At 40.3% G+C, this 58,014-nt stretch overlaps 1 protein-coding gene and 1 pseudogene across 1 annotated transcript; one reads left to right on the top strand and one right to left on the bottom strand.

Annotated features, from left to right (window-relative positions):
• Positions 1 to 28,727: 28,727 nt before the first annotated feature.
• On the top strand, positions 28,728 to 57,357 carry SMIM13 (small integral membrane protein 13). The gene is made up of 2 exons (XM_077886337.1): positions 28,728 to 28,885; positions 53,027 to 57,357. The coding sequence occupies exons 1-2, from the start codon at positions 28,810 to 28,812 to the stop codon at positions 53,212 to 53,214; spliced, it is 264 nt and encodes an 87-aa protein (XP_077742463.1). The 5' UTR covers positions 28,728 to 28,809; the 3' UTR covers positions 53,215 to 57,357.
• On the bottom strand, positions 42,571 to 42,758 carry LOC144306692 (U6 snRNA-associated Sm-like protein LSm5 pseudogene; annotated as a pseudogene).
• Positions 57,358 to 58,014: the final 657 nt, after the last annotated feature.

Raw genomic sequence — 58,014 nt, 5'->3', positions numbered from 1 at the left:
AGTGTTAAAAATCAGTTACATGTTTGCTTATAAGGAGCGGATAGCAAAAAACAAACAAACAAACAAACAAAGAAAAACGGAGTGGATAGCTTTAGACCATGAACAGGTAGGTAGGTATATTAAGCAAATCTCTTAAAATCTCACCATCCGTGAGTGGGCTCAAGAGTCAGTCAGCCCTGCCACATACTGGCTATGTGATACTGGCTCAGTTATCTAATTCTCTGCACTTCAGTTTCTTGATCTATAAATGGTGATAAGCATGACACATTATCTATGGCTGTTAGGATTAAATTAATATGAATAAAGCACTAGAGAAATGCCTGGTGCAAAAGTACAAATTATTGATCTTGTTATTGATCTAATGCCCTTGGAAACCAGAAAGTGATATTGTATTAAATGCTGACATATTTTTATAAAACGTGTCCATAAGGTCGAAACCAAGTATACAATTTGATGTCGGTTCCATTCATTCATTCACATTGTTCATTCAACAAAATCCCATTTACAATTGTACCAAAAGGAATAAAATACATAGGAATGAACTTAAGGTGAAACACCTGTATCCTGAAATAGTTGTTTTACTTCACCGCTGTATTGATGAACAAGCTTCCTAGAGGGAATAGAGACGAAGGAGCTAAATGAGGTTCGGATGCTAGAAGCCTCTTACTTGACCCAGATTTCAACCACGTGCATCGTTGCAACCTGAGCAACTTCTTTGACATCTGGGAAACAGATGGAAGGGATCCTAAGGTTAATTCAGAAGTTATAGAAGACAGCCTCAGCTTATAAGCTCCTCATTCTTTTAGCTCAAATGTGGTATTTGCAGGTAACTCCTGGGTATCTAACATAAACCATGCTGAATGACTTAGAATGGTAGCTCATTCCCGACTAGCTGCATTGCACAGATGAGGTACCTGAGGCCCAAAGAAGGCAAATATTGTACCCAGGGTCACATGGTCAGGCGGTTGGAAAGTGGGGAGGCCAGGATGCAATCTGAAGCCTGTTGGATTCTTTCTAGGACACCATGCTGTTTTGAATAATCCAATCTTTAAAGAATCCTTATAAACTCGGCAGAGAAACTCACTTTCTGTGGTTTGAAAGAGCAGATGAGGGCAGCCCTGGTGGTTCAGTGGTTTAGCGCCACCTTCAGCCCAAGGCCTGATCCTGGAGACCTGGGATGGAGTCGCATGTCGGCCTCCCTACATGGAGCCTTGTCCCTCTGCCTGTGTCTCTCATGAATAAATAAATAAAACTAAAAAAAAAAAAAACAAAAAAACAGATGAAGTATGAACTTCATGCAATTTGAATTTTTTGTAATTATGGAAAATTCTAGACAGATTCTACCAAAGTAGACAGATGAATGAACTCTAAAGCATCCATCACCCGTCTTTAAAAATTATCTACTCATGACCAATCTTGTTTCATCTATACCACTACCTACTTCTCTCTTCTCTGTTCTATTATACTGTAGTGTTTTTTTCCATTATTTTGAGGCAAATCACAGTTATAATAGTTTGTAAATTTGTCAGCATATATCACTAGAGAAGAAATCTTTTTAAAAACACACATAAGGGGCATCTGGGTGGCTCAGTCGGTTTAGTGTCTGACTCTTGATCTCAGCTCAGGTCTTGATCTCAGGATCAAGAGTTGGGCATGGAGCCTACCTAAACAAACAAACAAAAAAACCCAAATCACAAAACCATTGTAATATCTTAAACATTAACAAGAAGTTATTAACAGCATTAATTATGGACATTGAGTATACAAATTTCCAAAGGTTGTCTTTTTTTAACATTGCAATTGGTTGCTATATCTTTTATGTCTCTTTAATCTCTACCCTCCATCTCTTTTCATTTTCCTTTTTTTTTTTTTTTTACAGCATGTATCCCTTTTTAAAAGATTTTATTCATGAAAGACACACAAAGCAAGGCAGAGACATAGGAGAGGGAGAAGTAGGCTCCCTGCGAGGAGCCTGATGTGGGGCTCGATCCAAGGACTCCAGGAACATGACCTGAGCTGAAGGCAGACGCTCAACCCCCCAGGTGGCCACCCAGGTGTCCCATCTCTTTTCATTTTCTTGTAATTTGTATTGTAGCATTTCCCACAGTCTGGATTTTGTTGACCACACCTCCAGGGTATAGGTTAGCATGTGCTTCTAAGCTCTGAGTTTTTGTAAACTGATAACTATAACTAGTTCCAGAGGCTTGATTGGATTGAAGTTGTTGACAAGAAAATTCAGAGGTGGCTGTGTGTGTTTCCATCAGGATGCACATGACATCCAATTGTCACTCTCCCTGTGATGCTTAAGTGTTGGGTGATGCTCAATGCCCACATCCAGTGATTCATTAAGAGTTGCAAAATTGTGACATCCTAGCTATGTCATTCCTTCTTCATTTATTAGCTAGAATGCTTCCAAAAATTTGCCCCTACACGTGTTCTTTGGTTACCTATGGTGCTATTTATATGGGAAAAACACAAATTTTTTAAATGAAGAGCTGGTTCACTACCAATGTAAAAATTCAAAATTTAAACATGAATAAATAGCATTTGGAAATACTTAGGCTAGCTGCCAGTGTCAACAAGGCCACCACAACTGTTGTTACCCAATTTCCTTTTTTAAATATACCATGTTCTATCTTAACTAGAATGACTTTCAAAGATTTCTTTATTTATCTAGGCTCTGAAAAGGAAAAAAATTAACAGAAGACTCTACTGTGATTGGTCCTTTCCAAGGGAAGAGGTCAGAACTCAGGAGAATGAGTCATGAAGAATTTTTTGCATATTATTTGGTTTTATCACTAAATTAGTTGAATAGAAAAGTACATATGACAAAAGCTGTATTTTAGGAGGAGAGGGACAGAGGGAGAGTGAAAATCCTAAGCAGACTCCACGCCCAGCGTGGAATTCTATGTGGGGCTCAATCTCAGAACCCTGAGATCATGACGTGAGCCGAAATGAAGGGTCTGATGCTTAAACAACTGAGCCACCCAGACACCCCTTGACAGTAATCTTGATTATAATTCGTCAGCATTGTAACTAGTTTCGTTAAAGGTAATTTGTGATTAGTTCTACAAATACTTCAGCTTATATCAGAATTTGCCTTAAAATGATCATTTCAACTGTCTTTTTAGCTTCTGTCACATGGTAAGCATTCAATTACTATTTAATACAGACCTACCTCCCCTTTTTTATTACTGCTTGCCAGGGGGGTTTCTGTGACATCCTAATGGGAATTTCATTAGCTCCAAAGACCTTTGAGAAATATTATTATTATTAGCTAATGGAAATGCAGTTCTCGAGCAAATGATATCATTTATATAAGCAATATCATGAAAAAAAAAATGTAGTCTTCACTTTGTCAAGGCCTGCCCCATACCAGCAACTGAAATGTTTACCAAAACAATGGGAGATATAGTTCCAGTTATCATGTATTAAGCATGACAGCTGCATTAGGAGTTGGGGTTTCATAGGTTCTGGCGTTATCTCCCCATTTCTGATGGGGGTCCTAAACATTGTACAAGCAGCGAAGAAACCCACCTAAACTAATGCCCATGGGGTCTGTTGAGCTCTAATAATAGCTGCGATTCAATGAACTAGGAATTTACATCCAGGAGACTTACATATGTTAAAGCATGAGATAAAGTTAGCAAGTGCGTGGCCCAGAAATTTTACCAATGAAATAGGTAAAATTGACCTCTTTTGCATTTCTATTTTTTATCCTCAAAAAGATACATACTTCATTTGTTCCTGTGCTGATCATCCTCCCCACAGTGAAATTGAATGAAGCATGGCGATCCATCCAGTTGAATTTGTGCCCGGTTCTTTTTTTACATTAAGATCCACAGCTTTAAAAGACAATGCACCAATAGCTAGAACTCCTGGTGCATTAATTTATATCATCTCTAGTGAACCAAATTCACTATATTCATAACTTTGATACAAAGTAGTCATTAAGGACCCTATACGTGGAAGATGGCCTCTTTTACCACATGAAGGACACATTCTGCTCCCCTAACCCTTGCCCTCACCTCCAAACTCTCTAGCAAGTACTGCATAGCTTTGGACCTTGTTAAAAGAACTTCTATCATTGACTATACATAATTTTATCATCCAGACTAAAGTGTATTCAGTAGCCAGACTATCTCCTGGGACATTAGAATGCTCTCATACTACTACTCAGAGCATAGGAATAAACAGAAAGATCTGACCACCTTTTGAATTCCTTAAACAAATATTTAAAATTCCTTAAACAAATAGTTTAAAACAAACTGATATCCCTTGGAACTGGCTGAGTTAACAGGTCAGTAGGCTTTAGTTCAGGAAAAAGAAAAAAACAAATAGGAAAAAAAAAAAAAAAAACCTCTCATACTTTAATGAGACAAAGATCCTTTTTTCTACCAGAAGCAAGTCCAAATGTAAAACATGAAATACTAGAGACCAAAGGAGAATCTCTGAGATTATTGAGAATTATTCTCAATAATTCTCAGAGACCTCCAAAGGACTTCTAATAAAGTTTTCATGGAATGAAGGTAATAGCAACTCTTAACTCTTGACTACTTTCTGCAAGTGAGTAGAGCTGAAGAAATAAACTGTTAGCTTTAAAACAAAGCAGCAACTCCTACTACAGTCAAGCTGTGGTGGTGGGGTGGTCTTCTGGGACACAACTACACTCTGTTTGTCTAATAATGTTATCTTGACTCACTGATACCTAGTATCTATCAAAAGCCTAATTAAGAGAAGAATTTTCTAATGGAAACTTGTCATTTTTGTAGTCTTATTTGAAAAGCCTCTGTGCACTCCTGCATTAAGCCACATCTTTAGAAAGCTGAAGGCATGAACCAAATTAATGTAGCTAACTTTTTTTAAAAATATTTTATTTATTTATTCATGAGACACATTGAGAGAGACAGAGAGGCAGAGACACAGGCAGAGGGAGAAGCAGTCTCCACGCAGGGAGCCTGACATGGGACTGGATCCTGGATCTCCAGGATCACACCCTGGGCCGAAGGTGGCGCTAAACCACTGAGCCACCCAGGCTACCCTAATGCAGCTCTTTTTTTTTTTTTTTTTTTTTTATTGGTGTTCAATTTGCCAACATATAGCATAACACCCAGTGCTCATCCCATCAAGTGCCCCCCTCAGTGCCCGTCACCCAGTCACCCCCACCCCCCGCCCACCTCCCCTTCCACCACCCCTAGTTCATTTCCCAGAGTTAGGAGTCTCTCATGCTTTAAAAACTATTTTTCCTATTAGAAGGGTCCAGAAATAAAGATGCTTACAACTTACTTTTATTTGGTTTTAGTATGCACGTTCATATTAGAATGATCTTCACTTGTTCTAGTTACTAGAATAATCATCAAAATGAATTCTAAAGAGTTAATCAAGGGTTGCCTGGATGGCCCAGTCGGTTGGGCATACGACTCTTGGTTTTGGCTCACATTGTGATCTCAGGATCATGGGATCAAGCCTCCTGTCCTGGTTCCTCAGTCAGCACAGAGTTGGCTTGGGATTCTTACCCTGTTAGACCCCTCCCTCCTCCTCTGCCCCTCCACCAACTTGCATCCACTCTAAAATAAATAAATGAAATAAAATACTTTTAAAAAATAGTTAATCAAGCAGCAAATGAATTCAGGAAAGCCAGGCTAATTCATTCATTCCTTCATCCATCCATCCATCCAATGGGTTTTTCTGAGCACTTTTCTTGTGTACGTTTGCCACCCATCCTGCCTTCTTTGATAGAGTCTCTTCAAACCTTTTGCCTATTTTTTATTGCATTGCTTGTTTTGTTATTGAGTTTTGAGAGTTGTTCATATATTCTGGATATAAATCCTTTATCATATAAATATAGTACGTTTTATTCTAGCCTATGGCTTCTTTTTTCTTTTTTCTTTTTTTCTTCTTTTTTCTTTTCTTTTGGCCTTTCAAAGAGAAGAAATTCTTAATTTTGATGAAGTCCAAGTTTCTATTCTTTTATGAATTGTACTTTTGGTGTTGAATATAAGAAATATTTGCCTTCCCAGGGTCACAAAGATTTTCCCCTTTATTTTCTTCTAGGAATTTTGTAGTGTCGTGTTTTACATTTAGGTTTATGTGGTTCATTTTTAGTAAGTTTTTATAGTTGGTGCAAGAGATAAGTCAAAGTTTTTCTCCCTTCCTTCCTTCCTTCCTTCCTTCCTTCCTTCCTTCCTTCCTTCCTTCCTTGTATATGAATGGCCAATTACTCCAACGCCATTTGTTGAAAAGATCTTTTTTTTTTTCTTTTGAGTTGCCTCTGCTCCTTTGTCAAAAATCAATTGACCATATATGTGTGGGTAAATTTCTGGACTTTCTATTCTATTTTATTCACCTATGTATCTACCTTTTCACCAATATCAAACTGTCTTAATTACCATTTCTTTAGGTTAAGTGGTGAAATCAAGTTTTGAAAACTTTCCACTCTTTCAATTTTGTTCTGGCTATTTCAGCTCCTTCGCTTTCCCATATACATTTTTAGAATCAGCTTGCTTATTTTACACCAAAATTCTTGCAGAAAGTTTGGGATTGTGTTGAATTTGTACATCAGTTTGGGGAGAATTGACACCTTAATAATATTGAGTTTTTCAATCATGAGCTACTATTTCTTTTCATTTTAGATCTTCTCTGACTTCACTGTTTTGTAGTTTTAAGTATATCTTGCATGTATTTCACTAGATTTATACCTAAGTAACTAATGTTTACTGGTGCTATTGTAAATGATTTCTTAAAATGTCAGTTTATGATTATTTGTTGCTAGTATAGGGGATTACCACTGATTTTTGTATGTTGAAATTGTGTTTTGGGGGCAGCCCAGGTGGCTCAGCGGTTTAACGCCACCTTCAGCCCAGGGCGTGATCCTGCAGACCTGAGATCGAGTCCCACGTGGGGCTGCCTACTTGGACGCTGCTTTTCCTTCTGCCTATGTCTCTGTCTCTCTCAATGTGTCTCTCATGAATAAATAAATAAAATCTTTTTAAAAAAATTACATCTTGTAACTTTTCTAAACTTACTAGTTCTAGAAGTTTTTTTGTAGATTCTTTGAGATTTTCTACATATGTGATCATGTCATCTGTGAATAGAGACAATGGTGTTTCTTCCTTTCCAGATTCCTTTTAATTCCTTTTCTTGATTGATCATACAGACTAGAACCTCCAATACAATGTCAAATAGAAGTGGACCACAGACATTTGTTCCTTGTTCCTAATGTGAGGGGTAAAGTTTTCAGTCTTTCACTATTAAGTATAATGATGGTTGTTGGGGTTTCTGTAGATGTTCTTTATCAGGTTGAGGAAATTCCCTCTTTTCCTAGTTTGCTGAGAATTGTTTTATATTATTATTACAAATGGAGCTGAATTTGGTTTAAAAAATTGCCATGTTTATTGAGATAATCATACATGTTTTTCTTCTTTAAATCTGTTGATATGGTAAATTTTGTTGCGTAATTTTTTGAATGTTGAATTAACCTTTCATTTCCTGGGTAAAGCTCAGTTGGCCTTATGTATATTGCTGGATTCCATTTTCTAATATTTTATTGAGGATTTTTTTGCATCTGTATTCTTGAGAGTTATTATTCTGTTTTCTTCTGATGTCTTTGTCTGGTTTTAGTATCAGAATGAAGATGGCTTGATTAAGTAAGTTGGGAGGTCCTCCCTCCTTTTCTATTTCCTGGAGGAGTTTGTGTAGAATTGGTACTATTTCTTCTTTAAAATATTTCATAGTATATAGCATTAAACCCATCTAAGCCCCAAATTTTCTTTCTTAGAAGAATTTCAAATATGAATTCAATTTCTTTAAGACCTAGGATCATTCACGTCATTCATTCCTTCTTGAGTGAGCTTTGGTAATTTGTATCTCTCAAAGACTTTGTCCATTTTATCTAAATTGGCAAGTCAATAAGTATAATGTGGTACATAGTCATGTTCCCTTACTGCGCCTTAGATGTTCACAGGATTGACAGTGATGTTCCCTCTTTCATTTCTAATATTGGTAATTTGAGTCCTGTCTTATATCAATGGTCAGTCTGGCTAGATGTTTATCAGTTTTATTGATCTTTTCAAAGAATTAGCTTTTATTTTCACTATTTTCTCTATTGTTTTTCTGTTTCCCATTTCATTGATTTCTGCTCTCCCTTTATCATTTCCCTCCTTCTCTTGCTTTGAGTTACTTTTCGTTCCCAATTTCTTAAGGTAGAAACCTAAATTATTGGCTTACAATCTTCTTTTTTTCTGATATCGGCATATATGGCATAACTTTTCCTCTAAGCATTGCTTTAGTGACATCCCCCATACATTTTGATATGTTATGATTTAATTTTTATTCAATTCAAAATATTTTCTGCCTTCTCTGTGATTTCCTCTTTTACCCATGTATTATTTAGTAATCTTTCTTTTCCAAAGATTTGGGGGGTTTCCAGTTATCTCTTTGTTATGGATTTATAGTTTAGTTCGGCTGCGGCTAAAAAATATACTCCGTATGGTTTTAAATTTTTTTTTTTTTTTTTAATTTGGGACACCTGGCTGGCTCAGTGGTTGAGCATCTGTCTGCGGCTCAGGGGGTGATCCCAGAGTCTGGGATCAAGTCCTGTATCGGGCTCCCCGCAGGGAGCCCGCTTCTCCCTCTGCCTCTGTCTCTGCCTCTCCCTCTGTGTCTCGAATGAATGAATGAATGAATAAATAAAATCTTAACAAAGAAATGATATTTTTTTAATTTGTGGAAGCATTTCAGAATATGAATCTATTCAGTTAGCTCAGGATAGAGCCTACCTTGGTGAAAATGTTCCACATGTACTTGAAAAGAACGTGCATTCTGCTGTTTTGGGTGAAACGTTAGCTTTACCCAGTGTTAGCTAAGCAAGTTGGTTCACAGTATTATGTCTTCTAATAACTTAAGTTGCCTTAATCTTTCATTAATCACCGACTGCTTTCAAATAATACTCTACTGCTCCTCACATACCATAAGAATGTTATGACAGTATACTTTCCAGTTTCCCATTGGAAATTCCCAAATTGTAAATTCCCCATTTCTATCTTTTGTGCTGCCAATGGCATAAATTTTCCTTCTATAAATATCACATTTCTCCAAATCATTGTTAATGAATAATAAAGATAATCAGTTATCTTTTAGAGCAATTAAAAACAAAATGTCTTTTATATCTTACTTTCAGTTTAACTATTTTGGGAAATCTTCATTTCTTTTTGTAAATCTGACTTTCTATCAAGCATCATATTCTGTTGCCTATAAAATTTACTTAACCTTTTATTGTGAGACAGGCCTTCTGGTAATGAAGTCTCTGTTTTGTCCTATATTTAGGTGAGATTTTAAATATTTTGCTTAAAGTAAAAGTGTCTAAAGTTGAATTTCATCAATTCCATCCCTCCCCCCCTTTAAACACATTAAGAGGTAAAATCTATTTCCCCTCCACTTAAGCCTGGGCTGATCTTGTGACTTGCTATAACCACTGAATACAGCAGAAGGAATCATGTGCCAGTTCTGAGTCTTGCCTATAAAAGAGCTGACAACTTCTGTATTTGCTTGAGGAAACCAGCCACTTGGATATGAGTAAGTTCAAGCATACTACTGAATTAGCAGATAGCTTGTGAAGAGAATAAAAGCCATATGGAGGAACACCAGGCACCAGATGTATAAGTGAAACTGTATCAGATCTTCCATCCCAACCCAGCTACCTGCTAAATTCATTTGAGTGATCTCAGCTGATTCTACACATGGCTGGAGAACCATTCATCTTATCCCTGTCCAAGTTCTTGACCCTTTCACATAGGGAAAATAAAAGTCAGACAGATGTTTAGTTCACTTAAAAAAAAACATTTTTTAAAGATTTTATTTATTCATTCATGAGAGAGAGAGAGGCAGAGACACAGGCAAAGGGAGAAGCAGGCTCCATGCAGGGATCCCAACATGCGACTCGATCCCAGAATCCTGGAATTACGACCTGAGCTGAAGACAGATGCTCAACCACTGAACCACCCAGGCATCCCTTAAAAAATGTTTTTACAATCTTGTCAGACAATATTTCCACTTGTTGCTTGCACCCAGAACCACTCCCCACTGCACTGACAGACCACTGAATAAAAGTGGAAAACTTAAAATTACATAGCACTGGTTCTCCTTCTTTCTAGTAATTCGCGATTATCAGGTGTGGACTAGCAGATTGCATAGCCTAGCAAGAATAATCTTCCTATGTATATTCAACTAACAGTTTCATTAAATATAGTTTACACCCCCTCTTTAGTTATACTCACCAAGATATTCAGGATCTACCTAGCATTTTTATTTAATTAAAAAAAAAACTTGCATTTTTTTCTCCATTCAAATTTTAAAGTATATTTCAGCAGAAGAGAGAAAGAATTGCTTTATCCTTCCTTGAAACTGGGGCGCCTGGGTGGTTCAGTTGGTGGTTAAGGGTTTGCCTTTGGCTCAGGTCATGATCCTGGGTTCCTGGGCTCCTTGCTTAGCAGGGAGTCTGCGTAGGAACCTGCTTCTCCTTCTGCCTGCTACTCCCCCTGCTTGTGCTCTCTCTCCTCTCTCTCTTTCCAATAAATAAAATTTTTTAAATCTTTCATTTTAATTCCAGTGTAGTTAACAATGTTCTATTGGTTTCAGGTGTACAATATAGCGATTCTCATCAGTTTTTAAACAGTATACATTTTTTACTTTCAGGATTCCGACGCTTGCAATCACCACAGCTTGTTGCAATACATAAAAATACTAACAATAGCCGCCTTTTGAGGCCTTTTTGTGAACCAGGCACGGTGGCAAGTGCTCTGCATGTATTATCTCGTTTAATCCTTACACGAAGCCAGCAAGTTAGGTACTTCCAGCCCCTAACACTGAACACTGAGAACAGAACACTGAGAGGTCAGGAGATGAAGTAGTTTGCCTGGGAACACAGAGCTCATAAGAAACAGAGCCACAGCATTCTGATTCTGAGTCTAATACTTGCACGGATGTTCAAAATATTTCTTAGGTTAACAACAGAAACTGAATGCCGTGGTAAATGTCCACGTGGTGTATCTAAATCAGCAGGCAGGTGCTGAGTACCTTCCGTGTTCACAGAACCGGGTAGGACTGGATATATTCCCGGATGAACCGTGCTCATCGCTGCCTTGCAACTGCTCCCCATCCAGAGGCTGGAGTGGAGGGAGACAGACACGATGAGGTGCCATGCGGGGGGCCGGGGCTCAGGAGCTGCCGGTGAAGAGTGATCAGAACAGAGAGAGACAGAGAATTCTAATCTGGGACGTTAGGAGAAGCTTTTGGAGAACATGGGAGCCTCAGTGCCCCTGAGTGATGAGTAGGATATTAGCAAACTGTGTTTAGGCGGCTGGAGAGTAAGGATGATGAATAGTTAAAGTCTAATACTGCATTCTCATGAACTTTACCTGGGGCTTTTGCTTCCCCCTGTTGATTTTGTGAAAATGCATAAAACACGCTTTGCAGCTTTCCCCAGTGATTCAGCAGCTTGCACCATAAGCACATGGAGCTAACTCCTCACCAGCTCGCACCCCCTTCCCAGGTAGGTTCTAGATTAAGGTGGTGATAGGAAGGGCATTTTGATCATATCAACTGCTAATCATCTCTTTGCTGGTCCTTTTTTTAAAAAAAAAAATTTTTTTTTGTTTATTTGAGAGAGAGAGAGAGAGACAGAGAGAGAGAGAGAGAATGCATAAGCAAGGGAAGGGGCAGAGGGAGAAGTAGACTCCCCACTGAGTAGACTCCCCACTGAGGGGCAGAGGGAGAAGTAGACTCCCCTATACCCACCTCCCCACCTCCCCACCCCTGACTCCTGGATCTTGACCTGAGCCAGAGGCAGACACTTAACCAACTAAGCCACCCGGGCCTCTGCTGGTCCCTTTTAAGAAGCCCAGGATTGTGTCTGGATTCCTAGTGGCCATGGTCCTTGTGGGCCGAGGCTGTCATTTGCCTCACCAGCCTGCCTCTGACCTAAAGCATCCTTCAGCTTTTGCTGAGGTTGGGCAACTTGCCAGCACCACCTTCGCAGGAGAGCCTTGGTTCCCCGGATAAGGAGTTTTGTGCCTCTCTGATTACAACCTGATTACAACCCTGGATTGTTCCTGGTGAATGGAGAAGGTTGTCCCTGCGGAAGGCGGTCAAACCGTCTGCTTAGTGGCAGATCCATCTGAGATTCCTTTAGGTCTGCCCCACTAAGAGACGAAACTCCTCTTTCTGGTACTTGGAAGGACTACTTCATTGGACATCTTTATTAGAGAAACCCGTTTCTCTGGTTTTTGGAGGTTAAGAGAAAAGGGAATGCAGAGCAGCAAATCTTGGTTTCTATTTTGTCACCCATCAGCTGCAAAGGGTTAGCTTCCAGCTGCTGGACCCTTTATCCCAAGCCAGGTTGTTCCCCTTCCCATCTCCTCCCGCCTACCATGGCTATTGTGTTCCAAAAAAGACAAATAAGTGTTAGTATTAATCAAAGCAAATCTTAAGTAGAGAAGTAAACCTACTATCTACTCCTCCCCTCCAAATCATAGGTGGCAATGAATTTAAAAGCCAAAAGCAAAGTAGTTTAATTATCCATCCTACAGTTCCTATAATTAAGGAGCCTACAATCCATTATTTGGAAGATGAAATAACTTCAAAGTCAATGTGACTACATTATTTCCGGTGAATTTTATTATGGTAACATTTGTAGCACCTGGTAGTGACTAAGGCTAGCTATTGCATAGTTCTGGTTTTCCTCCCCTACGCATATAGCATATTTCTCAAACTCTACATTAGGGAACACAGTCATGAGATTTGCTTTAGTTAAGAAAATGTGGGCAAAGATAATGGATACTGCCTCCAAACAGCCTTTGAGAGCCAGTGCATGATTGCCCAGGCCTTTCCTTCCCTCTGCCATGGTTGGTGGCTGGCGACTTTCAAGGTGATGGTTACTCTGTCAACCTGATTCCCGTTACAATGACAACACTGGGCAGAGCCCCAGGACAACAAATGGTAGACACAAAGCAGGAGCTAGAAATAAACCTTTGCTGTCGAAATCATTGAACCTGATTGTTACAGCAGCATTACCCAGCCTGGCTTGACTGATACATAGTGTTTCTTTTTTTTAATATATATTTATTTATTATTTATGATAGACATAGAGAGGCAGAGACACAGGAAGAGGGAGAAGCAGGCTCCATGCCAGGAGCCCGACGCGGGACTCGATCCCGGGACTCCAGGATCGCGCCCTGGGCCAAAGGCAGGTGCTAAACCACTGAGCCACCCAGGGATCCCCTGATACATAGTGTTTCTTAAAAGCTTTTGAGGATTAAACACATGAGCCTCCAAATAACCTGCAAAATAACCTCCAAAAAGTTTTTGGATTGATAAATGTGATAAAACACCCTCTACAATTTTGAGGGACTACTGATGATTTTGCCAAGCTTTCCAAAAAGGCTCATTCTCAAATCTTCTGGTAACTTGCATAAGGTATAATATATGTATTATATATGTCATATTATGTAACGTATATAATATGGCACCCTGCAAGTTTTTCTTTCCCCCAGAACATTAAAAATTTTATGAAGTGGGGCACCTGGGTGGCTCAGTGGTTGAGCGTCTGCCTTTAGCTCAGGACGTGATCCCAGGGTCCTGGGATTGAGTCCCGTATGCTTCTCCCTCCACCTAAGTCTTTGCCTCTGTGTTTCTCTCATGAATAAATAAATAAAAGCTTTTAAAAAAAATTATGAAGTGACAAGACAACTTGGAGGCAATTACCCTTGTATTTAATATTGAAAAAAAACTTTTAAACGTTGGTTCTTAAGACCTCTTATGCCCATATTCTACAAGACTAGCCCTTTTTAGATATATTTGCTATTTGTGACAGAACAGAATAGCCAAATCTATTACTCAACTAAACAAACTTTTGCTAAGCAAGCTTCACTGTGCCAAAGTTATATTTTAGCACCCCCTGCTGAAGAAATTATGTGCACCTCTGATAAGTACGGGTGATTCCTGCCTATGTGATCTTTTTGACTTGTGCTTTACAAGTAAAGGCTCTGGAGGATATATTATTTACACCCTGTACTAAAAGAAATTTCTCCTTTAAACAAATACTCCTCTGACAAACCATTCATCTACCAACGGCACGTGTCTTCTGCAGATCACGTAGCAAAAGAAACACAGATGCACATGCAGTCATTAATGTGTGTGTAATTTAGATATTCACAATGTAAAAATACACGTCATGAAAACTAGAATTTGTAATATCCTACCTTTCTTCCTGGCAACACCCCTGCCTCCCATGCTCACATAGGGCTTATGAGCTTCCAATAGCTCCATAATGTCTTCTGAGTTATTTGCCCAAGCCCAGCACCCGTTATGGCATTCCCAATTATTCCTTCAACTGACTATGTGGCAGGCACAGTGCTGCCACAGGGCAGGAGTTCAATTTTCAGCTGAATGGGTGTTTCAGGGAGTTTACAATCTTATTGCCGAGTTGACTTTCACCAAATGAAGAGGTCGATAAGTGTTTGATTATGGACTGTAACATGGGATTTGAAAGGACTCAATTCCCTGCGAATAAGTAGCATGGAGCCCAACTAAGTCACAGAGCAGTGAATTGAGCTGAGATGAATAGAACTCGATGGGCAGGTGCCAATCAGCTAAGGAGCAGGGTGGGCAGAAGGTGGAAGAGCATTCCAGGAACAGAATGTAACAGGTGAAGCACTCTGCTGAGAGGGAGCCTTGATGGCTGCAGGAGTGAAAGACAAACAAGATTCCAGTAAAGAGACCAGTAAAGGGGGAGGGGGAACCCACAGACCAAGGGCTTCTGGGACATGGGATGGAGTTTTGCTCTTGGACTTCAGAATGCTGGGATCTGGTGAATGGGGCTTGAAGGCGGGTAGGGTAGATGCTACAGGCAGGACGCCATCAGTTCTGTGTCTCAAAACAAAATTACTCCTCTTGGGTTTGGAGAAGGAATACAGTTGGCTATAAGAAGAGTGGTTTCCCTTAGACTCTAGAGTTGAACCTAGCACCTGAGCATGAGATTAGAGTTTTCCATAACTAGGCACTCTGTATTTTTTCAATCTCAGCCTTTTATAGGTTCTATGATTGCTTGTTGTTTCCTAAGAACACCCACTAGGTGGGGATCCCCGGGTGGCTCAGTGGTTTAGCACCTGCCCTGCCCAGGGCGTGATCCTGGAGTCTTGGGATCAAGTCCCACATCGGGCTCCCTGCATGGAGCCCTCTGCCTGTGTCTCTCCCTCTCTCCCCTCCCCGCCCCGTCTCTCATGAATAAATAAATAAAATATTTTTTAAAAAAAGAACACCCACTAGACTCACTTGAAATGCTTGTTCTTCTTCTCCCCTCTCCTTTCTCCACCTATAAAAATGTCAATAATTTTTATAGTTTATTTAAGTACTCTCTACACCCAATTTGGGGCTCAAACTCACAATCCCAAGAGCCACGAGCTCTACTTACTGAGACAGCCAGGTACCCCAAAATGCCAATCATCCTTAAAAGACCCGTGCAAAACCACCTCTTTGGGGGAACCTTTCTCTGACTCTCTCAAAATGAATTCTGCTTCTACTTCCATAACATAGGATCTGCATTTCTACCGAACACATTTCACACTTCTCTCTCCAGAAGACTGTAAAAAAATATGACAGGAATGCTATCCTCTTCATCTTTGTATGTTTTCACCATACTTCTTGGATCATTGGGCTAAACTTGATAAATGCATTCTAAAGGGAAACTTCATTATTTCATGAGACCCTCTAACAAATTTTATTAAATCTACTATAGACACAAACTGATAAGGCTATACGTACACACATAAATACATTTAGATGTGCAATCCTAAGAACAGAATGGGCAAAAGGTTAATGTTTTGCTTGGGTTGAGAGAGGTAGAAAGTAGAGAAAAGGAGAGGAGGGGGGAATGAATAGGGACGTTAATTAGAGCAGGTGGGCAAGCAGGTGAGATGGTAAGTGAGGTGCCCAGAGAATGAGGACATAAATTTTATATATATATACATACATATATATATATATGTATATATATATCGAGTCCCACATGGGGCTCCCTGCATGGAGCCTGTTTCTCCCTCTGCCTGTGTCCCTGCTTCTCTCTCTCTCTCTCTCCGTGTGTGTGTGTGTCTCTCTCATGAATAAATAAATAAAATCTTAAAAAATAAAAGGAATATTGGAAGGTGGAATTCCAGCGTAGGTTGGATGGCAGACAAGACCTGCTATATCTTTCAGGAGCAATTTATATTGTGGGTGCCACTTTGATTTTCCTCCCAATCTACAACATAACTGTATGTTTGATTCTTAGAATTTTACGGAGGCAAGCCAGAGTGGTTTTTCCCTGTAACCACATACCCCTCACTTACATAGGCAGAAGAGTAGAGTTGCTAAAAGCACAGACTTGGAGCTGTCTGGTTTACCATTTATCAGCTTGCCTCTCCCATTTATTAGCTAGGTAGCTTTGATCTAGGAATTCAACCTCCCCGGCCTCAGCTTCCTCATCTATGAAACGGGAACAATAATAGTTTCTACCTAATAGAATGAAGGTGAAGATGTCATGAGTAACATGGTAGACAAATACAATAGGGTGTCATGAGCTACTGTTAGACTTCAGTTAAGTTACAATGTAAACGGTTTGAACCTAATTTTACATTTTCATGATAAGGTAGAAAAGTACTGTGTTGTTTTTTTTTTAAGATTTTATTTATTTATTTGAAGGAGAGAGCGAGTGCATGAGTGTGGGGAAGGGTTGGTGAAGGAGGAGAGGGGTAAGGGGAGAGGGAGAAGGAGAAGCAAACCCCCACTGAGTGGAAAGCCTAATACAGGGCTCGATCCCAGGACCCCCAGGCTCATGACCTGAGCTGAAGGCAGATGCTTAACAGACTGAGCCACCCAGGTGCGCCTTGATGAGTACCTTCTATTTTTCTATTTTTATTTGTTTTTTTCTTCAAGATTTTATTTACTTATTTGAGAGAGAGAGGGAGGGAGGGAGAGAGAAGCAGATTCCCTGCTGAGGAAAGAGCTTGATGTGATCCCACGACCCTGAGATCATGACCTAAGACGAAGGCAGATGCTTAACGGACTGAGCCACCCGGATGCTTTGACAAATACTTTTTAAAACAGTGGCTTGAAAGTAGTGACCCGAGCTATAATAAGTCCAATAAAAGTGTCTTCAGTAATCACCCAAGGCAATTCTCCCCAGTTCTGATTCAAATTGACTTGCAAGAACTTCGTTATTCAACTTACTGATTAGCATCCTAGATCTATTCTAGGGCCGGGGGGCGGGGGGGGGGGGTGTTCTACCAGAAATGAGAATTTGTGTGCTACAGAAGAGACATCTGGTAAACTGTCACATTTCTCTGGAAATGCAAGACTTGGGGCTTTATTGTTCCAATGTAAGGGCGCCACCTCCGTTCTGCACATTACCAAGGAAAACATGACATGATTCAGAAATGTGTTTCTTTTTTATTAGTGCCTGTCTCTACCGATCCCCATTTTTCTGGTAGGCAGAAATGGCTGTGGTACTTTAGAGATAAGATAGGCTGAGCTGCTAAAGGAAAGAAACATGGTATGTTATGGACTGAATGTTTATATCCCCCCCTCAATTCATATGTTGAAATCCTGACCCCCAAAATGGTGATTTAGGAGATGGGGCTTTTTGAAGGCAATTGGGTCATGAGGGTAGAGCCCAGAGAGCTCTTTTGTTTTTTTATTTTTATTTTTATTTATTTATTTATTTTTTGCCATACAAGAACACAGTGAAAAAGACAGATTTCTATAAACCAGGACGTGGTCCCTCACCAGACACTGAATCTGCTGGTATCTTGGTCTTAGACTTCTGAGCCTCCAGAACTGTGAGAAATAAATATTCAGGGGCACCTGGGTGGCTCAGTGGTTGAGCATCTGCCTTTGGCTCAGATCATGATCCCGGGGTCTTGGGATCGAGTCCCTTATCAAGCTTCCCACGGGGAGCCTGCTTCTCCCTCTGCCTGTGTCTCTGCTTCTCTCTCTCTGTGTCTCTCATGAATAAATAAACACAATCTTCAAGAAAAAAAGAAAAGAAAGAAACGTTCGTTGTTTAAGCCCCTCGATCTGTGGTATTTTTGTTACAGCAGCCCAAACAGACTAAGACAACATCTATTATAAATGTTCAATCTGTTACATTGCGAAAATAGCAGTAGAGCTGGCTTTTAAAGTTCTAAGTTGTTTACGCTTTCCTTAAAAACAATACAATTTTTCATTCTCATAATCCGTAGAGCCAAATATTCTGTTTGTCGTGACAATGATTAGCCCAAGGAAGTAAACATGTATCAGCCATATGCACCTTCTGGCCTGTGACAAGTTGCTGCTACCTGCATAGATACAAACCCATCACTATAGTTAGCTGTGCTAGTTGCCATAGAGAAACTGGTGTGTGTTCAGTGCCTAACTATAACTTCAACCACTTCTAAAAACTGAAACTTGCTTACGTGGATTTCCAGGAAGTCAGGATGAGAGGATGGGACAGTGTATTTGAAATGAAGATTTTTTTTTTTTTCCCAGTCATGTCTACAGGGAAAATCTAAATTCTTTCCTCTGCCTGGTTCCTCCCTCCCTTTACTCAAAAAGTTCGCCCTTCTTAGTAATATCTCTTGAACCCATCCTTGCCTTTCCCTCCCTGTGCCCTCCGCATACCCTTGCCTTAGACTTCATGAACCCACAGCTGTGCTTCCACAGCCTCCTTGGGGTCACCTTGAGACTCGTAGAGGAGGTAAAATCTCTCCTCTGCTCTCTTAGGGTCTCCAGAGAGGCCCAAGGATGGAACTGATCTAAGCCAGATGAACAGGAGAAAAGCATACACATTTTGTTTCATAATTGTACGTGTACACGGGAGCCTTCAGAAGAAAAATGAAGACCCCAAGGAGCAGTTAGGGTCCAAGCTTATAGTCTGGACAAAGAGCAGTCAGTTGTGAAAATGGGCCAAGACAAAGGGGTTTGGGCCAGGGCAGTCGACAGTGGAAGAGTGGCTAGGAAGAGCAGGGTTAGTGGAACCAGGTGTGTTTGTACAGATTTCTCCTGACCTCAACTCTCCTCTCTGGTGATAGGAATGGCTTCCCTCCTCCTGGTACAGGGAGGGCATCTTTTGCCTGGAAATGTTCTCTTCTCCTTTCATGAAGAAAAAGGAAGATCAGGGTCTTTAACACAAAATATCAATATGCCAAAGTGGCCTATTTGGGGGTAACATGTTGGAAGCCCTGTAAGACCTGTCTTTCCAACATACCTTTAACTCCACTGCTTGGCCTAATCTTTTTGTTTTCTTCCCCCCAAGTTTTCTCCCCTGTCCCCGCCCGCTGCTAAAGGCTTTTTAGGCATGACCTTTTCAAAACACTTTTTCGATCTTATCATCTTCTCAGACTTTCGTTCCTCCTTCAGCTTTCACATTCCCAATGAGGTCTGACGGCTCTCATGAACAACCTCCAGACACCCCCAGAAATCTCCCTCCTGAACGTCTTTATCCAGAGGTCCCACCATCATGATCCAAATCCAGAGTGGCAAATGTTGCCTTGTTCCCCCCAAGTCAAAGATCTTTGTTCAGGGTGCTGACTTCCGTTCAGTCACCTGGGCTAACAATCTGGAAGTTATCAGTGGCTCTTTCTGTGTCCTCAGCAGCCCTCTGATAATTCATGGGTCCTGTCTCCCTACTGAGACCTTCCTTTGCTCTACACCACGTTCAGTTCAGTGCTTGTGGCTTTTTGCCCAGAGTGAGTGGAATGTGAAATATGATACATTGAGAACATAAAAAGAAACTATGAGAAGGTAAATATTTTTTTTTAAAAGAGAGTAAGTGGGGCTCTCCTGGGTGATGCAATTGGTTGGGCTCTTGGTTTTGGCTCAGGTCGTGACCTCATGTTTGTGAGACTGAGTCCCACATTGGGCTCCTCACTAAGCATGGAGTCTGCTTGAGTTTCCCTCTCCTTCTCCCTCTGCTCTTCCCTGCTCTCTCTTCTCCCTGCCTCTCTCCTCTCTCTTTCTCTCTTAAATAAATATTTTTATATTAAATAATATATTTATATATTTTAATATATATATATTTTTAAGAGGTAAGTTTTCTTAATATGTACCATAATGATTGACACTGAGGGCCTCACTTGTCCTTATGCTATATGGTCACACATCAAATAGAGGAACAGACTGTGTCCTGAGGGCATGGTAGGGGTTCTACTCTCAGTGTAGCACTATACCCTGCTGTTTCCTTGCTAGGAGTAGTTTCATATGGGCTTAATTTTGTAAAAGAAAGATTTTAAAATAATATGTCATCACTAGAATGGCCAACAAGTCTTTTTTACCACACAGGAGTTTTCTGGTTTTCTCTTAGCAAAGTATTATGCATTTTTTTCCCCTCTTAAATGATGGTGTCCAGATTCTTGGGAAGGAAATCCTGAGGTAAAGCCTGCAGGGTGATTATAAAGACTGTGCTCTTGGTTTCAACCTGAGTAGAAGGCAAGAAAAGAAGGAAGCTGGGCCCATCAGAGGGAGAAGTTGAGCTGCATTGCAGGCAAATGACTCTGGGGTTGACCCCATGGGAGCTCTGGAGCTAGAATGACCCTTCCAAGTTGTCATGAGCTATGGATGGCCAGATCTTTGTATTTCTATGTGGATCAGTCTCTAGATGTGGCCTCCCCAAGAAGGGCGTGAGAGAGGCAATCCCTGAAGTGCCACCAGCATTCTCTGCAGCCAAGCCATGGTGTGACACTGAGAAGGTGGGTGAATATGAGTGGTAGATCGGCATCCATCCCAGAAACCAACTATACAAAGTTTGCTGATCTTTTCTGCAATGAAAGGATAGAGTGGCTCTCTATAGTATAGTACGTGGCTGACAGTTTGGAAAATAACCACATTTAATCTGTTACCTCAAGATAAAGAGGATGTCTTAATAAAGGAAAAAGCAGTTGCTTTTAAAAGAAATGCACACTATGCAGAGAATATTTTGAAAACATGTCCAATGTGATATAACTTAATCGTTAAAAACTACACAGTTGTGTCACACACAAACTTGCAACCAGAATTTTTTTCACTTGTCCCAAATTTTCCAAACAATTCTCATGGGTTTTTAACTTATTTAAAAAAATAATAAAAATGCAACATCTTCTAATAAATGGTCAAGAACAACTAACATAGGAAAGATGGAAATTTGCTAACAATATTTATGAAAATCTTTGTAGACCAAGTGGATGATGGATTGACAAATTCGTATTACAATTCAGAAGGTCTGTCAGAGATGCTCTGCTTTCATTTTGGATCTCCAGATCTTGTTGAGGGATCTTTTACAATTATGACAAACATTAAAATTAATGATAAAATAAGGTAAACTGAGACCACTGAGCTGCCGTATCTCAAAGCATTAACCTTTTTCAAGGGATGCCTGGGTGGCTCAGTGGTTTAGAGCCTGCCTTTGGCCCAGGGCCTGATCCTGGAGACCTGGGATCAAGTCCCATGTCAGGCTCCCTGAATGGAGCCTGCTTCTCCCTCTGCCTGTGTCTCTGCCTCTCTCTGTGTTTCTCATGAATAAATAAATAAATAAAAATCTTAAAAAAAAAAAGACTTTTTTTTTTTAATAGTAGTGAGGACTAGTTAGATTGAAATGGGTTGAATTGTGTCCCAATAAAAGAGAAGTTGAAATCCTCACCTCCAGTACTTCACAATGGTTTTATCTGGAAATAGGGTTGTTGAAGATAAACCAGTTAAATTAACAGCTGGTGTCCCTTCAAGAGAAGGCAGAGGCACATAGAGAAAATAGCCATGTAAAGAGGAGGTGGAGATTAGATTTATCCTGCCTCAAGCTAATGCATGCCCGGGACTGCCAGAGCCAACGAAGAATTCTCTAGAGGCTTCAGAGAGGGCAGGGCCCAGCCACTGCATTGATGTGGCACTTTTCTTTTAATGTTTTTAAAAAAATATTTTATTTATTTATTCATGAGACACACACACACACAGGGAAAGAGAGAGAGAGAGAGAGAGAGGCAGAGAGGCAGAGACACATGCAGAGGGAGAAGCAGGCTCCATGCAGGGAGCCTGATGTGGGACTCGATCCCGGGACTCCAGGATCATGCCCTCGGCTGAAGGCAGGTGCTAAACCACTGAGCCATCCAGGAATCCCCTGATGTGGCACTTCTAACCTCCAGGACTGTGAGAATATACAGTTCTGTCATTTTTAAACTCCCCAGTTTGTGGTACTTTGTTATGACAGCCCTAGAAAACTAAACAGTGATATTAAAATATTTTCTTGCCATTAGACATAAATTTTTTAAAACTTAAATATTTCATGTCTTTCATCTTTGTAAACAAAAGCATATGTATGAAAGGGGAACTTTTTTAAAAACTAAGAATGGCAAACAATACAAAGGAGAAAAAAAAGCTCGAGTATGTGCTGGAAATTGTGTTTGAAAAGTTATTTGTAAAAATAATTTTGAGTCAGAGAATGTTGGGTTTCTTAATTTGTTTCTGCCAGGCCTTGGGGATTTCCTTAATCCCATTTCAGGATTTAAACTTTTCTGGGTCAGCCAGATCAGGCAAAGCTGACCCAGCCTGTGTGTTTATTTCTGGTTCTCCCTTGCTCCTGTGATGTAGCTGTCTGGTGTCTCAGCCCCATGTGCCTGGAAGTCTTCTAGCACCCTGAGCCTGGGACTCCAGCTTCACTGTGTCCCCGGCCGGGGAGCCAGGAGATGTTCAGCATTCTCTTCAGGATCTCCAAACGCACCTCTGGGTAAAGAAGCCCCTAAATGCTGGCGCTTGATTCTGGATTTCCATTTCTGTCTCTTCTCTGATCTTGGGCTGGTTATTCTTCATTATCTTACTGGTTGTTATTGACATCCAGAGTTCTTCTCAATTCAGATTTTTTTTTAAAGATTTTATTTATTTATTCATGAGAGACACAGAGAGAGACACACAGAGAGAGAGAGAGAGGCAGAGACACAGGCAGAGGAAGAAGCAGGCTCCTTGAAGGGAGCCTGATGTGGGTCTCGATCCCGGGTCTCCAGGGTCATGCCCTGGGCCTAAGGCAGGTGCCAAACTGCTGAGCCACCCAGGGATCCCCCTCAATTCAGATTTTTAAATTGTAGTCTGCCAGAGGGTTGGCCCTACTTATCTAGGCTATCAGTACTAAAAGCACAATCAAAAAGAGTTTAGAGGGCAGAGACATAGGCAGAGAAGCAGCAGGCTCCCCAGAAGGAGCCCGATGTGGGACTTGATCCCAGGACTCTGGGATCACGCCCTGAGCCAAAGGCAGACGCTCAACCGTTGAGCCACCCAGGCATCCCAGCTGCCTTTAATTCTTACAGTAAATTCTCTTATTCTGTATCATGGTGGTTCTGCTTCTCTGATCAAACCCTAACAGACTGTTTTCCAAATTAAATAAAAATGAATTGGATGAGACTCATCCTGAAATCCCAGTTCCTTCCATTATATTAGAATCCATTAGGTTATTAAGATTAATAGCTACAATTTATTGAAGACCTCTTAAGTGCAGGGCACCATGCTAAGCAAGCCCTTTATAACATTTCATTAAATTCTGGAAACAATCCTCCAAAGAAGATACTGCTATTATGCCTATTTCATAAATGTTTACAAATGTGGTAGTGGTTTAAATTTTTAGAGAGATGAGTTAATTCAACCAAGTCAGATTTCATACCCAGGGTCTAATCACAGAATAGGAGTTCTCAGCTGCCATATTATACCTCTGTTCCAATTTCATTAGAACTGAAAGGAATTGTTTATTTTTCATAGAATCTCAAGGACCCCGGCCTTCCCCTGTATATACTCACAACATGCGTTTTAATGAATTCAAGACTTTGCTCATGTCTTTTCCCATATATTCCACTTTTCCTACGAACTTGCCCAATGCCACCCTCACTCTTACGGTCCAACAAAATTTTCTTCTAAATCAGACTGATCTGGGTTTGAATGTCAGTTCTACCCATTACCTACTCCCAAATTTTTAGATTTCCTGAGCCTTGATCCCATCCATAAAATTCCTGTTATAGGTACAATAATATTCAATAGAGTCACTTACATACATGTCTGGCTTCCTCTGCTGGACTCTAGATCTTCCACTTTTTAAAAACTATAACCTACAGTAAGGATATATTTTGCACTGTAATTCAATTCACACACACACACACCCATATACATAGATAACTAAAACAAATTTCATGAAGAGCGCTTGCCCTTGTAGCACTTGTAATACACAGTGACATCTATTTCATTTAATTCTTTTTTTTAAGGTACTGATCATGACTTATTAAATTGATTTCATGAAGCTCAGAAGGGTCATATTGAAAAAGGCTGAGCCAGTTTGAGTTCTTGTCTGTAAAGGAGCATATTTTCTCTCTTTTGTATTGCTACTGGCAAGCACAGTGCCTGGCACAAAGCGGTATTTGGTAAACACTTACCTTAGGACTAGGGTTTCCTTGAGGGCAGGAGTCTTAACTTAGTTACTTTGTATCCCTCCCACATTTAGCATAATTCTTCCCACAATACTTAAGAGTTCAAATGACTAAAATTCAGAACTACTGCCAAGCTTTAGAGTTCAAATATTTGGATCACTCAAAATCCGACATTGCACCTACTATGTAGTAATACGTAAGTGCTGAATCCATGGCCCCTTCCCTTAATTATTTTAAAAGCAGTATAGGATTGCTAAAAGGGAACAATGAATAATGTTGCCCAATTAAAAAAAAAGAGTGAGACATATGGAGGCCAAATGTCACCACCTTTATGAATAAAAAAGACTAGGTCAGAGAACATATAATAATGTGAGAGCCGGTCAGGCCTGCTAATTAAACCCTGAGTTGAGGCAATGTTGAATTAGAGTGGCTCTCCCTACAGGGAAAGCCTGCACAGACAAGAGGCTTAAGGCAGCTCACGCCCAACAGGAATGTGGGAGGAGACAAGCTCAGCAAACCCACATTATTCTTCCTAAATGCACCAATTAGATAAGTCACTCCTTCCCAGAACAGGGACATAGGGAATAAAAGAGCACAGAGAGACCAGACATGTTACCAATTGAGCTTCCTCCCTTATGCAAGGAAAGAACAGGGGAGGGAGGATTAAGTGTTCTCTTCTGAGAATCAGAAGATGTATATGTGAAATGTTAATATATATGTATGCATGAAATAGTAACATCATAAAACAAACCAAGGAATATCATAAGATAGGTACCTAATGAATTTCTAAATATAGTTTGCACTAATGCTGACTGTTCATCAAAACCTACAGGATATTAAACAGTTACAGTTAATATCCCCCTGCCCACCTTTCACATGCCTAGTATGAAACTTGAGAACCTGCTTTTAAAGCTTCCAATAGGGGATCCCTGGGTGGCGCAGCGGTTTGGCGCCTGCCTTTGGCCCAGGACCCGGGATCCAGTCCCACGTAGGGCTCCCGGTGCATGGAGCCTGCTTCTCCCTCTGCCTGTGTCTCTGCCTCTCTCTCTCTCTCTCTCTGTGTGACTATCATAAATAAAAAAAATAATAAATAAAGCTTCCAATATACAGGTACAGCTGAGAACCACTGGCTTAGAGGAGCTAGATAGACAAGTGTTTGGGAAAGCTGGAGGTCTTATTGAGAAGGAAATTGGACAGACACTGAAGGATTAGCAGGCTCAAGGTTAGAAAGGAGGGGGTGGAGAACAGTAAGTAGAAGGACTCCAGAAATAACCATGGCCCAAGAGTAACTTTAAGACCTTATCTTTGAAAATCCTTTTACATTTATCCTTGAAAACACGATGTATGCTAATATAACAAATGATAAGACATATGGGAACATGGTTTAGTGGAAAAGCCCTTGGACTTTTGAGAATTAAAAGACTTTGGTGGTTGCTTGTGGGATTTCACCACAGTCACCACATCCTTGACCTGGGCAGTTAAGGATCGTTTGTAAAGACAGAAGTTCATAAAGCATTCTAGGGAGATGATTGCACTGTCTTCCCCATTTCAAGATAAGACACAGCCATTCACCTAGAAGCTTAGGTTACAAACCTGAGAGTCATTTTTGATTTCTTTTCCTCACCTGTTTTCACATCTAGTCTTTCAGCTGATCCTGATATGCTTCCTCTTCCAAAACATATCCTAAATCTTGTCACTTTTCACTATTCCATTGATTACTACCCTAACCCAATATTCCCCCTCCTAGATTACCCCAGAGGTTTTTTTGTTTTTTATTTTTATTGAAGTTCGATTTGCCAAAATAGAGTATAACACCCAGTGCTCATCCCATCAAGTGCTCTTCTCAGTGCCTCCCCACAGTTTTGGATTCAATAGGTCTGGGGTAGATCCTGAGAATTTTCATTTCCAACAAGTTCCCAGGTGATCCTAATACTACAGGTCCAGAGACCATTTGCCGAGAATCACTGCTTTAGAAAGATGGTTAACCATGGGTGCACGTTAGAATCACTTGGGAGTTTTTATTTATTTTTTTAAAGGATTTTATTTATTTATTCATGAGAGACAGAGAGAGAGAAAGAGGTAGAGACACAGACAGAGGGAGAAGCAGGCTCCATGAAGGGAGCCCGACATGGGACTCCATCCCCCGGCTCCAGGATCATGCCCTGGGCTGAAGGTGGCGCTAAACTGCTCAGCCACCTGGGCTGCCCCATTTGGGAGTTTTTAAAAAGTACCATGCTTGGGATTGACCTCTAGAGGTTGAGTCATTTGGTCTGACCCTTTGCAATTTTTAAATCTCCCTAGGTGATTTGAAATGTTGAGAAATACTGCCAAGGCCTAAAGGAATGGCTGTTTGCTCCTTGTGCTTTTGAATTAGCTGCTCCTGGTTACCTAGTACACTCTTTAGGTATTTTCATGGCTGGATCCTCAGGTCTCAGATTAAATGTCACTCAGATAGGCCTTCTCTGATCTCCCCCCAATCTAAAATAACACCCCTATCTTTATCACACTGTCCAGCTTGCTTTCATTATAGGAATTAGTGGTTGGAGGTTTCCCTATTTATGCTTGTCGTCTGTATCTTCCAATATAAGCATCTTGAGCATAAACACCTTTGTCTCGTTCACTGCTATATCCCCAGCGGTATCCCCTGGCATCTATTATCTATTCAATACATGGGAATAGGAGAGAGGATAAAAAGCTTTAAAATAAATTCTCCCAGTAGTTGTGGTATTTTCAATTATTCAGTTGGGGCTTAATAAAATGTGTCTTATTTATGCAACAGGATTGATTTTTTGGGGATCAATATACCATTAAGTTTGCCAGATTCATTCATAGGAATTCTGTATTAAATCTTCTGCAAAGTCATTATCCTTTATTGCATTTTCATATGCAGGATTAGTTCATGATACTGCCACTTATGGAATACAATCTGCAGTGGGACAGCTGAGTTATGACCAAGATACATTTGTAAAAACGAGAGATTTCTGCTCAGATTTTGCAGACAGAACAGAGGAAAGGAATTTGTAGGAGAATAGAGAGGCACTGGGACGTCTGGGCGGCTCAGCGGTTGAGCAGCTGCCTTTTGGCTCAGGGCATGATCGAGGTTGAGGGATCGAGGCCCACCTGGGGATAGAGGGTACTAACGGAAGGGCTATTTATGGTACCTTCTAAAAAGTGGGTGCACATGATTTATCCTGTCTTCCGGGGGCACATCTTTAACGAATGTACCTAACCTGGTAGTATTGAAGAGTTTGGGTGGCAGGTAGAGCTCGAGCACTTGGGGTTATCAAGTGGTCTTGTTTCGCAGTGACCTGTCCAAGCCAGGGCGGCAAAATCTTCAGCTCTGGGTCACGTGTCGCTTGGTTCCAAGGAGTCCCTGGATTGCGTCCACGACTCAGGTGAAATAAGGGCTAAGCAGAAGCACTTAAGTCACTCAAGGACCCTTTCTGGAATACAGTACTCAGGAAAACCTAGACCAACACTCGGGGGTGGCTGGATTGGAGAGGGAGGTTCCGCGCCTCCAGCTCTTGGCTTTGGCACGGGCGTGGGTATTTCCTCAAAAGCCCAAGCAAGCATCCAACGTGCATCCCCATCCACAGGGCGAGCTTCACACGCAGCCAGTTTTGCAGGCAGCTGCCTCCCCTTCCTTCCCTCTCCGCGCTCCGCCGACGCTGGAACACAACGACTTCCACGTGCGGGACGATGGTTGCAATCACTCCGGCGCTTTCGCAGCGCGCAGCAGAGGCGCGGACCACGCGAGTTCCGAGAATCCGTCCGCCGAGGTTGGGGCTCGAGGGGGCGAGCGAGCGAGCGAGGGAGGGTGAAGCCCAGCGGCCGAGCCGGCGGTGCATTGTGGGAGTCGTAGTTCCCGCGACGCGGCCCCCAACAGCCTCCACTGGGCTCCGCACTCCATCTCCCAGGCGGCCCCGCGCCGCGGAGGAGGAGAGCGGTGGGCGTGCTCGAGCGGGGCTGCTGCTGGGGGAGGGGACTGGGGCCGAGCGCTGCTGCGGGAGCCGGGAGCCGGGAGCCGGGAGCCGGGAGGCGTCAGCCGCGGGTCCTGCGCGCCGAGGGGAGCCCCCTCCCCGCTGCCCCGAGGGCGGACGGCGACCTGGGCGGTGCGGCCGCCGCGCGTGCCCGCGCTCGCCCCCTCTGTCCCGTGCACGGGCGCGCGGCGTCCGCCATGGAAGCGCAGCCGGCCTCCGCCGGGGTCTCGGGCTCCCGGGGGCGATGACCGGGTAGGGGCGCCCACGCCGCGCGCGCCCCGCGGGCCCGGGAGCCAAGGAGGGGCCGCCCCGCCCGGCTCCGCCCCGCCCCGCCCCCCGGGGGCGCTCGAGCCCGGCCCGCGCCGCCGCCCGCCGCCCGCCGTCCTCCGCCCAAGATGTGGCACAACGTGGGGCTGACCCTGGTGGTGGTCGTGGCCACGCTGCTGGTCGTGCTGCTGCTGATGGTGTGCGGTGAGTGCGCGGCCCCGGGCGCCGTGACCCTCCGCCGGCCGCCCCGCCCCGCCCCGCCGGGAGGACGGAGCCGGGAGCCGGGAGCCGCGCCCCGGGGGGCGGGGGGCGCGGGGCGGGAGCCGGGCCCGGCGGCCCGACCGCGGGTAGACCAGGTAGAGACTCTGCTGCTCGGGCTCCAGCGCCCGGACTTTAACCTTGGCCTGTATTCGAAGGTGAAGGGGTTGGTCCCCCCTTTTCCTTCTGCAGGGGGTTCCGACCCCGATGAACCCCGAGCCGTCTCCCTCCCTCGAATCAGGCGATACTAGGGGCAGAGCTGGGGTCCGGAGCGCTGGCAGGTCGGGGAGGCTTGAACCACCTTGCGGCGGAGCTGTGGGGGCTGAGCCGAACCCGAGAAACACCTGCCGTGCCAGCCTTCCAGGGTCGGGCACCCCAGCTCTCAAGTCTGGTAATGAGGGTGCTGTTTTGTTTGCTGTGATTTTTTGTTTGTGTGTTTGCTTTCTTGGGATCAGAGGATGTAAAACTTTCTTCTCAGGGTAATATTAGCGCAATTTTCAGGTCTCGATTTCTTTACATAACTGTAAACTGATAACTGCGGGTCTCTTCGCAGAGTGGCCGAGCAGTTGTGATGATTTTTTTTTTTTTTTGGTGGGGGGAAGTATTGAAAACCGGGTGCCCGTGAGTTTTAATTTTCCGTAATTCCAATGTACCGAAGGGTGGGTTTAGGTCGATGACAGTCATGGGCCAGACATAAAAATACATGCTCTAATAGGGCTTATTCATTCCGTGATGAATGTACTAAATGCGCACTATCAGCTGTGTTTGGAGAAGATGCGCGTGCACTTCTGCAAATGCATACATATGGATTTGTATTTACCTGTGTATTGTGTTGCATATTCATATTTACGTACTTGTATCTATATTTTTGTTTGTCTTCTTGTGGCGGGAAGGAACCAGAGTTAACAGCCTTGCTTTTGTGATGGTAAAACAATTGAAAAGCCTTTCTCGGTTTCCTGCTTGTGACGTCCGGATTTGGGGCTGATTGTAGATGCTTAAGATTCTAGAAGGAAAGACCAGATCTTTGTGATTTGTTTGCACGTGAGGAAGGAGGAAAGCAAGGCTTTCTTTTCTGATCTGAAGATGCAAGCTGCCGGGAGGTGGGGATGTGTGCGACAGGTAGAGACCATACAAAACCTTGCATAGAGTATTTGCCGAACTTGCCTCTGGGGCAGCAAAATTCCCAATTGCTACTTATATCATATTTGTTCTCAGCTCCCAATAGCTAGTTAACTTTGATTGTACTCATTTTTCTAAAAATGTCGTGCCTTTGTTTTCAGAAAATATTGTGGAATGCGAGGTGAGGTGTGATAAGCAAAAGAACATCTTATTTTGATTGGAATGGTCCAGCACGAAGAGCTTTATGAAGAAGTCACTGAAGCACTGTTTTGTTGGGAGAGCTAATGATGGAGTGGTTTCATGTTTTGACTAGGATGGGCCTGGGGCTTGTGGGGGGTGAGGGAAGGACCCAGCTAGACTTGAGGCTCTTGGGCGTTGTATTAGTTTGCAAGGATGCCATAATAAAACCCAGAGACATTAAACAACAGAAATTTATCTTCTCACACTTCTGGAGGCTAAAAGCCCAAGATCAAGGTGTTAGCACAGTTGATTTCCTCGGAGGCCTCTCCCCTTGGCTTGTAGATGCCACCTTCTCCCCGTGTCCTCACGTGGTCTTTCCTCTCTGTACCTGTTCCCTAATCTTTTCTAGTAAGAATGCCAGTCATATTGGATTAGGGCCTCACCCTTATGAGTTTTTTTAACCTTAATTAAAATGTAGTAACTCTAAAAGCCCTATCCAAATACAGTCACGTCGGAGATTAGAAACCTGTGACACGGATCTGCCCCGAGAAACTCATAGCCTGCTTTATTTTAGAACTGATTGGCTCTTTCTTTCGCACAGCGAATGCCCATTTTCAAATTTCGGGTTCCTGGGGCGGTTTTCTTTCTCTCGTGTGTGCTGGTTTTGTGTCCCTTCTTGCCTCTCATCCATGCTGAAATGTTTTCCACTGTCCCCATTCACTGAAATGGCCCTCATCAAGGTCAGTAGCAAACGGCCTCCGTATTACCAAGTCCATGGTTGCTTAGTCCTAATTGTATTTTACGTCTCCTACTCATTCTATACCGGTGAGCCTTGCTTCCATAAAGTAATTCTCTTGGCTTTTGTACACTGTACATTCGTACTGTCCTTCCTACCATAGTGCCTAATTGTTTGTCTTTTCCTGGATTCTCATCCCTTAGACTTTATATATATATATATATTTTAATTTTTATTTACTTATTTGAGAGAGAACAGGGAGAAGGGCAGAGGGAGAGGGAGAGAGAGAATCTCAAGTGGACTTCGAGGTGAGTGAGGAACCCAGCATGGGGCATGATCCCATGATCATGAGGTCATGACCTGAGCGGAAACCAAGAGTTGGAAGCTTAACCAACTGAGCCACCCAGGCAGGCACCCACCCCCGCCCTAGAATTTCTTATTAAAACGTTTTTGGATCGCAGTCTATGGTAGGAAATACATTATTCCCAGTACATTCATGGGTATTTAAATTACATATATCAATTTATTGATGATATGTCTAGTTAGCTAGCTATCATCTTTCTGTTTCTGAGATAAAAATATTATGGACTAGTACTTGCTCTTACTCCATGAGATAAATGCTATTTTCTCTTATGTTTCTGAGATATAATGGTATTTTCTTTCTGTCTGTTCTCTCCTTATGATACCTTACTCCAGTCCTAGAGATTGAAATATTAACTGTAACCAATGACTCAAATTGACATCTCCAGCTCTCACTTTTCTCCTGCCCCCAAGGCTCATGCATCAAACGTTTTTTTCTTGATAGCCCCACTTAGAGATCTAAAAAACATCTCAGACTTAATACATCTGAAGCAGAATTCTCTATTTCTGTCACCTGTTTTCTGCCCTGCTCCCTTCCTGTCTCAGATTTTGCCAGCAGCTAAGGATGTGGGTGTCATCTTTGATTTTGCCCTTTCCTTTCATCCCGTCCCCTTGTTCTTGCAAATACCAGCTCTATCTGGAAGTTTCATTTTATCTCTTTAAGAAATCTGAACTAGGTTCTCCCTGTCTGTGATCACTGGCACTGTCCTCAGCTTGCATTGATTTCTTAACTAGTGTTTTTTGCCCCCTTCTCTCCCCTAATTTCTTTATAATCCACTTTTCGCATACTAGCCTGACTCTTGTATTAAGATTGTGTTTTCTCAAGTGTTTTTAACAAAAGAAAGTTCCAAAAGTTAGTAGTACTAAAGACATAAGGTAGTTCCCTTCAGCTCCTAGTAATTTATTTCCATATTTGTAAATAATTTTATACCTAGTTCTTGATTTTGCAACTTATAAACCTTGGTGGAGTCCCTACTTCTTCCCCTGCACGCCATTAGTAAATGGTAACTTTTGATTCATTTGAGAGGCAAGATTTATATTTTGCATTTCTTTTTTTTTAGAGGATGGGGGAAGGGCAGAGGGAAAGCGAGAATCTTAAGCAGGTTCCACAATCAGTGCAGAGCCCCACCCGCGGCTTGACCCTGAGATCATGACCTGAGCTGAAATCAAGAGTCAGGCACCCCAAGATTTATATTTTAACTGTGTAAATAGTCCCTGCTTGTCAAATAGTAATGTGACTACACTTCCTTTCTTATGTGGTTCTTCATTTCTCTTAAAGTTAACAGTTGTGTTTTTAATTTACCTAGTATTACTTTTTTGTATGTGCAAGTTATTACCCTCTAGCCCCATTCCCTTACCCAATCCCAGAGCTCTCCTTTCTTCTCAGTCTGCCCTTCACTTTCTCTGCTGTAGACCCTGTTTTCTGGATCTCATGTTATCATCTTGCTCAGTTTATGGTGTTGAAGTCTTGAGGTTTTTTTTTTTTTTTTTTAAGATTTTATTTACTTATTTGACAGTGCACACAAGCAGGGGGAGCAGGAGGGGGAGAAGCAGGCTCTCCGCTGAGCATGGAGCCTGAGGTGGGGCTCTATCTCAGGACCCTGTGATCATTACCTGAGCTGAAGGCAGACGCTTAACTGACTGAGGCACCCAGGTGCCCCAGTAATCTTGTTACGCAAGAGCACATTTTCTGGTAGCTTTCTGAGAGAGAATGCATGGAAGATCATTTTTTGAGCTAATGCCTGCCTGAAAATATTTTTCATTGGTGTTCAAAATGTTCAAATTGATATCAAGTGTCTAGAAAAATCTTCTACGTTTATAGTTGGTTGATAATTTGAATAAATTTCAGGTGGTAGATAATTTTCATCCATTAAAAATGATTACTTCATTGATGTCTAGCTTCCTAGGCCTAATTTTAAGAACTCTAATGCCTTCTGTTTCTTTGTCCTTGTAAGTAACTTGATTTTTCTTCCTAGATGCTTTCTGGTAGTTTTTTCTATCATTGTTATTCTGAAATGTCATAATGATATGCCTTGGTATATTTCTCTTCCTTCCATTTTTCTGGGTCCTTTCAATTAAAAAAAGACTTCTGTTAGTTGGATGTTGGACTTCATAGCTAATTCTCTGGTATTACATGTTTATATCCTTTTTTTTTTTTTTTTTTTAAATTATTTCTCCTCTCCTTTTTGGCCAGTGTTTTGGGTTTTATCTTCTATCTCTTACGTTTTCATTTATCTGGTTTTAAATTTCAGAACGTCCTTGTTTTCTCATTGCTTTGCCAGTACCTGTTCTTCTTTATGTAATATCTTTTCACTATAACCATACTAGTTATACAGTTGACCCTTGAACAACATAGGGGTTGGAATGTCAACCCCTGCTCATTGAAAATCTGGATAACTTTTGATTCCTTAAAAACTTAACTACTGGGATCCCTGGGTGGCTCAATGGTTTAGCGGATGCCTTCTGCCCAGGGCATGATCCCGGAGTTAACGGGATCGAGTCCCACATCAGGCTCCCTGCATGGAGCCTGCTTCTTCCTCCTCTGCCTGTATCTCAGCCTCTCTCTGTCTCTCATGAATAAATAAATAAAAATCTTTGAAAAACAAACAAAAAACGTAACTATTAATAATCTCTGGTAGACTAGAAGCCTTATTGAGAACATAATTAACACATATTTTGTATATGTACTATATACTGTTTTTGCAATAAGGTGAAAAAATGTTATTAAAATCATAAGGAGGAGAAAATACATAATACTGTATGATATCTATTGAAAAAATTCTGTGTATAAATGGACCCACACAGTTCAAACTTCTGTTGTTCAAGGGTCAACTGTAGTTTTTAATAAAGTGTTTTTCTTCTCCCTGTATTGCCTTTATTTCTTCCATGTATTTTCTTTCAGGTTGTTTGCTTTGGACTCTTTATGACTGAAGATTTTTACAAATGTCCAGTGCTCTGTTCTGAATTTATATTTAAGGGTGAGGAAGTAAAGGATGGTAATAAATTCTCAGTGTCAGTCCTGACATCAAGTTTGCTTCTTCCCTCGGAGAATCCCCAGTTGTTGATATCTAGAGGTCTCTTCTCTGTGGGTGTTCCATCTTTTCAGAGGAGAACCTTCTCATTTTCTGCTTGGATGTTAAGACTTGGCTGCCTGCATGACAGTTTTGTAGATAGACTTTCAGCAAATTCTTTTTTTCTTCCCTCCTCAACTCTTCTTCCTGCCCCAAATCCTGATCTTTTCCATAGTTTCCTGTTGAATTTTGGCTCCAATTGCTGTCCCTCTGTCCTGCCATCCAGATTTTCATTTCCTTTGCTCTGCTAGAACATTTACCACTCTTTTAAAAAAGATTAAAAAATAAATCTTTGAGTGGCTTCCCATTTCCCTTGAAATACAGTCGAGATCCCTTACTGTGGCTACAAGGATCTGTGTGATACAGCCCTTCCCGCTTCTCCATTCATCTCTCCCTTCTCCTCCCCACTACTCATCATTCTGCCAACAGGCCAACCTTGTACTCTCCCCAGGGCCTTTGCCCTCAGTCTTCCTCTGGCTTTTCACTTGACTGGTTCTTCTTCATTCAGGTTTCACATTGGGTTTCACATGCCCTGTCCACTTAGGGTAACTTATTGACTTTTTCTTTATTTCACTGACCCTTGGTTTTCTGAGCATTTAGCCCTTTCTGAAATGAGCTATTTTGTGTTTGTTTTCCCCCAATAAGAACATAAGCTCTGTGAAGACAGGAATGTTGTTTGACTAGTTCACTGCTCTATTTTTGGATGTTAGAGTAGTGCCTGGCATGTAGCAGGCCCTCATATATTTGAAGAAAGAAAGATTTTTCAGTACAAATTATTACTACATCTGTATCTTTGGGGTAAATACCTACTAGTGGAATTCTGGGTTATAGGGTTGCTCTATTTTCAACGTTTTGAGGAACCACCATACTTTTCCAGAGTGGCTGCATCAGTGTGAGAGGGTTCCCCTTTCTCTGCATCCACACCAACATCTGTCATTTCCTGACTTTTTGATTTTAGCCATTCTGACTGGTGTGAGGTGATATCTCATTGTGGTTTTGATTTGCATTTCCCTGATGCTGGAATGATGTGGAACATTTTTTCATGTGTCTGTTGGCCATTATATGTCTTCTTTGGAGAAGTGTCTGTTCATGTCTTTTGCCCGTTTCTTTTGAGAAGTTCTTTATAGAGTTTGGATGCTAGCCTTTTATATAAGACACTTGCAAATATCTTCTCTCATTCTCTTGCTTGTCTTTTGGTTTTGTTGACTGTTGCTTTGCTCTGCAGAAGCTTTTTATCTTGATGAAGTCCCAGTAGTTCATTTTTGCTTTTGTTTCCCTTGCCTTTGGAGACGTTTCTAACAAGAAGTTGCTTTGGCTGAAGTCACAGAGGTTGTTCCCTATGTTCTCTAGGATTTTGATGGATTCTTGTCTCACACGTAGGTCTTCCATTTTTAAGTCTACTTTTGTGTATGGTGTAAAAAAAATGGTCTAGTTTTATTCTTCATGTGACTCCAATTTTTCTAGCACCATTTGTTGAAAAGACTGTCTTTTTTCCATTGGATATTCTTTCCTGCTTTGTCAAAGATTAGTTGACCATAGAGTTGAGGGTCTGTTTCTGGGTTCTCTATTCTGTTCCATTGATCTCTGTTTGTTTTTGTGTCAGTACCATACTGTCTTGGTAATTACAGCTTTGTAATAGAGCTTCAAGTCTGGTGGTGACGCCACCAGCTTTGCTTTTCTTTTTCAACATTCCTTTGGCTATTTGGGGTCTTTTCTGGCTCCATATAAGTTTTAGGATTATTTGTTTCAACTCTGTAAAAAAAAATTGATGGTATTTTGATAGAGATTGCATTCAGTGTATAGTTACTCTAGGTAGCATAGACATTTTAACAATATTTGTTCTTCCAGTCCATGAGCATGGAACGTTTTTCCATTTCTTTGTGTCTTCCTCAATTTCTTTTTTGAATATTCTGGAGTTTTCTGAGTACAGATCCCTTTACCTCTTTGGTTAGATTTACTCCAATATCTTATGGTTTTTTGCAATTGTAAAGGGGATCGATCCCTTAGTTTCTCTTTTTTTCTGTCTCATTATTAGTGTATAGGAGTGCAATTGATTTCTGTATGTTGATTTTATGTTCTGGCACTTTGCTGAACTCCTGTATGAGTTCTAGCAATTTTGGGGTGGAGTCTTGTGGGTTTTCCACCTAGAGTATCGTGTCATCTGTGAAGAATTTGACTTATGTTCCGATTCAGATGCCTTTTATTTCTTTTTTTGTTGTCTGATTGCTGAAGCTAGGACTTCTAGTACCACATTGAACAATAGTGGTGACAGTTGACATCCCTCCTGTGTTCCTGCTTTAGGGGAAAAGCTCTCAGTTTTTCTCCATTGAGAATGATATTCGCTGTGGGTTTTTCATATATGTCCTTTGTGGTATAATTACCTTTCTTATATTTATTTTTTATTTTATTATTTTTTAAGATTTTATTTATTTATTCATGACAGAAAGAGAGAGAGAAAGGCAGAGACACAGGCAGAGGGAGAAGCAGGCTCCATGTGGGGAGCCTGACGTGGGTCTCGATCCAGGGTCTCCAGGATCACGCCCTGGGCCGAAGGCAGGTGCTAAACCACCGAGCCACCCAGGGATCCCTTACCTTTCTTTTAAACACAAAGTTTTTCTTTGCCTATGCCTCCAAGAGCAGTCATGAAGCACTGAGTTCGTCTCAGTGAGATAATACTGTATTTGATCCTTGTCTTTGGTCTCTGCAGAAAAGTTCCCCTAACCCTTAGAATTTACTGAGTAGTAATAGTAGCATCTTTTGTTATGTGTAGCAAGCCTTGGACCATGCCTGAATTTATGCTTAGGAAGTGGGCTCAGGGAGGGGCCCTGAGGTGGTTGGAGGGCAGAGGCTGGTCACTAAAAATTCTAAACAGAATTAGAGGATGGGGAATTTCAGCTCCATCTCTGAACTCCATGGAGGAAGGGAGGCTGGAGATGGGATTATAAACATTCCTAAACAACAGTATAATGAGCATATCTAGGACCACATTCTTGATCTTGGAGCCTTCTCCCTGTCTTTGTCACTCTTATTCCAGTTGTCATTGAGGCCTCCCTGACCTCTCTGTAAGACAGTAGCCTCCCATACACCTGCCCCTTTTCCCCTTACAATGCTTTATTTTTGCCTAGACTTCCTTATGGGGCCGATAATGTTCCAATGAGAATGGTATTTGGAACCCCGTAGGTGCTCCGTGAATAATGAATGGACTTTTAGTTCTTGAAGAATTGGCTAAGATGAGATTAGAGATGCAGGCAGGAAGCATCCAGATAGTGGCATTTTATGTGCACCTCCTGCAGAATTTATGCTTTCTGATAGGCAATGGGGAGCTAAGAGTTTTTAGCAGGAATTTTATAGTCTGTGCTAGATAAAGTGAGGAGTGGGAGGCTAGGAGGGAGGAAACCAGGTAGGTTAGTGTTAATGGGTTGATGAGAGTTTGAAATAAGGAGGCAACAGTGTTGGGGCTGGGAGTGGTGTTGGCCTGATTGTAGCATGACCCAAACGACGGTGATGGCACTATGCCCTGCCTGTCTTTAGGTCATAGGAGTATATCAGTGTGGGCCTACACGAGGAGAAGGAAGTAGTTTGGCTTGATGTACACATTTTCCTTTCTCCAGGGGTTGGCTTGGCTGTCCTCCCTAGTTCAACCTGATTTAACAGACCATAGACAGACTGAAATTTGCAGGCTTTCTCTTGTGCCCAGTCCTGGGTTCCTGCTGTGCCAAGCAAGGTCAGGGAGTTAGTGAACAGAGTTGGACTCTGGCTGAGCTAGCTTTAAAGACTACTGGCACTGTCACATTATTAGCTGTGTGACTTGAGCAGTGCACACAACCTCTAATTTTAGCCAGTAGACAAATGTGAATAATAGAATCCGAGATTACTGAGAACCTGTATATTTCTGCTTATCCATCTCACGTTGAGGTACAAGTGAATAAATATAAATTAATGTGTGGAAAATAATTTTTCAAAGATTAAATCTGGTCTTAGAAAGGGGTACCTAAAAAAGGAGGGGTGCGTCTGGGTGGCTCAGTTGGGTAAGCATCTGGCTTCGGTTCAGGTCATGATCTTGGGGTTCTGGAACCTAGCTCCTTGTCCAGCTCCGTGCTCAGTGGGGAGTCTGCTTCTCATTCTCTCTCTCAAATAAATAAAAATCTTAAAAAAAAAAAAATCGGGTCTTAAAAATATAAACTTTTCCTAGTTTAAAATGGGTAATAAACATTTCAAAGATAATGAGAGGCTAAGGTAAAAGGTGTTGCTCACAGAAAAATGTGAAGAGAAAGTACAAAATTTGATGAGTTTTAGCAAATGTATGCAGAGGTGTGACCACCACCATATTCAAGATACAGAACATTTTGATCACTCCAAAAGTTTCCCTCATGTCCTTTTAGTCAGTCTTCAAGCCCCTGGCAACAGTTGCACTGCTTTCCAGAACTGTAATTTTGCCTTTTCTAGAATGTAATGTAAATGGAACCATGCAGCATTGGTTTTGTATTTGACTTTTTTCATTTAGTATAATGATTTTGAAATCCATCTGTGTTGTTGTAGCAGTGATTCATTTTTTTTAAAATTGATGGATAATATTCCATTGGATGGATATACCATAGTTTAATTAACTTTCTTATTGGTAGAGGTTAGGGTTTCCAGTTTTGGGTTATTACAAGTATTACTGCTATTATTAGCATGCATTTACAAGTTTTAGGGGGATATATGTTTTTATTTTTCGTGGGTAATTTTATAAGAAACTACCAAACATTGTCCATTGCCAACAGCTATGTTGTCAAGTGTCTGTTTAAATATTTTGCCCATTTAAGAAATTGCATTATCTTTTAGTTATCGAGTTGTAACAATTCTTATGTATTTTGGGTACCATCTTTTATCAGATACATGTTTTGTAAATACTTTGTTTGAAGTAATTTTTTGTGTATGATTTGAGTTAAGGATCAGGGTTCTTTTTTACATAAGGGTGTTTTAGCATCATTTACTGAAAAGGCAATTGTTGAAAATCAGTTGATCCTGTGGGACCCAGGAAATTTAACAAAAATCCCCTACCCCTGGACAAGCAGAGCAGGACTGATTCCATTTGGTGCTGCACCCACCTTGTGCTGACCTGCTTAGGGCACTGCCCCACCCTAGTCAAGCCCAGGGCACACCCTAATCGGAAATCCCAGCTCAGTGATAGGCTGACCTGCTTATTGCTTAGGGCACTGCCCCACCCTAGTCAAACCCAGGGCAAACCCTAATCGGAAATCAGCTCAGTGATAGGCCAGTTCAAATGGATACTTTAGGGTAAAATGTAATTCAATCGGCCACCTGCCTGTGGACCGACATGACTGTGCAACTTTCTGCATATCCCATTGGCCACTGGTCCCTATAAAGCTGCTACCCCTCTTAGTCTCAGGGTCCAAGTCCCTGCTCCACTGTGTCGGGTATACTTGGACCCAAGCTCGAGCTTGTAAATAAACCCTCGTGTGTTTGCCTCCGTGTCGGCTCCTCGGTGGTTTCTCGGATTCGGATTCACAGTCTTGGGCACAACAATCCTATATATGTATGGGTTTATTTCTGGACTATTCTGTTCTTTGGTGTATATTACACCAATTGTGTAGGCAATGCTGTGTTATTCCTTTCAAAATGTTTGCTATTTTAGATCCTTTGCATTTCCTTATAAGCTTTAGAATCAACTTGTTAAAATAGACCTATGGAAGTTGGAGAGAACAGACATCTTAATGTTGTGACCCATGACCATATTGTATCTCTTTATTCTTTTCTTTTAAGGACTTTAATTTCTCTCAGCAACATTTTATGGATTTCAGTATATGATACAGTTCTTGCACTAATTTTGTCAGATTTAACTGTAAAGGTTTCGTATTTTTGATGCTATTGTATGTGGTACTCATTTAATGTTTGCTACAAATATATAGAAATTATAGAAATACAAATGATTTTTGTATATTGGCAGTGTATTCTGCAAAACTGCTAAAATCATTTAATACCTTTTTTTTTTTTCTTTTTTTGTAAATTCCATAAGGATTTTCTGCTCGGAGGTTCATACTAACTGCAAGATTGTTTTACCTATTCCTTCCAGTGTCTATGTCTTTTAGATTTTGCCTCATTGTACCTCCAGTATAGCATTGAAATTTGAAAGGTTGTGAGAGCAGCTCTTTCTCCTTGATCTTTTGGAGAGAAACACTTAGTCTTTCACTGTTCAGTTTCATGTTAGCTGTAGTTTGTTTGTAGATATTCTTTATCAGGTCACAAAGAAAAGTTTTCCTTCTATTCCTATTTTGATGACTTTTTAAAAAAAATCAGCAATGGATGTTGAATTTCTTTCTAAATGCCTTTTCTGCATTGAGATGATCATGTCATTTTTCTTTAAGTCTGTTTATATGATATATTTCATTGAGTTTTGAATGGTAAAGCAATCCTACATTCCTCAGACACCCTTTCTATATACTGTTGGGTTTTCCTTTTTATATGTCGTAGGGTTTGATTTATTAAACATTTAAGGTTTTCCTATTTACATTCATGAGGAATATTTGTAGTTTTTCTAAATCCCTTTATCTAGGTTTGTCATTAGGATCACGTAAGAGCTCATCAAAAGTGAGTTGGGAGGTGTTCCTCTTCTTGGAAGAGTTTGCTTGGAATTAGGATATTTTCTATTGCTGCGTAACAAATCACCACAGACTTAACAGTCTACAACAACATATAATTATTAGCTCACGGTTTAGGAATCTGGTATGGCTTTAGCTAGGTCCTCTGCTTTCCATCTCACAAGTGAATTCAGAGTGTTTGTAAGCCTGCCTCTTAAGACTGCTGACAGAATTTAGTTCCTTGTGACGGACTGTAGGACTTAACAGTGCCTGGCTTCTTTAAGCCCGCTGGAGAATCTCTGTGATACCCAGGAAGGTCTCAGTCTCTCTTTTAAAGATTTACTCTTGATTGAGTTGGGTCCACCTACAGTAGTTTATCTTTTCAGTAACTCACAATCAACTGATGGAGACCTTAATTGTATTTGCAAAATCTTACTGTCTTTATCATATAACCTAGTAAAGAAAGTGGCTATCTCCTCACTCTTGCTATATTCTTTTGGTTGGAAGTAGATGACAGGTTCTGTCCATACGCAAAGGAGGGAAAGGTCACCTAAGAATTACACATGGCTTGACTCATTCAGGTTACTAAGCTGTGTCTGCCACAATTCGTATGCTTTCTTTCATAAACATTCAGTAGAATTAATCTAGGCCAGGACTTTTCTTTTGGGGGAAGTTTTAACTACGAATTCAGTTTTCTTGACTAGATATTGGGCTATTCTATTTATATATTTCTTTTGTAAGCTTTCATAGTTTGTGCTTTCCCAACACTCTATTCTGAATTGTGTAATTTATAAGAATAAAGTTTATAGTATTCTCATTATCCTTTTAATTTCTGTATGATCTATGATTCTCTTTCATTCCTTATTTGTGTCCCCCTCCCCCCCTTTTTTTCACATGATGAGTTTGGCTAGAGGTTTATAAATGTTATTGATCGTTTCAAAGACTCACCTTTGGTTTCATAATATTTTCCCCTATATTATTTGTCCATGTTCTATTTCATTGCTTTATGCTTATATCTTTATTTTCTTTTACTTATTTTAATTTGTACTTCCTTTTTAGCTTCTTATGGTGGAAGCTCAGACTATTGATTTTTTTTTTAGGCCTTTCTTTTAAAAAAATTAATGAGGGATCCCTGGGTGGCGCAGTGGTTTGGCGCCTACCTTTGGCCCAGGGCGCGATCCTGGAGACCTGGGATCGAATCCCACATCGGGCTCCCGGTGCATGGAACCTACTTCTCCCTCTGCCTGTGTCTCTGCCTCTCTCTCTCTCTCTCTCTCTCTGTGACTATCATAAATAAATAAAAATAAAAAAAATAAAAAATAAAAAATTAATGAGATAAATTTCATTGTGGGTATTGCTTTTGTTTTAACCAAAAAATTTTTATTTTAGTCTTCAAAGAACAAACTATTCTTTTTCCAAGAGAATAATGATTAATTTACAAAAATGGGCATTTATAATGTATCTTCAAAATATTTCCCTTTAATGGGAAGCTTAGCTTTACAGAATCCAAACATTAAAAGGCTAAAAAAATATTCTATTTTGTTGTCATTATAGGACAATACAGAGTAAGTCAAGGAAATCCATTCATACTTCAGGACGTTCCTCTCTAGGAACCAGCACTGTTATATTATTTCCATTTAGCAAGATTTGATCTAATTTAGTGATCCTTCTTCCTTCTGGTGTGATTTCAAACTCTTGACATCCTCCAGCACCGTATTGACAAAGTCATCAAATCCCAAAAGTGTGTCAACAATTTCTTAATCACTCTTCATCATAATGCGAATTCCTTTTTTGTTTGTTGGGTTTTTGTTTTTGTTTTTTGTTTTTCACAATGTGAATTCTTTTTTAAATTTATTTTTATTTATGATAGACAGAGAGAGAGAGAGGCAGAGACACAGGCAGAGGAGAGGGAGAAGCAGGCTCCATGCCGGGAGCCCGACATGGGACTCGATCCCGGGACTCCAGGATCGCGCCCTCAGCCAAAAGCAGGCACGAAACCGCTGAGCCACCCAGGGATCCCCCACAATGTGAATTCTTGATGCTATACATTCGTCTATAAGCTCTAGAGGCAGTTGCTGGGATGGGTTAGTGGGATAGCGTTAGCCGCCCTGGCTACGCCAGAAGTCTCCAGTATTGCTTGTGACTTAAAAAAAAAAATTATTCAGGGGGAGATGTGGATGGGAGGATGGGCCAAGTAGGTGATAGGCATTAAAGAGATCACTTGTGATGAGCACTGGGTGTCGTATGTCAGTGAAGAATCACTAAATTCTATTCCTGAAATCAGTACTACACTATATGTTGACTAGCTTGAATTTAAATTAAACAAATTACTCCGTTCAAACTATTTTTAATTTCACTTGTGATTTCCCTTTTGAATGGATTATTTAGGAGTATGTCGTTTAATTTTTTTTTTTTTTTTGAGTATGTCGTTTTAAAGTTTGAAGTTTTTTTTTTTAGATTTTTAAAAAACTTTATTCAGGAGAGACAGAGAGAGAGAGAGAGGCAGAGACATAGGCAGAGGGAGAAGCAGGCTCCCCATGGGGAGCACAATGCAGGACTCAATCCCAGGACCCCAGGATTACTACCGGAGCCAAAGACAGATGCTCAACCACTGAGCCACCCAGGTGCCCCTAAAGTTTGAATGTTTGATTTTTTTCCCCCATATATCATTTTATCAATTTCTATTTTGACTTTGTTATGGTCAGAAAATATGTTTTATATAATTTAAGAAAGTTTACTTTTTTTTTTAATTTTTTAAAAAATTTATTTATGATAGTCACACAGAGAGAGAGAGAGAGGCAGAGACACAGGCAGAGGGAGAAGCAGGCTCCATGCACTGGGAGCCCAATGTGGGATTCGATCCCGGGTCTCCAGGATCACGCCCTGGGCCAAAGGCAGGCGCTAAGCCGCTGCGCCACCCAGGGATCCCCAGAAAGTTTACTCTTTAATGAGACTGATTAATGGTGTATTTTGGTGAATGTTCTATATATACTTGGAAAGAATAATTCTTCTGTAGTTATTGAGTAGAATGTACTGTACATTTCAGGTCAACTCTGTTGGTAAGGTTGTTCAGTGTCTTAAGGCAGTTCTCTCCATTTATATATGTAGCAGGCGTCTTTAGAACTCTGAAATGGGTTAATTGGTGAAAGTCATTATACTTTTAATTTTATGGGTAGTGTTGTCTGCATGTTGGAGGGCTGAGAGCATGGAGGTTGGTTGGTTTGAGGGTCTATTCTGTGCCAGGTACTGTTCAAGACCTAGGGAACAGAGTGGAAGACCTGGTGGATAAGCCATACATTTCCTTGTTTTCAGAAACTGGTATCTTGAGGAGAATGATAGTTATTAATGCAATGAAGGATGGAAGTGAGCATGAAACGCTAAAGCAATCACCCAAGACAGCATTATACTGAAGAGATAGTGTAGTATAAAGATGTAAAAATTCTGTATTAATGATGGTTAAAATTCTTAGTTAACCATGGTAGTGGCCTTGTGTCTGTAGAATTTGCCCTCGAGAGGAGAGACTGAAACCTAGGAGACAGAGACAGTATTACCTCTATGACAGTTATGCTGATAATCCAGTTGACAGATAATACGCATTTGATGTAGGCTGGAGAATGGCCTTAGGAATGTAGAGAAGGGAAACAGATGGGAGAGGTTTTATTGCACTGAGGTAAAGTAGAGGAGGGGCAGAGTGCTGGAAAGGAACTATTTCTCACCAGAGAGATGAGAAGATGTCATATCCATTACAGAAATATGAAGAAATTAGAAGAAGGAACTGTGGGATGTATATATTTTTTAAAGGTGTCTTCAAGCCAACCGAGTGGAGATTCCTTCCTAGGGTTCAAGAAAGGTGGGAGATACGGAGGAAAAATGTGGTTATCATTGTCATAGGGGTGATATTTGGACCAATGGGAGTGTTGTGGTCACCAAAGAGAGGATAAAATTAAAAAAGAGAAGAGGAGAGGTTTTAAAAGGCAAGTTAAAAAATGTCCTACTATTTATTGGATAAAAGAGTTTTGTATGTGGAAGTATTACGGTTCAAGATCACATTGATTCAATAATAGTATCTCCAGGGGTTATCATCTAGTGTTGTCCAATGTGTCATTATGAAAGAGGTGTGCAGTAGAGGGAATATTGTGGCAAGGGGTGGAAGAGCATGGCTCTGTTTTTACTTAGCCTGAGTCTGTGGCCTTAGGGATATATTATCTTAGAAGTGAGCCTTAGCTGTTAGAGAAAAATAAAAATCAGGAACAGGATTGAAAATGGAAAAGAGCTTAATACAATTTAAGATTAGTATTCAGCCGGTTAGTGAACTACTTAGATGCCATGGTGAAGGTGGGATTATGTAACTCCATTGGAATGATTCCAGGAAGACAAACATTTGTGACTATACTGTAGCCGGGCTTTTGACCTGAGAAGATCTTGGGTAGTGAAGTCAAATTCTCGTTCTCTAATTAGCGTTTTGAGCCATCCTTCCGCCATGAAAACCTGAGAAATTTGATATGCTTTTAAAATTCATTGCTCTCTTCACTAGTTGGCCTTCTTCAATGGTTGAGTCATTTTGAGCCTTTATTTTCTTATCTAGAAACTGGGGATAATGATTCCCAGTCTCATTAATTCAGAGGGCAATCGGGAGGATTAAAGGAGCTGTTGAATAGAAAAGCGCTTTGTAAACTGAGAGTTCTGTAATTACAACTGTCCCTGGGGTTTGTGGTGTGTTGATGGTGTTGGTGCATCTCTCAGGTCCATCTGCTGTCACTACCCTCCAGCCGCCAGCACCTTTATCTTGCAGGGAAAAACCATGACAGTGTGTTTCATGAAATTCATCCTTTGAATTAATGCTTAGTTATTGGAGCGCACAAGTGAGTGCTCCTTTGCTTATCCCAGAGTACACACCCTCTGTTGCCAGCCAGTTTTTGTGACATACAGTGCTTACCAGTGTGAGACTGAGCAAGGCCACAGACTTGCCTTTTGAACCATGAAAAACTGCAGTGCTACTTCTAGCAATCAGTGTAAATTTCTCTGATTCTCTGTAATATAATTGCGGGCAGTTCTCCTCCCCCACTTGTCTCCCTTCCTCCTTCCCATTTCTCTATTACTAAACTCCAGGACAAGGTGCGTTACCCACATCCCATAGAGGACGATTCGTTCATACCTGGTGTCGGTGGGAGGAATTGTATGAGCTATACTTCCGTAAGAGCTTCCTATTGGCTGTAGGCATGCACAGCGTAGCTTTTTAAGTGGTTATTCTTTCTCTCATCCTACTCACCCACAAAGATATATAAGCATACCTTGCAGAAATTAGTCACTAGGGCCCAGAGTCCAAATGGAGCTGGTCTGTTCATATGAGAAGTCAGAGTTGTACTGAAAGCTCCCTATTCGAGTATGATGAGGAGCAATTGGAGTGATTTTGTTGTGAATGACTATAATGTGGTAATCACATGTCTTTAATAGGGTCATTCCATTGGATGATGAATGTTTTTGTACTTGTCTTACATTTACTTGTGTTCTTTTCCCCAAAAGTAAAAATATGACTCCTAGTCTCATCTGATCTCATCTCACCCCCGCTTAAGTAGTTCCTCAGTTCAAGAGGTTGAGGACTTCTTGCAGTGTGGACGTTCATTAAAGGTTACACAGTGTTGCGGTTTTGAAGGAGTCAAGGCAAGAAGATTGAAAGTTTTGGTTAGTTAGACTTTATCCAACAAAAGAATTGCCTGCCTAGCTCAGGGATGTTTTGTTTCTAAGTGACTCATTAATAGAGACCATCCTCCAGGACTCTGTTGCTAATGAAAGTAGCATAGCTGGATTCTTTCTCTAGGCTATCCTGTCCACTCCCCTGCAATCTCTAAGATCACACTCTAACTCTCCGGGGTGAGCCCTACAGCCACGTTCCTAATACCTGACCCAGGTAATGCACACTGACACTGGTCCTGGGGCTGACACTTGACCCAAGTTAAGGTAGAGATCCAGGGTGGGTTTTGTTTTGTGGGGTTTTTTTTTGTTTTTTTTTTTTTTTTGAGGTTATGAACTGAGGAATCTTTCATGGAACTGGGAAGAAGCAGCGATGTTCAGGGGAAGCCGAGAGGAAAGTGAAGCAGGTGTATAGAGAGAAACAGATAATGCTGTGAGAATGACGTCAGTTCACAGAGCCTTGTCCTAATTCTGTCTCCAGAAAGGGCACTTCTTCCCATGCATTCATTCCGTAAGCTTACTCTCCTTTAAGCTAGCAATAAATTCCCTCTTTTTTGTGAAGATAAGTCAACGTCTCTGTTACTTGAACTAAAAGCTGCTTTATTAAAATGAGAGGAGATGAACTATGTATATGACTCTTTTGTATTTATCATAAGACCAATTTAAGGAAAAATACTATAAATGAATAGAGCAGAACCCCATTAATCAGCTACTGGAAGTATGTCAATGGACAGGTTAGTTAAATTGAGTGACAGTTTGGCCATTAAATGATAATATGCAAAGTATTTCCTTACAGTACCTGTCCCAAAGTTAAAAAAATACAAAATTAGCTGTTATTTCCATGTCTGATTAACATAGTCAGTTGACTGTCTTATTAGCAGCTTTATCTGACAGTTTAGTACTTCTTCTCTTAGTTTCTTCTTTGCTGTATCATGCTTTTCCTGGTATATATCCATTGGGGTTTTAATAATGGTGCTTTTTCTAAAATGTATTATGCTGAGTGAAGTAAGTCAATTGGAGAAGGACAAACATTGTATGGTCTCATTCATTTGGGGAATATAAATAATAGTGAAAGGGAATATAAGAGAAGGGAGAAGAAATGTGTGGGAAATATCAGAAAGGGAGATAGAACATAAAGACTCCTAACTCTGGGAAACGAAGTAGGGGTGATGAAAGGGGAGGAGGGTGGGGGGTGGGGGTGAATGGGTGACGGGCACTGAGGGGGGCACTTGACGGGATGAGCACTGGGTGTTATTCTGTATGTTGGTAAATTGAACACCAATAAAAAATAAATTTATTATTAAAAAAATAAAAATAAAATAAAATAAATGATCATTTGTATAATTTTTTAAAAAATCAAACTGCCTGGAGTTTTTAGAATCATCTATTGTTCAGACTTATACTAATACCCTTTGCAGAAGCATGAGATCTTACTAATTGTAGGTACTGTGATGTGGAAACTCCCCCTACATCCTTCTGCCATCTGTCTCTGAAAAATTATAGCTCTGTAAGAACTTAGTCATTTTACTTGGGAGAACGACTTGTTGAACTTCCCTCAGTTTAGTAAATAAACCACTGCAGTTCTTATCAACACTACAATTTATCTTTTAGCTTTTCATTCACACCCTGTCATTACAGTAGTCCTTAAAAAAACAAGCACTGTGAATATTTGTTCTTTTTTGGCTGCCCAGCAAATGAACTTTATATCTAAATCAGGGGAATTCTCTACCTCATGATTTTTTCGTGGGAAGCAGTGTCATTGCCCACATGCTCCCCTTCCACCCCCAACCCTTGCATATCTTAACACCTAGACAGAATGGGGGAAAATTGGCATACTTTTATAAAGTTTTCTTATCCCAGATTGGGGGATAAAAATTAGAGGTGTGAAATTGAGTGGTTTAGCTGTGTGGGTGGGGAGGCAGTGTTTAGTGTAGAGGTAGTAGTAGCCATAACTTAACTGCTCTGAACTCAAGCATCTCATTGACAACCAGATTCTGAATCTTGGTTTGAGATTGAATCCCTTGTATAGGTTGTTGGCAGTGATTTAAAAAGGTATGATTTTTTTGTTGTTGGTGGTGGGTTTTTTTTTTGGGGGGGGGGTTTCATTTAAGTTGAGAAAGAGAGTTTGTGATCTAGCTGGATTGTTTTTGTACCTTTCCAAACTGAATGCAACAGGTGTCCTTAGTTCCTTGTTGTGTAGATTTCTCTGCTGGGAGACTGCTTTCTCTCAGCCATCTCAAGGGCACCCTAATATTTTATGGTGGGACTCCAGACATGCCAGCCCTTCATTATTGTTTTTTTTTTTTTTAGTGAAAAGACTTCATATTCACCTGCTTTTCCTTATGGTCATTGTATGCCTTGTAACCACTGTTGGAGTCTTTGTTCTTTATGAGGTCAAGCCTCTCCTCTCTGATAGTCAAAACTAACCTAAGAGTTAAGAGTTTTCCTAGTATTTGTTGAAATCAACTGGCCTTAATAATTTAAACCAGTTAGTGGCATTGGCATATTTAAAACAATATAAGTTTACAGAGTATTTGTGATTTACTTATTCATTTCTGACTTGTTTTTCCCCTGAGTTTTCTGTTTATCAAAGCCATGTGTGTCTATTGTAGAGCAATCTTGTAAGTACAGGGAAATATTAAAAAAAAAAAAAAAGTGTAGGGTCCCCACATTAATCTGCAGATTCAGTGTAATCCCTATCAAAATTCTCACTGCCACCTTTGTAGAAATCAACAGTAGAAATGCAAGGGACTCAGAACAATCTTGAAAAGAACAAAGATGGCAGACTTTAACTCTCAATTTTAAAACTTTTTTTTTTTAAGATTTTATTTATTTATTTGAGAGAGAGAGTGTGTGCGTGCAAGAGAGAACACCAGTGATAGGGAGGGGCAGAGGGAGAGGGAGAAGCAGACTCTCAGCTGAGCAGGACCCTGGGATCATGACCTGAGCTGAAGGCAGACACTTAATTAACCGACGGAGCCTCCTAGGCACCCCCCAATTTCAAAACTTAACACAAAGCTATAGTAATCAAGGTGATGTGGTAATGCCATAAAGATACTATAGATCAATTCGTGGTCATTTGATTTTTGAAAGGTGTCAAGATAATTCAGTGGAGAGAACGACGGCCTTTTGAACCAGTAGTTCTGAGACAATTTGATATCCACATGCAGAAGAATGAATTTGAATCTCTCTCTCATACCACAATTAACTAAAATGGATCAGACTAAAATTGTAAGAGCTAAAACTAAAACCCTTAGAAGAATACATAGATGAAAATCCTCATGACCTTGGTTTTAGTCAGTGGTTCCCTAGGTACAGGACACTAAAAATACAAGCAACCAAAGAAAAAATAGATAAATTGGATTTCATTAAAGAAAAATGATACATTAGGCTTTATCATAATTAAGAACATTAGTACTTCAAATAATATCAAGACAATGAAAAAACAACTCACAGAATGGGAGGAGATATTTGGAAACTATATATCTAATAAAGGTCTAATATCAAGAGTAAGGAACTCTTACAACTCAGTAATAAAAAGGCAACATGATTTTTAAAAATGGGCAAAGGAATCGAATAGATATTTTTCCAAAGAAGATATATGTAAGAGGCCAATAAACATGTGAAAAGATGCTCAACATCTTTAGTCACAAGGGAAATGCCAATAAAAGCCATAGTGCTACACCCACCCACTAGGATGACTGTCATGGAAAAAGTGGACAATGAAGTCTTGGTGAGGATGTAGAAAAATTGGAGCCTCCTGCATTGCCGATGGGGACGTGAAGGGGCGCAGCTGCTTTGGAAGACAGTTTAGCAGTTTCACAAATGGGTAAGCATAAAGGTACCACATGGCGCAGCAATTGTAATCCTTAGATATATACCGAAGAGAAATGAAAATATGTCTCTGCAAAAACTGTACACAAATGGTTGTTGCAGCCAAAGAGCGGAAACTGTTTTGTTTTTTTTTTACACCAGCCCCAAAGTAGAAGCTACCCACACGGCCAGTCATTGTGGAGTGGTTCAACCAGATATGATGTGTCCATGCAATGGAATAGTATTCCGTGATAAAAAGGAGTGAAGCGTGATACCTGTAACAACACGGATGATGCACCTTCAAAGTATAGGCTGAGTGGAAGAAGCCAGACCCAGAAGACTACATAGGCTTATTCACTTGTTATGAAATGCTCGAAATAGACACATCTGTAGGGACAGAAATGTAGATTAGTGGTTGCCAGGGGTGGGGGAGGAATTGGAGAGTGACCACTGATGGATACAGGTGTTTTTTTTTTTTTTTTTTTTTTTTTTTTTTGGCTTTGATGAAAATGTTCTGGGCTGTGATCGTGGTGATGGTTGCACGGCCTTGTGAATATACTAAGAACCACTGAATTGTATACTGTTAAAAGGGCAAATTTTATGCTATGTGAATCATATCTCAATTAAAAGAAAAGGTAATTAGCAAAGTAGAAGCCATCTCATAACCTCGTATCACTACCCAGGGACTCCCACAGCTTACAGATGCTTAGTGCCAGACACCTGAGCCCTGTAGTAGACCTTCCCACTTAGTTCCTGCAGTAGCTTTGTGAATCTTCTCTCAGAACTCGGGCTCCTTGACTCCTCTAAAATTCTTTCTGCTAATTCACTCTGCCCATTTTCACAAAGAATTGTGGGTGAAGACGAGAGCGTCCTACTTTGGAATATTATGAAAATACTATTTTATGAAGTTAGGTGCTTTACTCACACAGTTGACCAAAATACATTTGTGATGTATTCAGTTCAGTTACCATGCAGCCCTCAAGCTTCAAGGAAGGCAAGCCCTTGGGAAATAGGGTGAAACCCCTGAAGTTAGTCTTTTAATGCCAAGGAGTTTTCTTTTCTTTTCTTTTCTTTTCTTTTCTTTTCTTTTCTTTTCTTTTCTTTTCTTTTCTTTTCTTTTCTTCTTTTCTTCTTTCTTTTTTCTTTTTTTCTTTTCTCCTCCTCCTCTCCTTTTCTTTTCTTTTTTTCTTTTTCTTTTTTTTTTCTTTTCTTTTCTTTTCTTTTTTTCTTTTTCTTTTTCTGTTTCTTTTTCTTTTTCTTTTCTTTTCTTCTTTCTTTTTTCTTTTTTCTTCTTTTTTCTTTTCTCCTCCTCCTCTCTTTTTCTTTTTCTTTTTCTTTTTCTTTTTCTTTTCTTTTCTTTTCTTTTCTTTTCTTTTCTTTTCTTTTCTTTTCTTTTCTTTTCTTTTCTTTTCTTTTTTTCTTTTCTTTTTTCTGTTTTTATTCTGAGACTGCAAGAAAGAAACAAGTAGAATTAGAAACTACCTTAAGTGGCCATTCATGTTGGCCTGGTGTAATGTTGGGATAGAAAAGCGGCTTGGATTTTGTCTTCATAAAATGCTACTCATCAGAATTTGCACTGGTCCCCATTTGTTTAGCAACTAAACTAGAGAGTTCAGAGTAGAAGGCTTCAGTAAAACACTACCCTGGAAAACTTTGTTACAGTGTTACTTTTGTTTGTTTTCACATGCCCTTAACATTTTAAGCCAACTAGTCATGGTTCAGAGGTTTTATCCTGTGTCCTCATTTTTATTGATTGATCCTTATTCGTGGGTGTCTAAAATGTAGTGAACTTTAAACTCCTTGCAAAACAAAACCTGGCTAGTAATTTCTCTCTTTCTCTCTCTCTCTTTTTTTTTTTTTTAATTTTTAAGGAGAGTTAAGACTTTTTAATGACTTTGACGTGAAAATACCATTCTTAAAAATCTTGAGCTTCAGATAGTGGTGCTCTGGCTTTATTCTTTCATCATGTAATTAAAGAAAATGTGTTAATTTTCTTTAAAAATGTATTATTTCTAGAAACTTACGAATAGCTTGATTCTGTCAGAAGTTCTCAGTGAAGTGCAGTTGACCCCTGCCATTTAATGGCTTTTACGTTGCAATCAGAGCAGACTTGCTTTTAGTAAATGTTAGCATTGAGATATGAATGTCCTAAGGAAATGCAAAGTATATTCTTTTTTCCCCAGTAGAGTCCTCTCAGAAGTTTGATTTTAATATAAACACTTTGACCTAGATATCGTAATCTCCTAACTTTAATGTAAACCATGTTCGTTCTGAATTTCATGCAGGCAGAAACTTTTTGCCATCCTTGTATAATGTCTGTCAGAGTTTATTCTTGTGCCTTGTCCATAGTAAATGATTAATAAGTGTTTGTTATTTAAATATATATTTGTAATCACATATATATTTTTGTAAACACATATTAATACTATATATACTATTTTGTAATATACCCCCTGCACATACACAACTAACTAGGAAGTTCTCAATGGTAATACTGCGTGTAATAATTTTTCTTAATGCTTTTGTCTCTTTTTAGGTTGGTATTTCGTATGGCATCTGTTTTTATCGAAATTCAAGTTTCTGCGGGAACTGGTGGGAGACACAGGATCTCAGGAGGGAGATCATGAGCCATCAGGCTCTGAGACGGAAGAAGACACTTTGTCATCTTCACACAGGATCAGATCTGCTCGGCACAGAAGGGCGCCTGCTGATGAAGGCCACTGACCCTAGCCACCATCCTGTACTAGTGGATGATGAAAGGCAGTGGGGAGCCTCTGTCTTTAATGACTTGGCTTTGCAGTTTGGTAAAAGATTGAAGAATATTTTTACTTGGATTTTAAGTTCAATTAAAGAAAAAGATTTATATGTAAGCCATATGAAAATAAAGGGAATTAAAACCAAATCAGACCATTGCAGATTTCATCTTAAAGATCATCTTTTGCTTCACTAACTTTCTACTTATATACTTACTCTCTGACTCCTGGGCTTATTGTATTGCACTGTTGTGAATCTGGTAAACATTACAGGCTTGAAAAACCGTATTTTATTAGTTCTGTAATGTATGTTGTATTTTTGTTTTTGTTTTCACATTTTACCTTGTCTGAAATTGGGATGTATCTCATGATTACTGTGAACTGGGAGATGGTCATGATGTAATTATCTCAGCCTGTGCGTGTGTGAACTTAACTAACAGCTTGTCACAGCATCATCACTGTACTGTTGGTACCAAATGTGTCAGGTTTATTTGGCATTTAAAGATGTCTTCAAAAAGATTGCACTATGATTCAGCATTGAAACGAAAAGTTATCGTGTACGCAGAAAAGCATGGAAACAGAGCAGCAGGGCGTACATTTGGAATTAGTGAAGCAAATATCCGTCGCTGGAGGAATGACCGCCATTCCATATTTTCTTGTAAAGCAACAACAAAATGCTTTACGGGACCTAAGAAAGGAAGGTACCCACAAGTGGATGAAGCTGTACTATGTTTTGTTAGTGAGATGCGTGCAAAAGGATTGCCTGTCACGCGCCAAGCAATGCGATTGAAGGCAGGAGAAATTGCCAAAACCCTCGGAATAGAAGAAACAAAATTCAAAGCAACGAGAGGCTGGTGTGATCGATTCATGCGCCGAGCAGGATTATCTTTAAGGCGTCAAACATCGTTTTGCTCAAAATTTTCTGCTGACATTATACAGAAGACGGTGCTGGAGCACTCATTCAAGAAATGCCGCATCCCCAGTGCTCTTGATGACACCAAGGGTGCTCTTATGTGGAAGAATGGAGACATCGTTGGCTGTGATTTGCGAAGTGATTCAGAAGAGTTGGATTCAGAATATGAAGTTATAGTTATAACCTAACTAGTTATTTCATACACTTTCTTTTGGTATGCACAAGATTGATGTGATAAAAATCTGCTTAACTCTAAAAACCGTTTCAGTAAATTTAAATAAACACTCTAAAACTCTACACGATATGAAAGCACTGTGTCAGTTTAATTGCCCGTGTTTTTTTCTTAGTGATACATGTGGTGCATCTTACAATTGATGGTATCTTAGATAAATAATAGTTTGTAAATTTATTTTTCCTTGTAGGGTAGCGATTATTTATTGGAGAACTTAATCTTGACTCTTATAATGCTGTTAAAATAGTTATCCTCTATGAGATACATTTTTTTTTTCAACCTATTCAGGATTTAAGAGTAGTGACTCAGGAGTCTTAAGAACTGTCTTCTACTTCAGGAAGAGTGGAATTAGTTTCTCCCTTTGGGAGGGCTTCATGCTCAAGGCATGTGTTGTGGAGAAAGTACTTCTTTACAGACAATTCAGTGACAAGACCTCAGAGGTCCTGGGTATGGTGGATAAAACAGTGAGTGAAAATGCCCTCTTCACTGGAAAATAGCTTGCCAGGTTCCCATGTTTGTCTTCACAGAACTTTGGACCGAAGGTTCACCAGGGAAGAGATACAGATTCAAAGGCCCTTCCTGTTTAGTGTTATCTGCTCTGTACAAGAGTGAATTGCAAAGCCAATTTCTTTTATTGATCCAAGTTCCTTTTTCTGCGTTTACCCTTTTTTTTCTCAAGAACTAGTCATCACAGAACATCACCTCTGTGTTGTGACGGTGTGTAACTATGTTTGATACCTCATACTTAATGCTGATAGTTTTGTCAACAGTCCCCTTGCGTTCCTGAGGAATGCCTCTGCAGTCCCGGTAGCCCTTCGGATATACTGAAAAGGGAGTCTACACAGCATGAGCTTAGTTTTAAACATTTGCTGGGGGACGATCCTCAGCAGCCAAGAGTGGGGCATAATCTTTCTGTCATTTCCTTATTGGATGCATTTTTCTATTATTATGTGACTATAGGGATTAACCGAACAGTGACACTGAGTTTCAAGCATTAATTTTGGGGCTTCAGACTAGCTGGCTATCACATTAAAATGGTCGTCAGTTAGAAAAGAATTAATGCCTAAAAGCTTCTTGGTATTGGGATTGTATTTAATTAGATCTTTCATGGTCTAATACCTTGAGCTGTGGGATTTAGCTTCATAGTGAATACCTTACCTTTAGGTAATAATAGTTGTTGACAAACTTTAACAAATGAGCTTCTGTACTGTTTCAGTATTAAGGAATGATGGCTCATGTAACAACTTGCAAGGGTCATCCACAAGTTAATATAAATGAATCCATGTAAAGGTGTATGTGTTGGTATTATTTATTAACAAATATGCATCAAGACGTCTCTTTTTTTAGTAGAATTTAAGGAAATGTTCTATTTAACTTATTTGGGATATCTATCCAAAAGCATATTAATCGCTCACACTCTACCTACCATGTTTTAACTCCTCCTCAGAGAGTAAAAAGAAATCAGTGGTGCCAGTATGAAAATTCTACAAGCCAATTCCTTTGTTTAAAACTTGTATTCTTCTCTTGTACTCTTTTTCCCCCATTAAGACTCACCATAGTATATATTTCTAAGGCCACTAAGGCAAGAGGAGTATTAACAATTATTTGTGTGGTATTTCTGTTCCTATATTACTGCTTTTGTAGCTGCACTCAATCGGGAACTTCCCAAGTACCTTTTCAGTTTCTCAGTGGGAGACTGACTTGCCTGTGGTTAATTTTGAAGTTTAGAAGGTGCTGAGGATACAAGTATCCGCCTTGTCTGAATGCTCACAAGTCACTGTTTGTGATTGTGATCACAGTGATGGCAATCAACGCTGCCATCTTTTGAAAATTCTAAAATCGAGGACTCTAACAGGGTTGTTTCATTTCCTTACCCATTTACCATTCCCACATCTCTTTTGCCTCTGAAACTTTTGTGAAAATTGCCTGTATCAAATGTACTGGTTTGCATTGCTCTGATTTAAATGCCAAAAAATGCTAAATATTTGTGTGGCGCTCTTAAGTGAGGTTTTTAATATTTACGTAAAGCTAAAAATAGAATTCATCCAATGGATTTTGTAGTGTTGTTTTCATGGTGGAAACATTAAAACATTGCTTTTTGGTGAATAGCTAATTCACATACGTGCTGACCCATTTTGTCAAATGATACTGGGTTTAAAAACCATTTCCAACTTTTATTTTGCTGAAAGGTGGGTGAACCATATTAATGGTTTCATAGAATGTTATTTTAAACCAAAATATGTTGAAAGATTTGAAAGTAGTAATTTTTATTTTTAGGAGCAACCTATTTGGAAATTATTTTAAGTCAACAATGCAGTATTTTTTAAAGTCTGTCTTTCTTACAAGGTATGTTTTAATGTAACATGTAGCTAGTTTTAGATTTTTGACAGGTAAACTTCAAGTACTTTTATATTTGAAGTTGACTTAAAAAAGCCAATGAGCAGTACTCAAAGGTGATGGACTTTGAAGCAACTAATGGAATAGTATTTTGTTATGGAGTCTAGAATTAAAGCACCTTGTATGGTCTACTTTTAAAGTATCCTGTAGCTTTTAAAGCATAAAGAATAACATTTAATCTTATATTAATAAAAATTACATTTTCCATTTGTTAATACATGTGCTGCCTGTCTTATGACCAGCGTTTAACATTGCCCTCCCAGTTAACTCTGTGCATAACCATTCCCCAAATACATACTGCTGCTGTGGTTTCTTAATGGAAACATTCTGTGCTGTGCTCTGATGCATTGTCATCCTGCTGCTTGACAAATAGGTTTATAAGGAATTAGAATTGTGTGCGTTAATAGTACCTTTATATAACAAGATGTAAAGTTAGAGTTAAGGAATGTGTATAAATGATCACTCACTGTTTTTGTTTCAGAACTGGTCAATACTATACCTAAAGCTTCTGTGGTTTGTTTGATGTTTTAACTTTCACTTTAAACACAGAATAAATTAAGATGAAAACAAAAGTTTGGTATGTGTTATTGATGAAGTATAGCAAATATGAAAGGTACCTGGGGCATGAGAGGAGTTGAAAGCAGTCATTTTTACCAGGAGTCCACCCTTCACCACATTTTTCAAACTTGAAAAATCTGTAAGAATTAAGACAGCTGTAGTGTTCCCAGTGCTGTGAAAGTAATCGACTTAAAACCCAAAGGACATACAGCAATAGAACTAAATGGCTTTGACCATATGTGGCGTTTGGTTTTCTTCTCATACATGACCCAACACCCTTAAGATTGTTTTGATATTCTATTTACCATATGTCATGTCTCACATATTTGTTAGTATGAACCATCCGGAAGACTAAGTGAGAACACTGACCAAAGCCTAGTGAAAAGATTGAAGAATGCCTTTGAAAACCAGTTTGAGATGGGAAATCATTAATGGCAGTGTCCAGGAGCCAAGCTTTTCATTTTTCTCCTCTAGTGCTCAGCTGCCAAGAATGTAGAGTGGGAAAAAGTGGACCATGCTAAGGTCAGGAGTATCTAAAGGGCAAGGCCGTTAGAGATTGCTGGAGATTGGCTGTGGGATTTGAGCTGGGCTGTAAGAGAAGTCTGATCAGTAAGATACTGATAAATTGGGTGAATAGGAAGGGGTAGAGATTGAAGATAAAATGAGTGTGA

Source organism: Canis aureus, chromosome 37, assembly GCF_053574225.1.
Source record: "Canis aureus isolate CA01 chromosome 37, VMU_Caureus_v.1.0, whole genome shotgun sequence".
NCBI classification, from domain to species: domain Eukaryota; kingdom Metazoa; phylum Chordata; class Mammalia; order Carnivora; family Canidae; genus Canis; species Canis aureus.
This window is presented reverse-complemented; position numbering and strand designations above follow the sequence as displayed.

Coding starts and splice junctions, on each gene's coding strand:
- SMIM13 (XM_077886337.1), top strand. CDS start 28,810: ATGTGGCACAACGTGGGGCTGACCCTGGTGGTGGTCGTGGCCACGCTG. Junction 28,886..53,026: donor GCTGCTGCTGATGGTGTGCG/GTGAGTGCGCGG, acceptor GTCTCTTTTTAG/GTTGGTATTTCGTATGGCAT.